The 60,948-nt window shown below is 53.7% G+C and overlaps 1 protein-coding gene and 1 long non-coding RNA gene across 2 annotated transcripts; one reads left to right on the top strand and one right to left on the bottom strand.

Moving 5' to 3' along the window:
* Positions 1-418: 418 nt before the first annotated feature.
* On the bottom strand, positions 419-7,154 carry EN2 (engrailed homeobox 2). Its single transcript, XM_005551259.4, has 2 exons — positions 6,133-7,154; positions 419-2,851 (listed from the first exon to the last, which is right to left on the bottom strand). Exons 1-2 carry the CDS (start codon positions 6,818-6,820, stop codon positions 2,535-2,537), a joined length of 1,005 nt encoding a protein of 334 aa, XP_005551316.3. The 5' UTR covers positions 6,821-7,154; the 3' UTR covers positions 419-2,534.
* Positions 7,155-8,078: 924 nt separating this feature from the next.
* LOC135970282 (uncharacterized) lies at positions 8,079-18,201 on the top strand. The gene is made up of 3 exons (XR_010585970.2): positions 8,079-8,209; positions 13,847-14,204; positions 16,784-18,201. It is a non-coding gene; the product is annotated as an uncharacterized lncRNA (long non-coding RNA).
* The last annotated feature ends 42,747 nt before the right edge of the window (positions 18,202-60,948 follow it).

Genomic DNA, 60,948 nt, shown 5'->3' with positions numbered 1-60,948 from the left:
AAAGGAAACTCTCTTTGTCTCAGTGGAGTAAAAAGTTCCTGTCCCCAGGGGGAAGCACCTCGGCCCAGCGGGGGTGGCAGGGCCAGTGAGCACCCAGCCGGAGGGAGACCTGTTGAACTTTGCAAAATTTAAAAAAATGTAGTCACTGGAATAGCACCGTAGTTTTGAACACTTCCTCGTGGTAACAAAATGTGTACTTAAATTATTTTGGTTATTCTGTGCTCATATGTGACATATCCAAACTGTCTCATTTAAAAAAAAATAATAATCACCTCTCGATACAAAGGTAGGCACCTGGCACCTGCTCTGAGGTGGGGCGAAGGCCATGAGTGCCTGAGTACGGGGGAGGATGCCTAGGCAGTTCCTCTGCACTCAGACATGCTTAGAAAACTCATCATTCCACCTGGGACCTTCAGTATTTTATAATAAAGAGGTTTTGTTTTATTTAATGTAACCTTCAAGAATTTAAACACACAAAAATGCGGGGGGTGTTCACAATTTTGATAACCACAGTTGTAAATAGAAACATTCATTCATTTCTCATAAGATTATAAATATTTGATACTGGAACTGTAAAATGCACGTTTTATAAACTAGAACAACAAAAGAAAACAAAAACAGAAACCAACTTTGCTTTCTGCTAAAAAGGCATGTCATTTCATTGAGTTTCCTAAGCAGCAGATGGTTATTCACAGACTTTTAAATTACAACTTTTGTTTTTATACTTTCCTTTTTAAAAAGGTTTACGCTATTATGTACAAAGTAAAACTATTACTGCAATGAAATGAAGAGGTTTAAGGCAAAGAGAGAAGTTCACCCTCAGTCCTCAGGGAGACCACTGGGACTCCCAGCTCAGCCATGGGCACACCCCCTGTGCTGTCCCAGCCACAGATGGACAGTTGGACTGGTCTTTCCCCATACACTAAACAGAAGACAGTGTGGAGTTATATATAATGTGTTTGTTTATATATATATATAGGTACTTGGTGGGAAATATATGGAATATATTTAATTTACACTGTACCACACCTTCAAAAATAAAATGTATACTTTAGAAAACAAGAAAAGACAAAAGGTGATAAGAAATGATTATTTACACATTTTCTTCCTTCCTCTAGATCCTGGAGGATTCTGAGTTCTTTTGAAAGACAAGATAGCCACGTTCCAGAACTGTAGACTCAAACACGCCTGGTGTGTGTGTGTGTTCACATGCGTACAGACATATGTGTAAACACACATATTTATCTTGGAAGAATGTTCTCTATAGCAGAAGCAGCCACTCCAAGAAAAGAAAAAAATAAAGGAAAAAATGAAAAAAAAAAAAAAACAGGGAAGAAAAAGGAAAGGAAGATGATGCCATCTCCCTCTACAGAGCCATCTGCGTGCCCAGAAACAGCGAGCCATGGCCTCATTTCTGGGACCCTGGCTGGCACCCAGGGTGGCTGATGGAGCCACAGGAAATTCCTGGGGCCAAGCCAAAAGGAGGGTCGCCCCACCGCTCGTGGGCTTTAGGCCACATGCCCCAGGCCTTTAGCCCCAGAACGTCGAAGCGCTTCTGCATGGAGGCAGTGCCCAGGGCATGAGGGTTAGGCCTGTGGCAGGGCTGCAGTGGGACTGGGGACAGCGACACAGACCACAGACACAGACGATGTACGCACATGGTTGGGCCTTGGTGAGGAGGAGGAGGAGAAAAGAGGAGGAGGAGGAAGGAATGAGGAGAAGGGAGGAGGAGGAGAAGAAGAAGAAAAAGAAGAAGAAAGGAGGAGCAAGAGGAAAGAGGAGGAAGGAGGAGGAGAAAGGTGGATGAGGAGAAGGAGGAGAGGGAGTTAGACGGCAGGAGGGTGAGGAGAGGGAGCTGGGTGAGGCTGTGGGCCTGGGCGGCTGCTGGTGAGCATGGAGCCGACTTCCCAGGGCAGGCCTGGGATACGCTCGGCTGCTTCCCAGGGCCAAATCCCAGAACTGGCCCAAGGACCCTGGAAGTCCCCTCTCCCCCACCAGGTCCCCTAAGCTCCCCAAGGTCTTGAGGTGGCTGGCCCAGGCTTGAGGTGTGGGCCCCTCCTGGTGTCCTCACCAAGCCAACACAAACAAAGTGGCAGAAGTCATAGACCAAATAGGAGCTATTTATTCGGTTCACAGTTGTGTGAAATGCAGCAATAAAAAATCTTTGGACTTCAGCAAGTTGTTTTAATTTTTTCTTCTTTTGAAATAATAAAAAAGTGTCCAATGTCATATAATGTAGCTTAGGGGATTAAAAAAAGATGAAACCCTAAGCAGCCCCCTTCGCAAAAAAAGAAAAAAAACCCATAAAATTAGCATAATCTCATAAACACAAAAAACAAAAATATTTTATAGTCAGATATTTTGGATTTTATACCACTTGTAAATTATATATACATAGAATATTGCAGAACCTTAGCTAATACACGATATTTTCACTATTAATGCTGGTATAATCTTTATACACTGGCCCTTTATGATTTTAAATTATTGCATTGTTTAGCGCGGACTGAGACCTGGCCTCCATGCCCCCCGCCTTACTCGCTGTCCGACTTGCCCTCCTTGGCCGTGGTGGAGTGGTTGTACAAGCCCTGTGCCATGAGGTGCACGGCCAGCGTGTTCTTGTTGCCCGTGGCCTTCTTGATCTTGGCGCGCTTGTTCTGGAACCAAATCTTGATCTGTGACTCGTTGAGGCTGAGCTCCTGCGCCAGGCTCTGGCGCCGCTGCTCTGTCAGGTACCTGTTGGTCTGGAACTCGGCCTTGAGCCTCTGCAGCTGCTCCGCGGTAAAGGCCGTGCGCGGCCGCTTGTCCTCTTTGTTCGGGTTCTTCTTCTTTGGTTTTCGAGACCTGGGACCTGGGTAGATGTGGTGGACAGAGAGAAGTCAGGTTACCCAGACGTGTGCCACCCAGTAGGCACCGGGTAAGGATTCTGAGACCCCAAGAGAGGAAGTGACTTGTCCAAGGCCACTGGAGGCTGAATGGCCAGATGTGGGGCTGGACTTCGGGCTGGGCATCGGCTCAGCGTGGACCTCCACCACTTGGTGAGGGAGGACGGGGTGTGATGTAAATGGGGCTATGGGGCAGGCCTAGTCGACAGGCTGACCACAGACGACAAACGAGGGACCTCTAGATAAAAGTAAAACTCCTGGATGTAAGCAAAACTCCCTGAACTTTCTGGCCTGGTTTTTCCTAGCCCTTTCTGAGGCTCTGTTCGAGAACAGGGATGGGGGTAGGTGCTGGGAGAGAGGGTTGGAGGGAAGCCTGGGAAAGGCTGCAGGGTGGTCACAGAAGCAGGAGGCACCCTGAGGGTTGTGATGGGGACCCTCATGGGGATACCCCACAGGGTGCCAGGGGCTGTAGGAATCAGGGGCAGGTGGGCCCTGAGGACAGGAGGGGCCCAGAGTGTCTGCCTCCACCCAAGCTCCTCTATGACTCCCAGCCAAGGGCTCTGTGGGCCCAAGTTCATTCTTATAAGGAAGAGTGGGTGCATGCACTTCCCTCTTGGGTCGGGAGGGGCACCGAGCTACTGTGAGTCCTTCATCACCCACTGGAAATCTCCCAGGTTTCCTGTCCAGGAGAGACCTGGGTCTGCAAGGGTGTTGACTGCACCTCCCTTTCCCCAGACATGGGACTTCTTCACTGGGGACAACAGGGTGGCCCAGCTGACCTTGGCCAGGTCCACACTTCTGACCCTCCCCACTGTGCCTCCCCACTGGGATTCAGACTTCTGAAGCTGCCCTGGCCTCCTCCCTATGGACCTACCCCAGGTTTTGGGAAGGGTCGATCTAAGGCTCCTAGGACCTGCTATCCGTGGGGAAAGAGCAGAGGGAGGAGAGCAGAAGGAGGGAAGTATAATCAGTTTCTTTTTGGTGTTAAGAGGCTCAACCCCCTGGTGTTCCCTGTGGGGGAAGAAGGGAGCAAGGCCATGGGCAGGGAGTGGTGACCTCGCCTCTGGGTTTCAATTTGTGCGGTATATGAATGGGCTTTAGGGAGCATCTGGCCCCAGCTTCATCACAGGTCCCTGCAGCTGGAGAAGGCCGGGGCCCCCCACCCTTCAGGGCCAGAGAGCTGCCGGGCACCCTGAAGAGAAGAGGAATGTGGATCTCATTGGAGGCCCTGGGACTGCACCCTGCCCAGGTCAGGAGAGTCAACTAGAGTGCTGGGGCTGTGCCCAGCAAGAGGTGGGAGACCAACTGGAGGCTCAGGGTGAACACCAAGCACTCCCTCACGGCTAACTGAGCCTTGTGCTCTCCCCAGGAGCCGGGCCTGGAGAAAGAGGATCTGTGGGCATCACCAGGAGGGCACCAAGGGTAGCTTTTAAAGCAACCCACAGGCAGGCTGACCACCCATGAGAGCACCCACCCCAGTGCACACACACACTCAGTGAGAGTCTTGCTGTAAGCCCAGGGCTCCACGCCAGTGGGCCTGGCTTTGGCGGGGGTAGGTGCAGATTTGGGGATGGAGTTGGCTCTCCGGAATGGTGTTGGGGGATGGGGCACACGGCTCCAGGAGAGGCTTCAGCCTCCTGCTCCCCGAGCCCGCCTCTGTCTGGGTCTCCAACCACTCCCTTCCCCAGAGAAGTGTGTGCCCTACCCCCAAACTCTTCCGGTCCTGGGGCTCTTGTTAATGCACCCATGAATCAACCCTCAAAAAGACACCATTTTATAGAAAGAAATTTCCCTAAAATAAAAATTTTTAGTTCCCTTTTTTTGTTGTTGATTTTCTTTCAAAAGACAAATACTTAGGAGTCTCAGAAACAGAATCAAACCTCCCCAAGAAAACTCTCTCTGCCCTTTCTTTCGGAGAAGCCAAAGAACAGAAACATTATCTTGCAGGGATATTTTAAAGCCCATGAAGATAGGCGACTTGGACTGGGCTGGGCCAGGCGGTGCTGCCCAGCTCCTGGGCCGTTGGGGGCTGGCTCGGCGAACTCCGGCGCCTCACAAAGCCCGGCCGAGGCTCCTCGCCCGGCATTGTGAGCCTGTATGTTAATTAAATATTAACAAAGGAGGAAGACGAGAACAATGGAGCAAATTTCAGATCTAGCTGGAGAAATCTGAATTTCATCAGAAATATGCACGCATATTTCTGCGGGATGGCGGCCGAAGGGCTGGCTCACTCCTGCGATGATCTGGACCAATGACCCCCGCAAAATAGTTGAGGGTTTGGGGGCAGCGGGGATCCGCTGCCAGCTTGGGGTCAAACAGCCCACTCCTAATGGCGGTTCCCAGCCGCAGACCCGCATGGAATGCAGTTGATGATTTCTACAAGGACATGGACTTAGTTTTTTAAAATCCCAGATCTATGAAAAACACAGCCAGCATCTCTGCACGGCCCCTGCGAATGCTGCCTCTTTCCTATCAGCAGCCCCCAGGAAACCTGGAGAGAAGGTCCTTCCTATTTGGGGATGGCAGGTGCAGGGAAGGACGGCTGCCTCCCTTGTCCTCGCTGTGTGCAGGAAGGGGGCTGAGCCCCACCACTGGGGGCTGCCGTTGGCAAATAAAGTGGAGCCAAGGGAAAAGGGCGCCTTTATTTTCCTCCTTCCCTGTGTGTGTCCTCCTGCGTCCCACCGGTCAGCGCAGGCCCGAGGGGCAGAAGGCAGAGCAGCAAAGGGCCTCGCCTTTTCTTCCCCGAGCACAGCCGGGATAACCGAACGGTAGGACGAGTCTGGGGTGGGCTGGGGCATGCATCCCGGGCCTGGCCTGAGTTGAAAGATCGCAGGGAAGGGGTTGAGAGTGTGCACTTCCGGGCCCATCTTCCAGCCACCCCGTTCCCACCAAAAACACTACAGTGGGGGAGACATGGGTTACGGGCTGGGAACAGATGCCCTAAGGCGGGGTGGAAGAGAGAGACGGGAGACAGAGAGAGTAAGGAGAGAGAGAGACAGAGAAAGAAAGGAGGTCCCTTCTACGGTGCTAAGAAGTCTGTGCTCCCTAGCGAATCAGTCCTGCCGCTGGACGGCTGGCCGCTGCCCCGGCAGGCGTCAGCTTCACACAATGTCGCGTGAGTCTTTGTGCGTGTGTGCGGGGGAGGTTCGAGATGTTTTCCTCCCGGTAAGTTCCCGCGCCAGCACCGCCCCCCAGCTCCGCGGACCTCCCCACGGCGGGCTGGGACGCGTGGTCCCCGCGGGCTCACCTGAAGAAGGCCGGTCCGAGTAGCGCGTACAGTAGACCCACGCCGGCCAGAGCATGGGCTGCGCGCCCAGGTTGGCGCCGGCTTGCGAGCTGTCCGAGTCCGAGCTCACCGACAGGTCGCCGCCGCCCAAGCCGCGGGCCTTGAGCGCCCCGTCCAGGGGGCCGCCGGGGTCGCTGCCTTTCTTGGCGCCACCATGCAGCGAGAGCGTCTTGGAGCCGCCTTCCCCGTCACCCGGAGAGTCGCTGCCGGCGGCTGGGAGCGGCCCGCCCGAGCCGGGCGTGCACGGCGGGTTCTGCCGGGGCTCTTGGGAGCCGGACCCCAAGAGCTGCTCCGAGCCGCCGGCGCCGCCGCCTCCCTCTGCACCGCTCGCGCCGCCTTCGCCGCCGGCTCCGCCGCCCCTTCCTCCTCCCGCACCCGCACAGCAGGTCCCCGCGTCCTTTCGCCGGCCGAACTCGGGCCGCAGGATGTTGTCGATGAAGAAGTTGGTGATGCGGTGCGGGTGCTGGTGGTTGCCGGGCGCCTGCAGGACCGCGGGCAGCATCAGAGCCCGCCGGCGCCCGGTGTCCGCTTCGCCCGGGCTGCTACCGCCGCCGCTGCCGCCCGAGCCGCCGCCGGGGCTGGATTCCGGCTGCCGCTGTCCCTCCACCGCCGCCGCCGCTTCGCCGGGCTTGGGGTCATTCTCCTCCATGCTGTTCACAGTAAATCCCAGACTGGTTCTCCGGGGACGCCCTTCCAAATCAGCCTTCGGCCCTCCCGCGGTGCACACGCAGACCCCCGCGCCCCCACCCCGCCGAGTCTTCCGAGGGCTTGCGCGGCGGCCGCGGCCAGGGCTGGGGTCCTACAAGTCGCCGGCCGCGCTCGGCGGGGAGCCACGTTTGAATCCACGAACTGGGTTAGAAACACCAAGAGCCGCGCGGCTCGCCCAGACGCCGGGAGATTCAACAGAGCCAAGTCCTCGACTTCGCCGCGCGGCCAGGCTCTAGACAGTCGCAGTGGTCCGGCGGGGACGCGGGCCGCCTCCCGGGCTCAGCGCTCCTCTCCGCGTCCGGCCGCCTCGGGCTCCGGCGCCGCCGCCTGGGCCGCCCGGGACGAGAGCTGCGCGCATGCAGGCAGCGCACTCTCCGGCGCTCACGCCCGCCCGGGCCGGCTCCGGCCGCCGCCGCCGCCCGGCCGTCCCCGCCCGCGCGCCCCAGCCGGCCCTCGAGGGTGCGGGGCGCCCGCGGTCAGCGCGCCCGCCACCTCCCGCACGCACATGGAGGCCCCCTCCGCGCGGCCGCCGCCCCGCTGCGGGCCGGGGCGCCCCACCGGCGTGCGGCCGCGCCCCCGCCGAGCCCCGCGGAGCTCCGCAGCCCGAGTCGCATGGGTGAGAGACGCGAGGCCAGGGCCGGGCCGGGCCGGGCTGGGCCGCCCGCGCTCCCCGGCCGTCCGCCGCCCTCGCCGCCTCGGCCTCCGCGCGGGCTCGGAAATTTCCAGGCCACTCGGCGCAACCTGAGACACTTTCACTCTGGATTTTTGTTCTTATTTTTAACAGAGCCCCCTCGAGTGACGTCGCAGGCCGGTCTCCTGGACACGTGCCTCGGGCCAATGGCCGCGGCGCCGCGCGCCCACGTGATGCTCCGGCCGCCGCTGGGTGACAGGAGCCGCCCGCCGCCCCTCCCCCCCTTAAAGCGGCCGCGTCCCCCCGCTCCGGGTGCGGGAGCCCGGGAACCCGGAGAGACCCCCGACCGCGTCTCCTGCACTCGCCTGCGCTTTCCCTGTCGCTTCGCGGTTCAGGGATCTGAGTCACCCCGCGACAGCCCCGCCAGGTCACCCCGGGGCGTGTAGGTGGGCACGCACAGGAAGATCGCTATTTTTAACATTTCCATATTGTTTACCGTGGGATGAAATCCCACAATTCCTTGCACAAAATGCATAAATAATATTAAATGAGCTGCCGAGATACAAAGGGACTTTTGTGGTCCGCTTTCCTTGCTGATGGAGAGGAATAGTGTCACTCCCATTTGACTCGGTAACCCGGCAGCTTCCTGTCTTAAACGCAGAGCTGGCGCGCAGGACACTCCTCCTGCAGACACTTATTGTAAGTGTGCGTGTGTGTGCGTGTGTGTGCGTGTGCGTGTGCAGGGAGGCGCGTGCATACGGCCGCATTCCACCCGGGGACAGCGACCCTCATGAAACATGCATAGCAATCCGGAAGAGCGGGGAATGCAGTGTGCGGCTCCGTTTGCGAAGGGAGAAATCCAGGAGCCTCGGAGGTTCTAAGGGAATCCTTTTTGCCAAGGAGGAGAGGGGTGACGGTTCAGCTAAGACTTCAAAACCAAGTCGCCCGCCCCCCTCTAACTTCTTTACTCTGGTTGAGGAGCTCCCAGACCGGTCATCTCATTTTCTTTGTTTTAAAATCCTTTAAACTAATTTTGCAGGACAGCAGGGCCCATTTGAAAGGAGTATTAGGAATCCAATGGCAAGGGTGGGAGCCCCAGTTGGTTTCTCCCCTCCTCTCTCTTCATCTTTTCTAGACTTTCCTTCCAGCTGTTGTCAGAATGTCCAAATGGAAGTTCTGTTTCCTCTTCTCTTCCCCCTCTCCCTTGGGCTCCTTCCCATTTGCTCTTCTCTACCCACCAAACACCCGTTGTTACCCCAGGCTCACCTGTCCATCATCTAAAATGCATTTTTATGGAAATGTGTGAATTCCTGGAAACATCCGATAGGGCAGCTCTGGGGGTGTGGGAGCGTTTGCATGCCATAAGTACCCTCAGGGCAGGGGAGGTGGGGAGGCCGCAGCCTGGCATGGACACCCTAGGGCTGATTGGCCTTGGGCAGCTGCAGGGTGCTCAGCAGCCCAGACCCCCGCACAGGCAGCCAGTGGGGAGCTGCCAGGCCCTGAGTGAACCTGGGGAGTCAGGGCAAGCATCTCCGAGGCAGTGTGGCCTGCCAGGCCCCCTGGAGGCCTTAAGGTTGTGCCCTGGCCTTGCGAAGCTCCCTTCCCGGGGTCCATCCCAGGTGCTGTCCTTAGTCTGCAGGCTTCAGAGTGCTGGCGGGGCTGAGATGAGAAACAACAGTTCCCACAGCCTGCTCTCAGGAAAATTACCCCCAGCCAGGAGGGGAGTGGTGGGGGAGGAGGTGCTGGGCTGGCCTCCTGGTCACTGGAGGTGACTCTGGTCAGAGTGTGCCGTCTGTCCTGTGTGTCTAGGGCAGGGTGGGGAAGCCTGTTCTCGCTGGGGCTGGATTCCTCCACTTTTTCTTCATTGGAGGAGTCCTTACCAAATGTTCTGACTAGGCACACACCCTGCCAGGGGTCCTCCCCGAGTCTCAAAAAAATCAAACTCCACAGTCTACCTGCCCCCAGGAAAATAGGGCTGGTGAGAGTTTGTGGGACGTCTTATTGACACTTACTTGGTTTTCTGGGGGGAGAATTTTCCGCAACTCTGGAAACCCTGATGATCACCAGTCAGGAAAGGGAGGGTCCAGTGACTTTGGGTCTCCTGAACATGGTGTTGGGGGAGGAGCGGCTCTGAGCTGTTTTGCTTCCTGCAAAACCATCCCAGGTTAATGGCTCCTCCTGTCCCATGAAAGCCAATTAGGCGGCTTCCTGAGAAGTATTTTCTGAATTCATAGGACTCTTTGCCTCTGACTGCCTCGGTATAAATGGCCCCAAGACGCTGGGCTTCAGCCCTGTGCTTTCCTGCGACGCAGACCCCAATTCGTGGCTGCAACAGAGACTCTGGGAACAGAGCGTCACCTCCGGGGCGCCTGGCGGGCCGGTGGGCGGAGACCTGGCCGCGCAGGGTCTGCCGGCTGGGCCGTGGGGTTGGCTGGAGGAAGAAGAGGAATTCGTGGGTCGCTGTTGTGGAAAGGAGGAGGGTGAGAGGTGGAGGGAGGAAAAGGAGAAAGATAAATAAATGAAGAGAGAGATAACTAAAGGGTACCTGGCCCCCAAAGTGGACCCAAACACGAAACAACTCTGGGAAAGCGTTGAGAGGGGTCACCGTTCAAAGGGCCGGGGAAGCTGGGATGGGGCTGCCGAAAGTTGAGCTGCCCAGGGGCTGGGCGGTGCTAAGTTCCATACACACGGAACTCTCCGCAAGGTGTTTCAGGAAGCTTCGAGAAGCGCGCGTGAGACCCTGCTGCAGCTGGGACGGCGCCTCGCGTTTTCTGGTGATGCGGGGCAGTGGCGTGTCTCTCCTCCGCTATGCCAGCCCCGGCTGCAGCGCGCCCGCGAGCCCAGCGCCTCCGCTTTCTCCCCCGAACGACCGCCGCCCTCAAGGTCGGCCTTTCTATACGGATCAGACTAGCCCTCACCGGACATTTGTTTCTCCCGGGAAGGAAAGTGAGGCTTTGGCCCAGGAACCCCGTTTTCCTTCTAGCCTCACCCGGGAATCGGAGAGCGCCCGCAACACCCGCTTGCGGAGGACGGTCCTCCATATTTCCCAGGCTCGCTGCACAAAGACGGGCCTCAGAGAGGGCGAGCAGGAAAGCAGATTCCAGATGCCGTGCGCCTCAGGACAGGGACGCTAGTTTTGCAAACAAAACCTCGGTGAAGCGCCCCGGAGACACCGGGCGCCCGGCTGCCGAGCTAGGCTCCCGTTTTTATCCGAAAACGAGGCCAGAGAAGGGAGACTTTTCCGGACCCTCTGCATCCCCTCACTCGCCTCGCTTCTCTAGGTTGACGTGGTGACACTTGGAAAAATGGACTCAGTGAGAGCCATTCGCTCGCGGCGGTCTAGTTACTCGCGGGGCAGAGACGCCCAACAATCCCTGAGAGCGAGATCTCCACCCCAGCCAAAGCAGGCCGGGCCAGCTCTGCGCCCCCGGCCAGGAGCCGAGCCCCGCAGGGCCAGGCCCCAGGCGCCGGGCGGGGAATTGGGGCCGACAGGAGAGAAACACCTTCCCCCGGGCGAGCAGAGAGCCACCCTCGGCTCCTGGTGCTGACGCTCCGACCCGGCCTGCCCGCAGACAAAGGCCGAAACGAAGGGACGCGGGGAGCAGGGGTGGGGCGGGCGGGGCCAACCGGCGCAGACGTTGCGTGTCTGCGCTCACCTCTGAGCAAAGGAGGACCCGCCTACAGGCCCACCGGGCGAGCTCAGGGACCGGTTCTGGGAGGCTGGGTCTAGGGTCTGGGACTTTTTCCGAATAACCCCCGGAAGGGAGGGGTTAAATGCGGCAGCGGCGGGCCTGGAAAGGGCCGGGAGCGTCGTAGGAACTGGGGTGCACAGGCCCTCGCATGCCCAGCGCTTCGCCTTTCCCCGCTTCAGGCCCGCCAGGGGCGCGCGTGGCGCGGGCAGAGCCTGGTGGGTGGGTTGGCGCCGACAGAAGCTCGGCCGGGGAGGGGGTGGGCGGGCGCATTGCACGTCCTGGTTCTGCCCGGATCGCTGGAGAAGCGCCTGTGCTGAGCCAAAGCTCCCTGGGCGTTGGGGAAGCAGAGTGGGCCAGGCGCCCACTGGGGACCACTCTTCTGTCCTGCTTGATACTTAGCCGAGGCTCGCCCGGGGAGGGGGGCAGCTGGGGGCCGGTGGGCAGATCTCCAGAGCTGGCGTCTAAAGATGCAGAAACTGTCCCTCACCTGGTTTCTCTGGAAAGCAGTCACTTCTGAAGGAGAATCTGAAGGATGGCTCTACTTGTGCTAGCAACCCCCACACCTAAACCAGGTCCTCTGTACCCGCTCCCCATTTCGGCTCTCCAGCGCCAGGGGAGCCTCATTCTGGGTGACCTGTCTTCCGTCTTCCCAGGAATCACCTTTCCTTGGCAGCTCCCTGCCTGCTCTCTTACCCTGTTTGACTGCTGTTCTTAATAAAATTTGGACTCCTGTGGAAGGTGGGCCCACTTCCACTCAAGGCACACCTGAGACTCCCCAAACAGGCCTGCACTCTGGAGTCTTCCGGGAACCCTGGGAGGGGCAGGTTTGGGAGCACAGACTGTTTCACCACCTAATGCCTGGATTCTTATGAAAATGCCCCCTCAAAATCGCAGCAACCCAGAAGAAAGTGGCACCTCTCAAATAATCCAGTCAAATAAGTAAAATTAGTTTGGCAAAGGAATTTGAAGAATGGCACCCATGGCTTGAGCTAGCTAAGCATACCAAACAGGAAGGAAAACACAGAAAAGGATAATGAGCCTTGAAATACATTAGCCACCTTCTCCAGCCTTGCAACCATTCACAGATGGAGGAAATTCTAGTATGTATCCACCATCTTCCTTTTGACCTTTGGAAAGAAAACAAGATGTTCAAAAGAAACCCCTGAAACACCAGTCCCACCTCCCAGAGCCTGACGTTTTCTTCTCTTCTCTTCTTTCCCCAAAGGCTACAGGTAATCACAGAGAGGCTAGTGTAGCTTAAACTCCTATACAGTGACTTCCCAGCATTTTTGGAAATAGGATTTCCGTAGTTAGAGATTTACAGAATATTAGGCAAGTACAATCTAGATTTAACTCAAACTATCTGGATCCAGCCCAGCCAAACTACCTAGAGCTTGTTAGATGATAATTCATTAGTCTAGATTTCACATGAGAAAGAAAATATCTAAACAATCACCCCCACTCTTAACTATCACAACTGAATCATGCTTAAGCGGGAGAACTCAATTAATTTATATAAGTTGGGGGAAATGTATTTTTGAAAACATATGTTTAAGCTAAAGTCATGAATTGATTTTTCATTTATCAAATATAACTATATAAAGATATATAGTTTTATATAAAAAGGCAACTAAATTGCAAATTAAATTCAAACATTTCCTCTACTTAAATGATCAGTTCCTCTGAGTTCAACAAAGTTGGCCATTTCTTTAGCACGAGCATCTTTAATTGACATACGTGCTTACATGTATGGTATGGGGGGATCCCTGTACCCAATCAATCCCTGTGTTGAGTATAGAAGCTTGTGTGAAGCGTGGCGACCTTTTACAAGCACAAAGCCTCAGTAGTGACCTTCGTGGACTCACACGCGGAGGGGCACTGTGTCACCCCTGCATCATGGACTCTTGCCTCTAGCCTTGTCCAAGGCCCAAACCACCTTTCCCGGGGATGCTGTGCAGTCTCACTCCCACCAGGGATGGGGACCTGCTGTCCACCTTTGGACACACTCCCATCCTTTCCCTCTCATCCCAGCACTTCTGGCTCCACTTAAAGGAAAGCAGTAGAACAAGATTTCTCAGTTAAGGCACATTATGGAAGTGCTCTGTTTCTCCTCTAAAAAAATCCTCTTTTCCTCTAGAAACTCACTCAAATAGAGTGAGTTTAGAAAGGCTGTGTTGTAGTTTATGTTATGGAGTTGCAGGGTTTTGTGTGTCTCACATCAGTTAATCCCCTAAGACACAACAGCCTCTGTGATGACGGCAAAGTTGAGCAACTCGACACCATTTGGGGCATTAACACAGGCTAGGAGAAAGAAACGGGATACGCGCTAAGGTTTCCCACGTATGGAGCGAATGCCCTAGAATTCCTTGGGATTTACACCTCCCCATCTACCAGGAAGGAGAAATGCGAGCTGTTCTCATTCACTGCCTGCTGTTTGTTCTCTGTTCGTACTGCCAGGACTAATTTTGGCCGCTGCGCAACCTTTGGGTTACAGATGTTAGGGGGCCGCGCCTAGGGGGAAGGGGACTCTCAGCCCGGCCAGAAAGTTTGGTACTAAGGCGCTGGGCGTGCTCCCAGGGCAAAGTGCGGGTTCCTCAAACGAGGAAGGTTGGGCGGCACTTAGGGTTTTCTGTCTTGTTTGCAGACACAAGTTCAGCTGCACCTCGTGCAAAACAGCCCTGAAAGCTCAGGCTTGAAGACGAAATGTGGAGCCCAGGCTCCTTCGATTGAAAACCTCGCTACGAGGACACTCTCCGCAGTCGCCGGCCAGAAAGGATTTCGGATCAAGATCCGCAGAGTGGTGAGCAACTCCCAGGGTCCGAGGCTGAGCTGACTGCAGGCTGGGAGCCCTTCTGCCCGTAGGAGAATTCTCCTTTCTGCAGAAACTACTCCTGGAAAACAAAACCGAGTGAAAAGAAGGGCAATGCGGGTCTGCGCGGAGGGGAGCTCCCTCCCCGGGGAAGGAGGCGCCTCGCGCTGGCTGACTCGCCGGTGGGGTGCAGGTAGGGGCAGACTAGGGTGAGAAGGGGGGATCGCGGAACACGGGTCCCCCGCGGGTCCGAGGGACAGGGTGCAGGCGCATTCCAGGCACCGACGGCAGTCCCATCTGCTCTGAGGAGCGGGAGCCGGCCCCGGGCTCTCCACATCTCCCGGGAATCCAGAAGCTGGACTGCGGGGCAGTTGTATCGGTGGGGGAGCCCCCAGCTGGATTTTCCTTCCGCTTGCTCCCTTGATCGAGTGCCCACGCCCGGCAGGAGCTGGCTGTGTGCCGCCAGGGGTGGGTGGAGGTGCGTGGGGCGCGGGCCTTGGCTCACTCACTTGGGTGTGTCCCAGTCTTTTTCCTCCAGAATTAGAGGCCTCTGCAGGGGGCAGAGCCCCTCTCCCTCTCTCCTAACTCTCCTCCCCACCTCGACACGGCCTGAGCTAAGATGTGGGGAGCTTCCAGGGCTGTATCCCTAGGAGGCCCCGAGCACTTTTCCTCCGAAGGTCGAGGAAATCAGGTCCCTTCTCTCTCCCTAGCGCCGCCCTCTGAGGAAGCCGCGAACCTCTGGGCGAGCATGGTTTTACTGGGGATTCCCAGAGACCGGCCCTGTGCCCAGCGACGCCCGGAGGGGAGAGGGAGCTCTTTGGAGGGGCGGTGTGGGGGTGGGTGTCTACACTGCGTCCTCTGGCTCGGAGCAGGACCCGGTGATGCGCCCTGGCCGAGCTCCTGTCTCCTAGGGATGGAGGGGACTCGGGCCCTGTCGGGACCCTTCGACAAGGAAGGCCCGGGGAAGCCTGGATCCAACAGGCACCGGGATCCAGAAGGCAGACTCCTTGGTTCCGAACGTTTCTTCCGGAGCGAAAACTTGCTCCCGGTTCCCCCAAGTCCCTCGCAGGCTGGGAGGTGAAGGGAGGGACAGAAGCTGGGCCTCCTCCGCAGCGCCCAACACCCTGGGCTCTCCGGGCCCCAGGACTCGGCTCGGGTGCGTGGAGGGACGGCCTGGAGCGCAGATTTGTGAATGAACCTCGGAGCTCTTTGCAGCTCACAGATCAGAGGCTGCAATCGCCCCACCGACGTGGTCCAATGAGCCGCTGCAATAAGCGCTTAGCGACGAAGCTGGGGCACGGCCTGGACTCTGCGGCTCCGCGCTGCGCGGGGCCGGACGGGGGAGGGGCCCAGCCACTGCAGCAACTTCAAAGCCGGTGTCGGGACTCAGCGATGGGTGGGCTCTCCCCGGGCCGCACGGTTCGCAGGGGCCTCCTCTAACCCCCACCGCCACCCCGCCGAAACGCCCAGAGGCGTTCCCAGCCCAAGTGATACGTGACTCTGACTCCCGGTTGTCTTCGCGCCCTCCGCTTGCGCGTCCTTGGCGTCTCCCCCGGGACCCGGGGGGCGATCACATCCTGAGACCTAATCCGGTTACTTCCGGGCGCGGGTCTCCACCGCCTCCCGGGCTGGTTGGACTCACTTCCTAAGTAGCTGTCTCATTGACAGCTCCCGCGCCGCCAGTTCCTCTTTCAAAATTCAAGTCTTCGGCTGCCTCCCTGAGGTTCTGCGTGCGAAGGGAGGGGAGGGGAGGAAGGAGCAGACACCCACGTGTGCCCGGGAGGGACCCACACAGACTCCCCGCTCCCGCAGCAGAGGCCCTGGGCCCCCTCTTCAGAGGGAAATCGATGAGCAGACACTAAGCGACGCGAGTCCCGGCCCCTTCCCCGCCGGGGGATCTCCGTGCGTTCCAGAAGCGCACCTGGAAGCAATTCTCCTAGCGTAACCGTCGCCTCCTAAGCCTCTCCCGCATCTTCACGTCTCCTAAGCATCTGCACATTTCTGCGCTGTTTTCTGGAGGACCTCGGAGAGGCGGAGGGGACGATGGGGTGCCGTGGGGGCAGGGAAGGAGAGAGGTCAGGGGTTACGCAGGATTACGGCTCGGCTCGGTGACCCCTCTCATCTTCCGTGGCCCAGGGAGGGGATCTGTAGCGAGGGGTCCGGACCTCTTTTGCAAAACCGAACTCTAGGGTAGGGCTTGCGTCCCATGAAGCACCGGTGAAGTCCAAATGAAGAACGCCGGCGAGCGGCCGGGAGCGGAAGAGAGCAGGTTCTAGGGGCCCCGGAGGGAAGAGGGGCATGCATCCCCAGTGACCACGGCTCGAGGTGGCGTGTCTGCTCCGCACCCGACTACAACCAACCCGGCCTGCGCCCCTCCACGCTTGAACAGGGCGGGTCCACCCGGGCGGCGAGCTCCGCGGGCGCAGCGCAGCCTCAGCCCCGCGCCTCCCTCCCGCTTGCTGGGGAAGAGGTGGGAAGCCCTCTCCGCCGCACCCTGGCTCCCACCGCAGGCCTCCGTGAATAAACTCTCTCAGGGGGACTGTACTGTCCCCCATCCTCTGTCCCAGCCTCAAGAGGGACTTCCTGAAAATATGGCAGCCAAGAATAGGGTGAAAATGTGAGACTGAGGTTTCCTTCTCCACCTCCCCCTGCCCCCTGCCCCCTGCCCCTTCACCTCCCCACTTCCCACCAGCCCAAAGGGGTCCAGCTGTAACCACCACCACCGCCACCGCCACATCTACCGTGCTTACGACTGTCACCATTTCCTTCCAGCTCCAGCTGTCTCTTGGACGCCTCCACTGGAAGGCCGACGGGCATCTTCAATTTCACGTGTTCACTTCAGAGCACCCCTGAGCCGGCTACCCCTGCTCCCCTGATCTGCGCCTTCCCAGTTTCTCCCAGTCATCCAGCTGGCCACCGCGCAGGAGACATCCCTGATCCTTCATTTTCTCTCTGGAGTCACCCCCTGTCAATTAGCAAGGCCTGTTGGCTCTGCCTCCACATCTGTTCCACAGCTCCCCCAAACTCCTCCCTCCTCCACTAGCCCCCAAGCCCTTTCCCCTGCGCCTGCAGGGTTGCATGGCCTCTTAACCAGCTCTCCACCTCACACGTGTGCCCTGTGGTTCACTGTTCTCCATACAACAGAGTAAGCTTCAGCTCAGACCTATCCTTGGTCAAAACCAGTGGTTTCCACGTGCACTGAGAATTAGACACATTCTTACAATGTCCTTCAAGGCACCATGAAATCCACCCACCACTTCCCTTACCTGAGGTTCTAAGTCTAGTTTTGCCAGTTCTTGAGCCTCCAAGCCATGGCCACCTCAGGGGAGCTCTTTTCCTTTGGTCCTGGCTCTTTATTCATCTGGTACATTCTTTCTGTGCATCTTTGGGCACAGACTGTCCCCCAGAGAAAGGTCATACGATCTAAAATGACTCCCTAATCCAGTTGTGTTCTCCACAGCACTTAAGGCTACTTGCGGTTGTAAATGTGTTGGTGCGTTTTTTATTGGTCTCTTATCTAGAACGTACCTTCCGGAGGGCAGGGCCTTGTCATCTTCCTGGCTGTACCCCCAGTCCTGCTAAAGGGACTGGCATACAGTAACATGAAGCCAGTGCTCTCAGACTTTCTGGTCACAGGACTGCTTTATGCTCTTAGAAATTACTGAGCCCCCGAAAGAGCTTTTGTATATAGCAACAGATAGATTTAGACGTCTATCCAGTGATTTGCACAGTATTAGAGATTGAAATGGTAATGTTTTAAATATATTGATTAATTGATTCATTTACAATGATAATAAAAACCCACTTCATGTTTACTTAACATATTTTAATGAACATTTATTCTATTCCCCCTAGCAAAAAAAATAGTCTGAAGAGTGGTCTACATTTTTGTACCGCTCTTTAATATCTGGCTTAATTAATAGAAGATAGTTGGATTCTCATTTTTCCTTGTGCCGCCCGTTATTTTGGTTCAGGTATATGAAGAAAGTGCAGTCTGTCACAGATACGTAGTTGAAAACTGGAGGAGTATTTTTCAGCCTTGGCAGATAATTGTGGATATTTTTCCTTGATATTACCCCAAAATTCAACAAATGGTGGTTTCTTAAAGGTTGGTTGCAATGTGGAATCTGAAACCATGTCAATGAATATTTCATACTCTATTACATTAAAATCCATTGATCTATCTTGCACTTTGAATGGCTCTTTTGGCCACAAAATATTTTCTTCCTTCCTTCCTTCCTTCCTTCCTTCCTTCCTTCCTTCCTTCCTTCCTTCCTTCCTTCCTTCCTTCTTCCCTCCCTTCCCCTTTTCCTTTCCTTTCCTTTGCTTTCCTTTCCTTTCCTTTCTTTCCCTTCCCTTCCCTTTCTTTTCCTTTCCTTCCCTTTCTTTTCCTTTCCTTCCCTTTCTTTTCCTTTCCTTTCCTTTCCTTTCCTTTCCTTTCCTTTCCTTTCCTTTCCTTTCCTTTCCTTTCCTTTCTCTTCTCTTCTTTTTGACAGAATCTCTCTCTGTCGCCCACACTAGAGTGCAATGGTGCAATCTCAGTTCACTGCAACCTTGCTTCCTGGGTTCAAGCGATTCTCCTGCCTCAGCCTTCCCAGTAGCTGGGATTACAGGTGCACGCCACCACACCCAGTTAATTTTTTGAATTTTTGGTAGAGATGGGGTTTCACCATGTTGGCCAGGCTGGTTTCAAACTCTTGACCTCAAGTAATCCACCTGCCTCAGCCTGCAAAATATTTCATACCACTGTATATTGGTCATTTGGAAAATATTGGTTCACTGAGTTATGCAGGTCTTCCAAATGTCGAACTATTTCCTTAAACAATATCACAAAATAACATTTGTTAATATCACCACTAATCTCATTGGAAAGCTCTTTAAATTTGAGAGGTTGTCCGGCTCATGGTGTTGGATACAAGTTTTCAAGAATTTTAATTTTCACTTGAAAACTCACATTTTACCATTAGTGGCAAATACTACTTTCCTCAACATGACAGGCTCGTTTCATTTATTTTTGAGAAAGTATCTGCCAAAGACCTAAGTCTCAATAACCGTGATTTGTCTGTTGGATGCTATTCCATGTAAAATGGGGCTCTGTGAAAAAGCCGGCTCAGTTAGCTCATGGCTGTAGCCCGCCCGTCCTTTTCCTTGGGGGCTGCTGTTCTCCTGTATGACAGCTCCCCATTTCTTCACCCAGAATATTGAAAAGACATGTGCTCCAGAGCTGAGCTTTAATAAAACTAATTCTTTTTACTGCTTCTTCAAGAACATTCTTAAGTGAAACTGGCATTTGAAAAACAAAACACAAAAAACAAAAAACCTGTGAGTGTCTGGCTGTGAAGAGCATGCCATCCGCTATCAGTGCTGATGTCCACAGGCAACAAAGCTACATAATGACTCACAGTGTAACTGTAAAAATTCTGGAGGTTGTCTTAGGGACCCCCAGGATCTGCACTAAATGAGATTTCATAAATGAATGGATGACTTTTCCTACACAATCATGTATGGTGGATACTAGACGTCCATAGTTTCTCATCCAAAGCTATTGGCCACAGACACGTTTCAGGATTTCTTTGATTTTGGAGAGGCTGGGTGGTGCACATATCAGGTGCCACCTAACCCCATGGGGTGTGAGCAGGGCCCTGTCTAACACATTAATAGTTCTGTGGTGAAGACAGGAAAAGCCGAACAAGCAGGTAACAGTCACAAGGGGCCCATGTCTGTTCAAGTCAGGTTCTGCCATCCAAGGAGGTAGGAAGATACCCTCCCATTTTGAAAGCATTTGGATTTTGGAGTTGTAGACCAGGGGTTGTGGGCCTATCTCCTGATCTCCACTCCACAAGGGTACCTCGGGGAGCAGATGGCGGGTGAAGGAGCTGGGAACGGAGCACCCAGGGCCTGTTGAACTTCCACTCTGTCATCTCCCCTCCCCTCCCCACCCGCTGACCTCAACCACATGGCCCTCCTAACACCAAGTCATCCAAGGCCTTTCCTGCCAGGCCCTGGGATTCCTTCCCTCTTCTCCAACCTTGTGTCCTCCACACACTCTGAACTGTGGCCACGCGGGACCACTCTGCATGGTCTTCTGATATTCCACCGGAATCTCTCTGATCATTCTGGACTCTGGGCCTTGTCTCTCTAGGGCTATAGCACCTACTGGTGCCTCTCAGCTTCCCTGTCCTCCCTGGGATGCACCTTCTTTTTTAATTTAGTTTTTAATATTTATGGGTACATAGTAGGTGTATATATTTGTGGGATGTCATGTTTTGATACAGGAACACGTGCAGTAATCACATCATGGAAGATAAGAGTATCTATTCCTTTAAGCGCTTATCCTCTGTGTTGCCAACAATCCAGTTACACCCTTTTAGTTATTCTTAAATGTACAACGAAATTATTATTGACTGTAGTCACCCTTTGTGCTATCAAAGAGTAGATCTTATTCATTCTTTCTAATGACTTTTTTGTACCCATTAGCCATCCCCACTTCCTCATTCCTGAAGGACCACTTTGGATTCCTGAACTCCCAAGAAACGTTCCAGCTTTTGGACTTTAGTTTTTCCAATATCACTTATGAGGACCCAAGTTCTACCAGGGCTTCTTCTACATTGAAAATAATTATATCTAAGACTGAAACAGAAATTTTTGTCTTGGCAAATTTGATATCTGGAGGGTGAATATTACTTAGAAAACAACCACCTTCTACTTTCTGCTTCTCTGAATTTGATGATTCTCGGAACCTCATGTGAGTGGCATCTTGTATTATAGTATTTGTCTTTTTGTGTTTGGCTTGTTTCACTCAGCATAATATGCTCAAGGTTCAGCTGCATTGGAGCCTGTGTTGGACTTTCATTCCTTTCTAAGTCTACTATTCCACTGTGTGTATGTAGGCAACACTTATTCACCACATTTTCTGTACCCATCCATCCCTCTGTGAACACTTGGGAGGGGTTGGGGATGCATGGCCCCCAGCCATAGGTGTGCTGAGCACTTAAGATGTGCCCAGTGTGGCTGAAGAATGGAATTTTCAATATTAATTAATGTAAATATAAATTTACAAACAGATTTTCAATTCAGCTCCTGGGAAATCCCCAAAGATGTCTGAAATAACTTGGGCGTGTGAATCTACTTTTTTACCTGCAAGCTTAATAAACCCTAAATGCAGGTCAAGTATTTGCCATGGAAATGCAATGCCCAAGTTGAGAGATGCTAGAGGTATAAAATGCATGCTGGAATTGGAAGACTTAGTACCAAAATAAAAAAAAAAAAGGAGGTAAAATGTCTTGTTAATTTGTATATTGATTACTTTTGAAATGATAATATTTTGGATATATCAGGTCAACTAAAATATTACGTAAATTAATTGCATCTGTCTCTGGTGTTCATGTGGCTGATAAAAAGCTTAAAATTGCATTGTGGCTCACATTTTCTTTCTGTTGGTTTTGCTAGCCTAGAACGGATCTGAGCTCATCAGAGAAGGGAACGAGGGGAAGAAGAATTTTGCAGGGAACAGAGCTGTGAGGTGCACTGTCAGGAGTCAGCATAGGGCTTGACTGCCTTGCTTTGTGAGGTGAGGGTGTGGTGGGTGGCTTCAGGGAGTGAATGGCTGCCATAACAAAGTACTACACACTGGGTGGCTGAAATAACAGGAATTTATTCTCTCACAGTCTGGAGGCTGGAAGGCCAAGATCAAGGGCTCAGCAGGGTTCTGCTGTCTCCAAAGGCTCTGAGGGAGGATCCTGCCTTGTCCATTCCAGGTTTTGGTGGCTCCATCAGTCCTGGGAGGTCCTGGGCTCGCAGCTGCATGGCTCCAGTGTCCCCCCCTGCCCCCTGTCATCACTGAGTGGCCTCCTCTGTGTGTCTGTGTCTTCTTATGAGGTCACAAGTCGCATCGCATTAGAGCTCACCGGAATAAGCTCATCTAACCTTGATTACATGTGGAAAGATCCTATTTCTAAATAAGGTCACATTCACAGGTATTGGGGATTAAAACTCCAACTTATCTCTGGCCAGCCCCTAACAGGAAGGTAGGCAGTGTCTGGATTCCAGCAGGCTCGTAAGTCCTGCTAAGGACCTTGGCCTTTTCGTGGCACGTTCCTGAAACTCTGTATTCCTTCTTCCTCACATGTGAATTGAGAGAGCATAGCACTTCCCTCACAGGGCTGTAGGGGAGTTAAATGTGCCGTATGCAGAAGGCACATAGACAATGCCTAGCACACGACAAGTGCTAGAGGAAACCTCACTTTTTTTTTTTTCCCCGAGACGGAGTCTCGGTCTTGTCACCCAGGCTGGAGTGCAATAGCATGATCTGGACTCACTTCAACCTCCGCCTCCTGGGTTCAAGCAATTCTCCTGCCTCAGCCTCCCGAGTAGCTGGGATTACAGGCGTCCACCACCCAGCTATTTTTTTTTTTTTTTTTGTATTTTTAGTGAAGAGGGGGTTTCACCATGTTGGCCAGGCTAGTCTCAAACTCCTCACCTCAGGCAATCCACCCACTTCAGCCTCCCAAAGTGCTGGGATTACAGGCATGAGCCACCGCGCCCGGCCTGCTTCACTATTTGTATTGCTATTTCTCCTAAAGGCAGAAGAAAGCCACCCAGAGTTTTCCAATGGCAGAGAGGTAAGTAGCATGGAGGAAAGATCAGTTTTAGAACTGCCCTGTCTGATGGCACTGCCATTAGCTCCATGCAACTGTTTATATTTTAACTTATTAAACTTAGTAAAATCGTCAGATCGGCTCCCAATTCTCATGAAGCACGTTCTGTGGCCAAAGAGTACGGCCCTGGGCAGCACAGATGGAGAACATCCCATTGTTGTAGGAAGAAGAGCCTGTAGGCAACTGAGAAGGAGAGGAGGGGGCATGCATAGAGGCATGGGACCCAGGGGAGGGGTCTCAGCTGACAGGGAAGGTGAGGAGAAGCCACAGTGGTGAGCCTCAGCAGTGGCAGAGCCCTGGGAGGGTAGAGGGAGGCTTCCTGGCTAAGCAGTCCGTGGTGAGATAGGGACCCCTGAATGAGAACAATGACAGTGCAGGTGGTGGAGATGGTGACGATAATTTCCAACATTTACTGATGGCACAACAGGCATCATGGGCCAGACGCAGTCCCAAACCCCTTACAGAGAGTATTCCTTGCTCACTTACTCCTTCCACACCCCATGAGAGATGGATTATTAGTATGTCCCTGTCTCAGCTAACGAGGCTGAGACATAATAGGTCATGTAACTTGTCCAATTTGCAGGGCAAGGAAGTGGTAGGACATGGATTTGAGCCCAGGTTATAAGCCCAGAGGTTGAATTCAGGGAGCCTCTTCACATCCTGCAGGGACCTTCTTATTGCCACGATGGTGGGGGGCATGCCACTGGCGTTTAGTGGGTAGGGGCCCCTTCCCAGCCATGTGTGGGACAGCCGTGCAGTGAGGCCCGTTGCTGCCTCGAGAAATGTCTCGCTGGACTCTGAATGAAGGGTGCTGGTGACGATGCTCTGAGCTGGGAACCAGATTCTCTGTGTCACAGTTACAAAGCACTGTTTGTGTGGTTTTGATCTAGGCTATGAATGCAAGCAATGGAGAATCCTGGAATTACTGTGCTGGGCTTTCCTAGAACTTCAGCAAAGGTTCTTCTTTCGGACAACCCCATCTCTACCAACAGGACCACTGGGGATTGGAGGGCTAGGAGCGCCCAGCTGTCCCTTTCTCTGGTGATTACATCATCTGGTGCAGACGTGCCTGGGCAATTACATGTGGAAGTATGTGTTACTTTGTTACACACTTATTTTTATGTATTATTTTATTAGAAATCACTTTGATTTATTTGTCTATTACAATTAACACAGTCTATTGGTTTTGTAAGAGCATCAGTGCCCAGGTGTCCATGTTCTTTATGAGCCACACATTTGGGGAGTGAAGGGTGTGGTTCCAATGGTTCCATGCTGCAGACGCCTCCTGCACAGGACGGGGCCTTGTGGGGCTCGCTCTTCTGTTTGGGTCCTGTCCTGTCCCTTCCCAGGTGCAGCGGGAGTTGGGGGTGGGAGGGGACTTCCCCACTGATGTGCTAGATGGAGGGAGGGGAGCAGGAGATGGAGAAGCAGAGCAGGGAGGGTGGTGGAGGACAGAGGAAGGGTCTGGGGAGGGGGAAGGAGCGGGGTCAGCATTGCGGGAGTCCCACATGCTACCGGCTTAGGCACTGGAAACCAGAAGGAGGTGGGGTAATGTATTGATCCATTTTCACACGGTTATAAATAACTACCTGAGACTAGGTAGTTTACAAAGGAAAGAGCTTTAATTGACTCACAGTTCTGCACGTCCGGGAAGGCCTAAGGCCACTTACAATCATGGTGGAAGGCGAAGGGGAAGCAAGGCACATCATACACGGCAGCAGGAGAGACAGAGAAAGGCGAAGCCCCGGACACTTATCAAACAGCCAGATCTCATGAGAACTCACGATCACAAGCACACCATAGTGGAAATCACTGTGATCCGATCACCTTCCACCAGGTCCCTCCCCTGACATGTGGGGATTACAATTGGAGGAGAATTGAGTGGGAACACAGAGCCAAACCCTATCAGGTAAGAAGGTGAGGAGAGGGAAGCCTCCTCCCCTCCCAAAGGGCCTCATGGAGGAGGGAAGGAAGGGAGAAGGCTGAGGGCACAAGGTCAAGATGGCACCTGAAGACAAGGGAGGCCAGTGGGGAAGAAGGCTGAGGGAGGGAGGACAGAGGCTGAGGTGGGGCCGATGGCCTGAGGCTCAGTCCCCTGAGACATCAAGAGTGGACAACCAGGAGCATGGTTCTCTGGGACAGCAGCAACTCCTGCCACATTCGGGACTGGGGCAGGGCCAGGAGGATGGAGGGGCAGTGCTGGGGGGAGGCGGTGGGGAGGAGTTTCAGGAGGGTGAGGCTGGGGTGTGCACGGGACGCCAAGGTGGGGGGCCGGGGCAGGGAGGGGGCCGCATGCTGTGCTCCCCAGCAAGCCCGGCCTGGCCTGGCTGTCTCCCGAGCCTCCTCACTGCCCTGGCTTTCCTCTTACTCTTCCCGTTCACTCATCCACCCCTCAGGACTCAAAGTCTGTGGGCGCCTCTGGAGGGAGATGGTCACCCTGGGCATTTGCAGGAGCCCTGCAGACACCCGGGCGGTTCCTGGAGTGTACGGCGTCGGAGGGTGAAACCTCCCAGGACAGGGAGTGCGACTTGTCACTGCTCGTCTCCCGCACCCAGCAGTAACCACCAGGCACATCTGTGGGTGATCACTGTGGCCTGGAGTAACCACCAGGCACATCTGTGGGTGATCGCTGTGGCCTGGGCCCAGCTTGGCACTGTCTGCGTGGAGCCAGTCACTCAACCTCATCACAGCCCCAAGGGGTGTTTATCCGCAGGGGCTCTCCAGAGAAACGGCAGATAGAAGAGCTACAAGAGTATATGAAGAAGTGTATTTAAAATGATTGGCTCATGAGGTTATGGGGCTAGTAAATCCAAAGTGCCTGCAGCAGGCCAGCATGGAGAGCTGAGCTGCCACCCCGAGGCTGACTCTCTTCTTCTCTGGGAACCCTCAGTTTCTGCTCCTCAGGCTGTCAGCTCATTGGACGAGGCCACCACATCACAGAGGGGATCTCTGTTACTTAAAGTCAACTGAGTGTAGATGGAATCACATATACAATGTCCCCTCCCAGCAACACCTAGATGAGTGTTAGATGAATCACTGGGTACCAGAGTCCTGCTAAGTCGACACAGAAAACTCATCGTTTAGGCTCAAATCAGATCTAAAGTAAGGATATTAAAATGCAGGTTCCCGCTGGGTGCGGTGGCTCACGCCTGTAATCCCAGCACTTTGGGAGGCCGAGACGGGCGGATCACGAGGTCAGGAGATCGAGACCATCCTGGCTGACACGGTGAAACCCCGTCTCTACTAAAATACAAAAAAAAAAATTGGCCGGGCATGATGGCGGGCACCTGTGGTCCCAGCTACTCGGGAGGCTGAGGCAGGAGAATGGCGTGAACCCAGGAGGCGGAGCTTGTGGTGAGCGGAGAAACTCCAGCCTGGGCGACAGAGCCAGACTCCGTCTCAAAAAAAAAAAAAAAAAAAAAAAGCAGGTTCCCAGGCCCTACCCCAGAACTACTGGGCCTGACTCCCTGGGCATGAGACTTGGAAACCTTCATTTTAACAGATTCCCCAGATGATGGGACCCCAGGAAGGTCTGGAAACGTCTGGTGCTATGCTTTAGAAGGTTGGTGCAGTTCCCTGCAAACTGGTCACTCCTTCAAATGCACCTGCCATCGTCAAACGAGGGTACTGCTGGCGGGGACAACACAGGGGCTGGGCGGTGCTGGCCCTGTTTTGGGAGAGATCAGAACAAGTACTCAGCAGGGGTGGAAGGAAGTGACCCCAGGCTCCCTGTGTGGTTACAAAGCCTCAAATGTGATGCCCTGGCCTCTCCACAGAACCAAGCTCACCCGAGGAATAAGTCACCTGACGTGGCCGCTGCTCCACCCCTGGGTCCCATCACTGCACCTTCCTGGAGACAACTGCAGTTGGCTGCCACTTGCTGAGAATCTTCACGTCCGCAGGGCCCTGGAAGGGTTCGCTTTGGGGAGAGAAGTGGGAGCAGAGATCAAGGGAGGCATCTGCCGTTTGTTTCTTGCAGAGGTTTCCTCAATCCTAGAGCAATCCACACCCCAGGTGGGGGCCTTCGGACAACCGGCCTCCTTCAGGAGGGAGCAGTCGGTTGGAGCCCAAGTTTCACCTGGACTGAGTGGCCCTGCGTGACCAGGAACACTGTCCATCAGACAGACGCTGCTGCTCCTGCTAGGTCACGAGGGCCAGAGAAAAAACCCACAGTGCCAGCTGCAGGCCCATGGTGCTGGCTGCAGGCCCATGGGTCCTGCGGGCGTTTGGCAGAGTCAGTGTTTGTTTTGAGCATTTGGGGCCCGAGCTTCAGAGGAGGGTTCAGTGGGAACAGGATTTGCTGTGCTCCCGCCCACCTAAGGGGGGTTAACTTTTCTCGGGATATATGTTGGCAGCCATGTGCTCCGGCTTGTTTTTTAACATCAGAGGAGATTTATTTACAGAAACCCGTGATGGAGACATGCCAAGTCCTGGGCACTGTCCCTTGTCACGTCCTGACTCCTGGGGCCGGGTGCAGTTGACAGACGGTGCTGGGTCCCCTGGGCTCCCACAGCTGGAGTGCCCAGGCAGGGCCACCTAAGGGACTCCCTGCATGAGGCTCCTCGCCAAAGAGTGACCTGACACCTCCCCCTCCCCAGGCGAGATCACTGAGCATGGGTAGTGTTTTGTGTGCTTTTTGTTCTTCAACTGTGTTTTCCACAGCCAAGCTGGCAGTTCCTCCTAACTGACTGTGGGTATGTGATGGGAAACAGAGTCCCCGCTTTGGCCTGAGGGCAGAGACACAACAGCACATTCTCTTTTATCTCCTGGCGAGCCTGTCCTGTGGCCACGGCTGGTCATGCTACTCCAGACAAAATGAGAAGGTGTCAAGTCCATATTTAGAGCCATTCTTTACCCCTCCAGTACCTAGACCTCCTGGAACACCACTACAGCGCCCTCACCCCCCTCCACAGTCTCCTTATCTGGCTCACTTGTCCTGTGGCCCAGGCTGCCCTTCCTCATCTGATCTAAGAAATGAATCTCAGCCAAGATCAGATCGCTTGATAAACTCACCTCACCCATGCCTCGGTCACATCCTCACAAGGAGAAGTTAATAGCTTAGCCCAGAGGACTGACGTAATCAGGCTGATCTTGAAGAGGAGACAGCCAAGGGCTTGTGAATTTAGGGAGCTTGGAAAACCCCTCCAGCGCTGCCCTTGACTGACAGGGGGTATCCTTCTTTCCTGGAGGGACAGAGAGGCCCTGAGGTGGGAAAGGCCCTGGTGGGACTGCCCTGGGAGTCGGGGGCATAACTTGGAGTGGATTAGCCTTCCTTTCTCCAGCTCTCTGCCCCTATGCTGCATAAACCCAGTTTCTCCTGGTTCTCCTTTGTCAGAGAAAGGCATAGTCACTTGCATGGAAGAGACCGATGTTCAGCTCAGAGGGTGAAAGGAATAAAAAAGGAAGCATTTAATTTGCAAACCTGAGGCTCCTCCAACCCACCGTCAGTCCTCTGGGGCATTACAGGAACGTCGTCAGCCTTTCCTGAAGCCTGGATCCCCCATGGGAGGCAGAAAAGAGAAGACTCGGACTGTGGGTCGGGGGCAAAGCCAACCTAATGACTGGAGAGGGAGGGCGGCCCCTGAGGGAGGGTCCAGAATGCCACCTGCCATGATCCCAATAGGGAAACTGAGGCCTGGACCTTTAATTGCAGATCTTTCATTGTGTTTGCCTCACCATAGGCAAGTCTCAGGCTTACACTTAGTAGTGTATCTGAGGAATGGATGGGAACCACCCCTCCCCCAGCCCACTGGAAGGATAAATGATTCCCAGATGGCACTTGCTGCAGGAATCTAAGTCCCTGTGGATGTGGTTGTCACAGCTGACCCAGCACCTTGTTAGCTTCTTCCTCACCCTTCTCCTGTCTCAGCCTTCCTCACCTGGCCTCAGGTGTCACCACACAGCCCTGGGATGTGAAGATGCATTCGCTGTTTGCCTAGAGCAGTTACTTAACTTAGAAGGTGCAGGCAGGTGGGGCCAGCGCTGGTTCTGGGCTCCTTGGAAGCTGCAGTCCTTGCAGTCCCCTGGAGTCTGCTGTCCTCGTCTCTGGACTCCAGGTCTGAATGCTCACCTGTTACCATGTCCCCTTCTTTTCCTTGTTTAAGGCTTGACTTCAGGACCCCTGGAGTCATTTCACGTCCTACTTTCCTCGGAGCGGAGCCCACAGTAAGATGCTCTAAAACTTCCTGCTCCGCTTCTGAAGCAGTTTCCCATCTTTTGAGAATCCATGAAAGCTTGGAAATGTGTGGGTGCTCTGAGTCACCTCTGTTAGTGAAGGAGGAAGCTAGACTCAACTCCAGAGGTGGGGCTCATACACTGGACCCAACTGAGGACTAGCTAAAAGGGACAGGGCAGAAGCAGCTTTCCATAAGCCACCTCCGCCAGTGTGCCATGCCAGTTTACCATTGCCGTGGTAAAACCTGGAAGTTACCACCCCTTTCCATGGCGATAACCCAATGACCTGGAAGTTACCATCCTTTTCCTAGAAATTTCTGCATAAATTGCCCCTCAACTTGCATATAAGTAAAATTTGGTATAAATAAATGTGAGTGCAGCCCTGCCTCTGAGCTGCTGCTCTGGGTGCACTCCCTATGACGTAGCCCTGCTCTGCCGCTGCTGTGCACTGCCACATCCATAAAAGCTGCTGTCCAACACCACTGGCTCGTCCTTGAATTCTTATCTGTGTGAAGCCAAGGACCGTCTTGGGCCAAGCCCCAATTTTGGGACTCACCTGCCCCTGCATCATTAGGAACGGTGTCCACCTGCTAGTGACAGAAATCCCTGAAACAGTCCCCTCAGTTATTAAGAGTTCTCCTCTGATCAAAAGGAAGCCAGCACAGGGTTGGGATGTGGGCTCTGGGATTGCACCAGGGAGCTGGGCTCTTTCTAGCCCCCCATAGTCCAGCCATCAATCAAACAGACAAACACATTGACAAGACAGGTTCGTGCTGCCAAAAGCTTAAGAAAAGGCAAACAGGGCAGTGTGGCATGGTCAAGAGTGCTGGGTGAGGGCCCTGTAGGTTGGGTGGTCAGGAAAACCCTCCCTAAGGTGGAGACATTTGGGGACGGCCCAGAGGATGGGAAGGACTGAGACTTGAAGGAACACTGAAAGGCTTCATTCCAGCCAGAAAACGGCAGGTACAGAGGGCTCAGAGGGAACCAGCCTGGGCCGTCGTGGAAAATAAAAAGGCCGAAGGGAGTGGGGTGGAGTGAGGGGGACGGCGTGCCGGGAGGTATGATGGGAGGTATTCTGGGAGCAGGGAAAGGGGGCCCTGCAGGCTCTGGTAGAGCTTGAATTCCAGGGTGGTGGATGGAAGTGCCTGGAAGATTTATCCAAGGGAGCTGATTTGCTTACAGGAAGATCATTTTGGCTGCTGTACTGAACATAGGTGGACAGGAGTGGAAGGAGGGAGTCAGTGGCGAGTCCTGGTAAGAGAGGATGGTGGGATGGCAGAAGCAGTGAGAAGGGGTGCAGGCAGGGAGCAGGAGCAGGGGTTCTGTCCGGTGAGAATGATGGAGGAGAGAAGCTAGCCAGGGAAGGGTGTTTCCAAGATCCCAGTGATGGTGGGAGAGTCTGTGTGGGGGAAGCCCCAAGGGGGCAGGTGAACGGACTGGAGCATCCCAGAGGGTGAGGGAGGGGGCTGCCCAGCCACAGCTTTGAGCCTAAGCAGGAGCCGTGAGGGAGCTGGAGTGGAGCTGAGGTTTTGGAGGTGGTTGCTTTACAGAGCGGCGGTGGGAGCAGGTGACCAGGTGGAATACACAAACAGTTATTATTGGAGAAGGGGTCGTGAAAGAATGAGGTGGCCAGGAGGGTCCTCCATGATCTTCTTTCTTGGCCCATTTCTGCATTTTCATCCTGCCCCTGGCCAGTGATGGGAGGTCTACCAAGGTCCCAGGCAGCCCTTGTTCAGGTTCAGGCCAGACTAAAGCCCAGCACGACCCTGGGGTGTTCAGTTCCATGGGGGAGGCTAGGACATGGGGAGGGGGACAGAGGTAGCTCAGGTGGGCAGGACGTTGGTGGAATTCAGAGAGGAGCGAAGACAATAAGGAAATCAGTGCTTGGACCATGGAGGTGATATTTTCATGTCCACTGCTCAGACCACATCTGAACAGGAAGCTGCATGTGCTCTGAGCCTCTTGTGTTAAGGGGGACAGGGAGGGAGGGACCCTGACAGCCTGGAGGATATCCAGAAGGCAGCAAGCAGGAGAGGACAGGGGTCTTGAAATTGAGGCAGACAAGCTGGGAGGGAGGGCAGGGAAAACGCAGTCTGGAGAAATACAGATGGCACTGAGAAGCTAGCCTGTGCAGGAGCTGCCTTGCGTGACTGATGGCGGCAGGGCCTGCGTTGATCATGTGAACAGCTTCCTCGGAAACACGCTTCGCGTTCATCTTGAATGCCTCTGAATGATTTCTCTGCATTTGGCCTGGGACAGGTGGGTCTAACTTGGTTGCTAGGGGTCCATGATTCCTGCTTCCTGACAGCCCCTCTAAGACCTTGGAGAAGAATAGCTAAGTCAATACTGATTTTTCTGAGGGCCAGGCTGGGGTTTGGGGAAGTTGGTGAGAGAGACAGAGGGGCAGAATCTATGGATTTGCAGAATCGATGGTGCCCTTGAACATAGGAGAACCTGTGTTATAGTTCTTCATGGTCATCATCACCATCAGTACTAGCAGTATTTTAGAGTCTTGCTCTGTTGCCCAAGCTGGAGTGCAGTGGTGCAGTCCTAGCTCACTGCAGCCTCGGCCTCCTGGGCTCAAGCAATCCTCCCACCTCAGCCTTCTGAGTAGCTGGGACTACAGGCATGTGCCACAGCTACAGCCATTATTATTTACATCGGGATGGGGGATAGATGAGGATGCTTCAATCAGTGCAGAGAAACACCTGCTTCTCATATAGGAGGAGATCATGTTTAAGCTCCTTCCAAAAATACCAAGATACTTTTTAAATTAGAAAGGTCGCCGTTGACTTTCTTGTGGAAAATAAACATCCAAGAACTGCCAGAAAACAGCTGCAAAGGAAGAGTACCAAGCAAAGAGTAGCCCCAGATATTAAACATATTGTAAAGCTCCTGTAGTTGACTTTGAATAGACACAAAGGTCAATGGAATAAAATATTGAGTCTAGACATTGGCACAGATATATATAGGATTTTGGTTTATGATAGAAGTGACAATTTGAATCAGCAGGGGGAAAAGATGAGTTATTCAATAAATAGTGTTTAAATAACTACCTTTGGTCACTCCCTGAAAAAAAAAAAGCTGGATCTTTTACCTTACTTCTTACAGATAAATTCCAGATGAATTGCAGATTTAAATGTCAAAAGAAAACACAAAATGTCTAGAAATAAGCATGGGGAAAATAGACAAAACACTAACATTGACGTAGGGAAATTTTCTATTTCCCATTTCTCTACAAGACACAAGACCTGAACACCATAAAAGAAAAAAATATTGTAAATCTGCAACAAAATAGTTATGATTCCCATATAGCAAAATAAAGCCAGAACATGAACAACAAACCAGGAGAAACACTGGCCACCCAAACAGTCCTGCTGGGCCACTGCTTGGTGCCAGCCAGGCCTGCACTGCATTGTCTGAGGGTCCTCTGCAGGTGCTTCTTTTGACAGTGGTTCTAAATGTTTGAAATGTCAGTCATTTGGAGTCTAATATGCTGAATATTAGCCATTCATAAGGGATCCATCCCCATAATCCAAACACCTCCCACCAAGCCCCACCTCCAACATCAATCCAAACTCCTCCCACCAGACCCCACCTCCAACATCAATCCAAACACCTCCCACCAAGCCCCACCTCCAACATCAATCCAAACACCTCCCACCACACCCCACCTCCAACATCAATCCAAACACCTCCCACCAGACCCCACCTCCAACATCAATCCAAACATCAGACCCCACCTCCCACATCAATCCAAACACCTCCCACCAGACCCCACCTCCAACATCAATCCAAACACCTCCCACCACACCCCACCTCCAACATCAATCCAAACTCCTCCCACCAGACCCCACCTCCAACATCAATCCAAACTCCTCCCACCAGGCCCCACCTCCAACATCAATCCAAACACCTCCCACCGGACCCCACCTCCAACATCAATCCAAACTCCTCCCACCACACCCCACCTCCAACATCAATCCAAACACCTCCCACCGGACCCCACCTCCAACATCAATCCAAACATCAGACCCCACCTCCCACATCAATCCAAACACCTCCCACCAGACCCCACCTCCAACATCAATCCAAACACCTCCCACCGGACCCCACCTCCAACATCAATCCAAACACCTGCCACCGGACCCCACCTCCAACATCAATCCAAACTCCTCCCACCGGACCCCACCTCCAACATCAATCCAAACTCCTCCCATCGGGCCCCACCTCCAACATCAATCCAAACACCTGCCACCAGATCCCACCTCCAACATCAATCCAAACAACTCCCACCAGACCCCACCTCCAACATCAATCCAAACTCCTCCCACCACACACCACCTCCAATATCAATCCAAACACCTCCCACCAGATCCCACCTCCAACATCAATCCAAACACCTCCTACCGGACCCCACCTCCAATATCAATCCAAACACCTCCCACCAGGTCCCACCTCCAACATCAATCCAAACTCCTCCCACCAGACCCCACCTCCAACATCAATCCAAACACCTCCCACCACACCCCACCTCCAACATCAATCCAAACACCTCCCACCAGGCCCCACCTCCAACATCAATCCAAACTCCTCCCATCGGGCCCCACCTCCAACATCAATCCAAACACCTCCCACCACACCCCACCTCCAACATCAATCCAAACATCAGACCCCACCTCCCACATCAATCCAAACACCTCCCACCAGACCCCACCTCCAACATCAATCCAAACACCTCCCACCACACCCCACCTCCAACATCAATCCAAACTCCTCCCACCAGACCCCACCTCCAACATCAATCCAAACTCCTCCCACCACACCCCACCTCCAACATCAATCCAAACTCCTCCCACCACACCCCACCTCCAACATCAATCCAAACACCTCCCATCGGGCGCCACCTCCAACATCAATCCAAACACCTCCCACCGGATCCCACCTCCAACATCAATCCAAACACCTGCCACCAGGCCCCACCTCCAACATCAATCCAAACACCTCCCACCAGACCCCACCTCCAACATGAATCCAAACACCTCCCACCGGGCCCCACCTCCAACCTCAATCCAAACTCCTCCCACCAGACCCCACCTCCAACATCAATCCAAACACCTCCCACCACACCCCACCTCCAACATCAATCCAAACACCTCCCACCAGGCCCCACCTCCAACATCAATCCAAACTCCTCCCATCGGGCCCCACCTCCAACATCAATCCAAACACCTCCCACCGGACCCCACCTCCAACATCAATCCAAACACCTGCCACCGGACCCTACCTCCAACATCAATCCAAACACCCCTCACCGGGCCCCACCTCCAACATCAATCCAAACACCGCCCACCAGACCCCACCTCCAACATCAATCCAAACACCTCCCACCAGATCCCACCTCCAACATCAATCCAAACACCTCCCACCACACCCCACCTCCAACATCAATCCAAACACCTCCCACCAGATCCCATCTCCAACATCAATCTAAACACCTCCCACCACACCCCACCTCCAACATCAATCCAAACCAGGCCCCACCTCCAACATCAATCCAAACACCTCCCACCACACCCCACCTCCAACATCAATCCAAACCAGGCCCCACCTCCAACATCAATCCAAACACCTCCCACCAGATCCCACCTCCAACATCAATCCAAACACCTGCCACTGGGCCCCACCTCCAACATCAATCCAAACTCCAGACCCCACCCCCAACATCAATCCAAACACCTCCCACCAGATCCCACCTCCAACATCAATCCAAACACCTCCCACCACACCCCACCTCCAACATCAATCCAAACCAGGCCCCACCTCCAACATCAATCCAAACACCTCCCACCACACACCACCTCCAATATCAATCCAAACACCTCCCACCAGATCCCACCTCCAACATCAATCCAAACAACTCCCACCAGACCCCACCTCCAACATCAATCCAAACTCCTCCCACCACACACCACCTCCAATATCAATCCAAACACCTCCCACCAGATCCCACCTCCAACATCAATCCAAACACCTCCTACCGGACCCCACCTCCAATATCAATCCAAACACCTCCCACCAGGTCCCACCTCCAACATCAATCCAAACTCCTCCCACCAGACCCCACCTCCAACATCAATCCAAACACCTCCCACCGGACCCCACCTCCAACATCAATCCAAACACCTGCCACCGGACCCCACCTCCAACATCAATCCAAACTCCTCCCACCGGACCCCACCTCCAACATCAATCCAAACTCCTCCCATCGGGCCCCACCTCCAACATCAATCCAAACACCTGCCACCAGATCCCACCTCCAACATCAATCCAAACAACTCCCACCAGACCCCACCTCCAACATCAATCCAAACTCCTCCCACCACACACCACCTCCAATATCAATCCAAACACCTCCCACCAGATCCCACCTCCAACATCAATCCAAACACCTCCTACCGGACCCCACCTCCAATATCAATCCAAACACCTCCCACCAGGTCCCACCTCCAACATCAATCCAAACTCCTCCCACCAGACCCCACCTCCAACATCAATCCAAACACCTCCCACCACACCCCACCTCCAACATCAATCCAAACACCTCCCACCAGGCCCCACCTCCAACATCAATCCAAACTCCTCCCATCGGGCCCCACCTCCAACATCAATCCAAACACCTCCCACCACACCCCACCTCCAACATCAATCCAAACATCAGACCCCACCTCCCACATCAATCCAAACACCTCCCACCAGACCCCACCTCCAACATCAATCCAAACACCTCCCACCACACCCCACCTCCAACATCAATCCAAACTCCTCCCACCAGACCCCACCTCCAACATCAATCCAAACTCCTCCCACCACACCCCACCTCCAACATCAATCCAAACTCCTCCCACCACACCCCACCTCCAACATCAATCCAAACACCTCCCATCGGGCGCCACCTCCAACATCAATCCAAACACCTCCCACCGGATCCCACCTCCAACATCAATCCAAACACCTGCCACCAGGCCCCACCTCCAACATCAATCCAAACACCTCCCACCAGACCCCACCTCCAACATGAATCCAAACACCTCCCACCGGGCCCCACCTCCAACCTCAATCCAAACTCCTCCCACCAGACCCCACCTCCAACATCAATCCAAACACCTCCCACCACACCCCACCTCCAACATCAATCCAAACACCTCCCACCAGGCCCCACCTCCAACATCAATCCAAACTCCTCCCATCGGGCCCCACCTCCAACATCAATCCAAACACCTCCCACCGGACCCCACCTCCAACATCAATCCAAACACCTGCCACCGGACCCTACCTCCAACATCAATCCAAACACCCCTCACCGGGCCCCACCTCCAACATCAATCCAAACACCGCCCACCAGACCCCACCTCCAACATCAATCCAAACACCTCCCACCAGATCCCACCTCCAACATCAATCCAAACACCTCCCACCACACCCCACCTCCAACATCAATCCAAACACCTCCCACCAGATCCCATCTCCAACATCAATCTAAACACCTCCCACCACACCCCACCTCCAACATCAATCCAAACCAGGCCCCACCTCCAACATCAATCCAAACACCTCCCACCACACCCCACCTCCAACATCAATCCAAACCATGCCCCACCTCCAACATCAATCCAAACACCTCCCACCAGATCCCACCTCCAACATCAATCCAAACACCTGCCACTGGGCCCCACCTCCAACATCAATCCAAACTCCAGACCCCACCCCCAACATCAATCCAAACACCTCCCACCAGATCCCACCTCCAACATCAATCCAAACACCTCCCACCACACCCCACCTCCAACATCAATCCAAACCAGGCCCCACCTCCAACATCAATCCAAACACCTCCCACCACACCCCACCTCCAACATCAATCCAAACACCTCCCACCAGATCCCACCTCCAACATCAATCCAAACACCTCCCACCAGATCCCACCTCCAACATCAATCCAAACACCTGCCACTGGGCCCCACCTCCAACATCAATCCAAACTCCAGACCCCATCTCCAACATCAATCCAAACACCTCCCACCGGGCCCCACCTCCAACATCAATCCAAACACCTCCCACCAGACCCCACCTCCAACATCAATCCAAACATCAGACCCCACCTCCAACATCAATCCAAACACCTCCCACCGGACCCCACCTCCAACATTAATCCAAACACCTCCCACCGGACCCCACCTCCAACATCAATCCAAACACCTGCCACCAGATCCCACCTCCAACATCAATCCAAACACCTCCCACCGGGTCCCACCTCCAACGTCAATCCAAACTCCTCCCACCAGACCCCACCTCCAACATCAATCCAAACACCTCCCACCGGACCCCACCTCCAACATCAATCCAAACACCTCCCACCGGACCCCACCTCCAACATCAATCCAAACACCTCCCACCACACCCCACCTCCAACATCAATCCAAACTCCTCCCACCGGATCCCACCTCCAACGTCAATCCAAACTCCTCCCACGAGACCCCACCTCCAACATCAATCCAAACACCTCCCACCGGATCCCACCTCCAACATCAATCCAAACTCCTCCCACCGGACCCCACCTCCAACGTCAATCCAAACTCCTCCCACGAGACCCCACCTCCAACGTCAATCCAAACTCCTCCCACCGGACCCCACCTCCAACGTCAATCCAAACTCCTCCCACCGGACCCCACCTCCAACGTCAATCCAAACACCTCCCACCGGACCCCACCTCCAACGTCAATCCAAACACCTCCCACCGGACCCCACCTCCAACATCAATCCAAACACCTCCCACCGGACCCCACCTCCAACATCAATCCAAACACCTGCCACCAGATCCCACCTCCAACATGAATCCAAACACCTCCCACCGGGCCCCACCTCCAACGTCAATCCAAACTCCTCCCACCAGACCCCACCTCCAACATCAATCCAAACACCTCCCACCGGACCCCACCTCCAACCCTGCTGATTACAATTCAACATGAGATTTGGGTGGGGACACAGATCCAAACTATGTCACTGTGTGTGTATAAAGAGAGAGTACATGATCTGATTTATGCATAGTGTCATTGACGGCACCATTAATAACACTCCAAAAGTACATTCATTTCTGGAAGCATAATACCATATTACTTGGCTACGTTCCTTGTAGTGGCCTGTCTGGAGTATCATATTTTCCCACTGCAACACTAGAGAAAGGCTCATGGATAAAAGAACTTATTTAGATGCACCTTCCCTCCACCCCTAAAGAAAAGGTTTCTATGCCCAATTGAAGTCTCCTCTCTCGCCTCTCAATCTTCTCCCTCTGATTAAAAAAAAAAAAAAAACTTTTGATTTTATAATAGTTTTAAATAACCAGAAAAGTTGTGAAGACAGTGCAGAGTGCTCCTGGACCCCTGGACCCCTGTGTCTAGTTTCTCCACATTACTACCTTACCTCGCGTGGCACAGGTGCCACAGCAAATGAGCCACTGCATGACTTAAAACATCCAACATGCAACATGGACGAGACTTGTAAATGCGAAGAAGAAGCATCAGGCACAATGTGGTGCACAGTGTGTGACTCTGTGTATATAACGGTAAAAAACAGACAAAACTAGACCATGATGTTGGAAGCCACCGTGGTTACTTTTGGAGGCGGTGCTGGCTACATGGGTGTGCTTAGTTTGTGAAAACTCACCACACAGCACACTCAGATTGTGCACTTTTCTGTAGGATTGTTCTACTTCAAAAAAAGCAAGTCCTCCTACCCAAAACATATGGGGGAGAGCAAGTTCCCAAGGTGATCTGACATGCAGCTGGGTCTGGGAACCACCAGACACCAGATGGAGTAAGCTTACCCAGTCCCTCAGAGCCCAGGAGCCTCAGACAGCCATGCAGTGCTGTAGTCTCATCAGGAGACCAGATGATGGCAGAACTATAGTCAAACCGCCTCTTCATGAGCTCTGTGACTCGTCCACTAATGTAGACCATCAGGGCTGTTAAGGATCTCCTGAACAGCTGTCAGGAAAATGGGGCCATTTACGTGTTTGTAGATGCTTGGCTCTGGCATAGCTTTTACCCAGAGAGATCCCTTGTGAAATTTTAACTCCCTCCCTTCCTTCTCTCCTTCTTTCTCCCTCCCTCCCCCTCTCCCTCATTCTTCCCCTCCTTCCTTCCCTCTTTGCTTCCTTCTTTCTTTCTTTCATGGTGCCTGTGCATTCAATGTCTCTTTGACCCTTTGGACCAGCACTAGGTAGGCTCTGAGCGCTGAGGCAGGGCTGGGAGCCTGCCTTGGAGAGTCATCCCTGGAGAATGCCATGGACAGAGGCTCCACCGCATGTGGACAAAGACCCTCCCTGTATGGTCCCCGTATGACCCACATGGTCACAGAGTGGCGTCGGGTCCACCCTCTCACCGCAGCTCCTCTTCCTTCCTGCTCTCCAGTCTCTGCTGGTCTCGCTCATCCCTGGGTGCCTCTGCTTCTGGGGACACCAGACTGGAGAGAAGCCTCAGAAAAGAGGTTCCTGACCCAGCTCACACCCTCTCACGTACCTTCCATGTGGTGGGAGCTCCTTTGACCTATATATTCATTCTGCACCAGATGCTCCTGGACCCCCGATTGTCGTCTACCGAGGCTGACTCCCAAATAATAGAACCTTAAAGCTCCTCTAGTGTGGCCCTCACGCTGGCTGCCACACAGCGGCTGCATGCTGGGGAGACTTTAGAATGCTACTGGGATGCCTGGGTCCCACACACAGGACTTTCCATTTAAGTGAGAAAACCGCTGGCCTCATCAGTTCCCCCCGCTTCCATTAGCTTCTCCCTCAACACACCTCCAAGGATGGTGCACTGACCCACACGGAGTGCCTGCGGGCGGTGGGGCTGGCCGGGAACACACTCCTGCTGCCAAAAACCCTCCAAGGAGATCCCTGAGTGCTCAGGACAAGACTTCGTGGCAACGTCTCCCTCTCCACAAAGCCTTTGTGAGCAGTCTCTACTAATCCAAGCAGCCCGGGTCCCCTGCACTGTCCCTTTTCTGTTTCCTCGTCCCGTTGTCCTGGTTTGTGAGTCCTACCGGGAAAGGACCTTGTCTTATTTATGGTGGCTCCGTGCAGGCATTTCCTGTGTGCTTCTCAAAGCAGGACCAAGCTTAGAGTCTGTAGCCTGGCCTGGCACCTCAGCTCCCGGACCCCACAGGCCTGCAGCATGAGCGAGGATGACCGGGGTGAGGCCAGATGGGAAAAGGCGTGGGGTGAAGTGTGAACCGCCTCTCCACCCTGGGCCTCAGCGCTTCATCCTACAAACAAGGACCACATCTCCTTCTGGTGCCATACTGGTTCCCGCTCCTGTGGAGGAAGGTGCCTGCCAGGGAGTGTTGAATTTCCTGCAGCTGCTGGGGTTTAGGAAGTCGTCTTCTCACCCGCTCGTTCTTCTCTCCTCCCATGTCTAATGGGGCCAATTGGGACGACGGGGCTCCCCTCAAGTGCAGGAAACAGGGTAGCTCTGCGGAGCCATGCCGTGGCGAGCCCCTCGGTACATGGGGATAGGAAGGTCAGATGACCGGGGAACCACACGCAGTCCCCAGAGAGTGCGGAGAGTCAGCAAACTCCTCCCACACAGTTCATTCCATAAATACCTTTGCCCTGTGGGCGCACGGTCCTGTGACAGGTGTGGGGGCTATATGATCCGCAAGGCAGGAGTTGGGGTCAAGGTTGGCCCTGAACTTACTTAAGAACCTGGCCTGCCGTGTGGGATTAGGCCGTGGCGTCTGTGGCTGGCGGGGCAAAGTTGGCCCTGACCTTACCTAAGTTAAGAACCTGGCCGGTTGTGTGGGATTAGACCATGGGGAGGGTGGCTGGCATGGCAAGTTTGGCCCTGACCTTACCCAGGAGCCTGGCCTGTCGTGTGGGATTAGGCTGCGGGGAGTGTGGCTAGTGGGGACACGTGCTCGGCCCCGGGGCTGCTGCTGTAACTGGGGCTGCAGCTCAGCAGACCTGACGTCGTCTTGGAGAAGGCCAGTGCCCCCACCCCATGCAGAGCCCCTGCTCCCCACGCTGTAACCGCAATCGCATAAATCTGGACTTGGAAGGATGGGCGGGGAGCTGCTGAGGGGAGGGTTGTCGTATGGACTTTAACCTCCTGATCCAAGAAGAACTTCAGTATTTCCTGGGGGTGGATTCATTAAGACAACGGAGCAGCCTGACCTCCAAGCTGGTCCCTATCCCATGGTGCTCCTGGGCGGAGCTCTGAGTGGACTGAGGAGTGCATGTCCCTGAGGTTTTCGTCCCGCAGGGCGACAGGACTTGCTGGAAGGCCACAGGCAGCAGCGGCCACACCCCAGGCTCCACGGTGCCGAGACTGACACCCCGAGCCCTCTCTTGGTTGTTGGTGAAGTGAAGCCAGGAAGCTCCTTGGAGACAGAGTGGAGCACAGTGAGGCCGGGTCAGCAGTGGGTGGGGAAGGAGCCTCCACAAGTGTGCTCACTGGGAGGCGCTGGAGATTCCTGTGGCGGCTGCAACGAACCGCAGTAAAAAAAAAAAATCACCACAAAGCCAGGACTTGAAACCACACACATCATCCTTCCAGGTCCCATAGGTGAGAAGCCCAGCATGGGTCTCACGGGCCAAAATCAAGGCGTCAGCAGGGCTGAGTTTCCTCTGGGGACTCCAGGGTAGTCTCCAGTTCCTGCCCCTTCCAGCAGCTGAGGCCACCTGTGCCCCCAGTTTGGGGCCCCTCCCAGTGTTCAGAGCCGGTGTTCTGACCTCTGTTCCGGCATCACACTTCCTGCTCTGGCCTGGATGCTCTGCTTTCCTCCTACAGAGGCCCTGGAGATCACCGCAGCCCATCTGGTTAACCCAGCGTGACCTTCTGACTGAGTTCTGTCTGCAAAGTCCTTTTTGCCAGGTGAGGTGACATATTCACAGGGGCAGGGGAGTGGGATGAGGACATCCTTGGGGGCCATTATTCCGTCTGGCACAGCAGGCCTGTGGGGATCCCGAAGGAAGGTTCTGGGAATGCCTCATCCGGGACTTGTTACTGCAGTGGGATTGTGGCCAGGAGCGGATAGCTCGCTTGGTATGGCTCAATATCAGGCTGAATTCTCACTAGATGGCAGCTTCCCACATGGCCAGAGTCACCCAGGGAGCTGTTTAAAAGCAGAATCTGTGTCTCACCCAGGGCTTACTGAAGGCACAGCTACACGTCGGAGTCCAGGCTATGACTCAGGAGTCTGTTTTTTTTTTTTTTTTTTTTTTTTTTTTTTTTTTTGAGATGGAGTTTCGCTCTTGTCGCCCTGGCTGGAGTGTAGCGGCGTGATCTCCAATCACTGCAACCTCCACCTCCTGGGTTCAAGTGATTCTCCTGCCTCAGCCTCCTGAGTAGCTGGGATTATAGGTACCTGCCACCAGGCCCAGCTATTTTTTTTTTTTTTTTTGTATTTTTAGTAGAGACAGGATTTTGCCATGTTGGCCAGGCTGGTCTCGAACTCCTGGCCTCAAGTGATACACCTGCCATGACCTCCCAAAGTGTCTGCATTTTTAACAAGCCTCTTGGGTAATTTTTACAGACACTAAGACTTGATCACCTCTATTCTAGACAGAATGAGTTGTTGATAAGCAAAACTGGAGCCAGCGATTTGAGGCTTTCTCTAACCCCTTCACCCCACATCAGTGAGCGTGCAGTGTTCTCCTTACCCGCTACCTGTGTTTTTTGGGACGGTGAGACAAAGGAGAGGAAGGGTCTTCCCCATGTTGCCCACGGTTGCGGCGCCTGGAGCCTGGCGGGGTCAATGAGGAACACCTTGACCTCCTGGCTGTGCTGGAGGCTGTAGCCGGGGTGGAAAGGGGGGCTCTCAGCTGGAGACCAGCACCACACCAGACTGTTTGGCCAGCCCAGCACACCTATGACCCCTCTGTCCCACCCTGACGGGACCCAGTGAACGGCACTGTGGTTCCCATTTGGAGCCTCCTCCAGATTGCAACGTGGGGAGGAAGCCTGCTTTCCTCCAGCTGTGCTTACTGATATGGAGCGTTGCTTTGCATGAACCTTCAGATCTGGGCTTCTCCAGGGACAGGAGGTGTGGAGAGAGGTGCACTGGGCTTAGGAGAAGAAGGGATTCTGGTTTCAACTCTGCCATTCGATATTTGAGTAGCTTGGGCAAATCCCACTACCTCCACGGGCTTCCAAAACGCAGGGCTTGGATGAATTCCCTGTGCTGCAGATTCTGCCAGGGATCACTCTCACCAGTGGTCAGGCAGAGGGGATGTTTTCTAGGCTAATTGAGCTTTGACCCCAATTCCACCCTCCCCGAGAAAGAGACTCCCCATTAGTCACTAGAGGTCGCTTTAAATAGCACCTCAATTTGTTTCCTCACCCAGCAAGCCGGGGTCTCCATGGAGAGACAGCTGCCCACGGGGACTTTCTGCAGTCGACATCCAAGAGGAGCCTGTCGGTAGCGGGAGCCCCTGTCTCCCCCACCAGGGATGGAACCTGCTTTCATTTCATTTCCGTGTGGGGTGATTCTCAGACTATGACAATTAACAAGGAGGAAAAACCATTTGCATTTTTCCTGGGTGTTAATGACCTTCCAAACCAACGCTCAATTGTCTCGTTTAAAGCAGCAGAGCACACATTGGCATGAATAATTCAAGGGCCGGAGTTCTCCCACATGCGGGGGGAAAACCTTATTTTTGACCTAGTTCCTAAAGTTGATGAGTTTGTGTCATCACTCCACACACATGGTTTCTGCTTTTTAAGGTTTGTGTTATTTGACTCAACGATATCACAGCCTAAGTAAACTTAGTGGCAAGGTTTGGGGACTTAAATTGATGAAGCAGAGACCTAATTTGTTTTACATAACCTGAAGCCTTAAACTTAATTAATTTTTCATTTTGGGCACAGAGGCACCTGCGGTTAGGTGTGATATGGCTCAAGCAGGCGTTGTAAATACACAGACAGAGAAGCAGGGACATGCAGATGTTCAGGACCATCTCAGAGGAGTTCGGGGTGTCTGTGGCTCTGGACTGCGGTGGGGGCTTGGGCTGTAACCAGAGGTGACCAGTGGTCAGAAGCGAGAGAGGACTGTGGGCTGACAGGCAAGGATAACGGTCTCAATCCCACAGACAAATAGGATGATCTTTGCCTAGCACAGTGCTGGAATGCTTCCATTCCATAGAACGAACGGGCTGTCATCACGATCACCTGCAGCCTGCAGCTTAAATCAGGGTTTCTGGCGGGGCCTCGGGAGCTGCAGTTTACAGTGATTGCCCAGGCGGTTCTTATTCCAAGCTCCACTCCTTGCCCAGGCGATTCTTATCCAAGCTCCACTCCTTGCCCAGGTTTGCAGCTTGGTAGCTTCAGACATCAGAAACGTACCAGGAAGCAGGGCTGGTGCGGATGTAATTGGTTAAGGTGAGGTCCTGCAGCAGAAGGGCGGACACAATCTCCAGGTCCAGGGCCACTAGGCTGACCCGCCTGTAACGGTACAGCACACGCTGTGCTGCAGCTGTGTGAGGCAGGCCGGAGGGGACCCATTGGTGTCTGCTGGGTGGACAGACTCAGGGTTTAGGCGGGATTGGTTCCAAAGGAGCAATACTGAAGAAGAGATTCATTTGCTCTTAGATTCATCAGGTGTCTGTGCACTTCTACATGCTGACCCTCTTCTCCTGCCAAGGAGTGTCTTGGGGTCCCGTGGGCAGCTCTCCCCTCCTGTGCCCGTGGCCCCTCATCTGCAGCCTCAGTGCTGTGGGGGGCCCGAGGGCAGCTCTCCCATCCTGTGCCTGAGGCCCCTCATCCGCAGCCTCAGCGGGGCAAAGACATCCTCAAGGTCAGCTAATGGATAGCAAATCTGTCCAGTCAACAGTCACAGTTTTGTGGTTTTGGTCAATTTAGCATAATTGCTGGGATCTCACCATCCCAGACAGGGGTCCGAGTGAACCCCAAAGATGGTTGAAATAGCCAGACCCAGCCAGAATCACTGGTGACTCCCGGCCCTAAGTCCAGAGGCCACCTCCATCCACACACACTGTCCACCTGCAGACTAGGCATGGCTATTAAGGTGGGTGGCCTCAGACACCCCACATCAATGGTGCCTACCCTGAAACCTCCCCAGGGCATGCATGGCAGCCAGATTGTCCTGGAGCCGCAACCACAACCACAACCACAACCACAACCAAGCCAAGAGGAGAAAGGCATTCTTCGGGTTTCCTTGAGTGTGGCTCAGGAAAGAGGGAGCCAGGACCGTTCGCTCTGGAGGAGCACATGGTGAATTGGTGGCTGCGGTACCCAAAGGACTGGCACAGGCCTCAGGCCTCCTACTCATGAAGACCAAACCTTGGCTAGAAGTCTCATCTGAGGCTGGTCAGCTTAAGTCTCATCTTTAGTGGCACCTGTAATGGACAGGTGGGCAAACGGGGGCAGGCCAGATGACTTGCAGAATTAAAACTGTTTTCTGAGCTTTTAAGCCCAGGCCCACCCCATGCCCGATCCTGCTGATGTGGACGAGGCCAGACTGTGATGAACGAGGGTGTTCTGGAGGGGAACGGAGTTCCTGGGGCAGGGGCATCCTGTGTGCTGGCCCTCAGCTAGAAGCAGGCGGCTTCCCAGGCCCTCACCACAGTCCTGGCAATAGGCGGGCTGGCCCCAGTGGTGCGGGATGGCCACGCTTCCGCAGATTGAACCCTGGGCTTCTTGCTGCTCTCTAAACCCTACCCTCTGTGAACTTTCCTTTCTCAAGCCCAGCACCTGGGCAGCTCCCCAGAGACCTCATCTCAGGCCACTGGAGCCAGGCATCGTCGGACATGGGGAGCTGGGAAGGCCTGACAGGCCGTTTCCACCCCCATCCCCAGGGCCCTGCATGGCCAGTGCCAGCTGTGGCTGCCCATCTCCTTTGCTTCCGCCAAGGGTGACTCTCGGCAATTTTCCCCAGGACTCCCCGTGGCTGGAGGCGCCCTCGGTGGTGCCCCCGGCCTGGCCCCCTCTGATTCCCTGTTCTGCTTCTCCCACACTCTGACCAGTCTCCTGGGTTCACTTCCTGAATACATCATTGCACACAACTCCTGGCTTCAGAATCCATGGCTCCATTTTACAGATGAGGAAACTGAGGCTCACAGTGACACAGTCAGCAGTGCAGGGTCACTTGGCCATGGAAAGCCACACTGGGAGGCAAGCTCGAGTCTGGGTGAGATTCCTCCCGCTCCCTTGCCTCCACCTGCCAGAGCTGGAGTGTGGACCCGGGTCTTAGCGCCTTTCCGAGGCCTGATAGCAATGTGTTCTCCAGCCATTCGTCCCCACAGGGCTCTGTTGGAGCACAGAGGAGTGGGGTGGTGGAGAGGAGGCCGCAGTGCAGGTAGTTTGGGAAGCATTCTGCGACGGGGTTGGAATGCCTGGGGCTGCACCGGGGAGGGCGGGCCAGGGCTGTCTGGCAGGTGGTTGGGACGATGCTTTCCCAGGCTCACAGAGGTAGCGGGGACGCAGCCCACCCTTTAGTACCAGGCAGAGCTGTGGATGGTCTCCAATGTGGAGGAGTGCCCAGTATGACATCTCAGTTTCCAAAAGTCGGGGTTGCTTCAAGGTTGAGGGTGCGTAGGGCAGGAGGGCCCTCTGCCAGGGGACACTGGACAGTGCCCAAACTAAGCGTGCTGCCTGGGATATCACAGGCCACCAACTGCATGCGCAAAAAATACAGCAAATGCCCAGAGGCAAAAAATACAGTGAATGAGCCTCAAAAGGCCCCACGGAAGAGCATGTTCCCGTGCAGGTCTCTGCCGTCTTCTAGTGCAGGAAAGGCCCTGAGAAGTCCTGCAGGCTCCTGCTGCACCCTGCGGGGTCCACACTTAACACATCTGGGAGCCCAGCTGCCTCTGACACGTTTCCTGGCGCACCCTGCTCACTTCCTCTCTTTTATATTTTCCTTCTCCCAACAGGAGCCCCGGAGTTTTATTTCACACGGTGTTCCCTGCGCTTGTTCTGGGACTGTTGATTCATGTTCCCTCAAAATAAGAGTTTCGTGTTCAGGTGAGGAGGTCGTGGAGCTCCAAGGGCAGCACGGTGCTCCCTCACATCATCTCATTTTCTGAGGGTCCCCGGAGGGGCGATACACAAAGCGTTCCAGGGTTTGCGCGGCACAGGCTGCTCCAGTGGACGCTGGCCTCAGGCAGGCTGTACCCCTAACGCTGCTGGGATGGGGGTAGGGGGTGGGGACACCCGCCAAGCAGTGGGAGAGGGTGTGCTCGGGGGCTGGGCTGGTGGCAGTTTGCCAACAGTGCTAACCAGCCCTAACCAGCATGGCAGCGTCGGGTGTCAGCCTCGGATCCCAGCTCCTCAAGACAGCGTGGGCAGCGCTGCTGGTGGCTCCATACTGAGTCATGAAGCCTGAAGAAAATGTGGCCCCTTCTCTCCCCACGCCGTCTGTGGACCTCAGCAACCACCCTTCACACGGAGATGATCGTGGCTCAGGTTGCCTCTAGTCCTTCCATTTTAGGAAGCTACACTACAAATCTATAAATGCACTCACAGCTCTGCCCAGGGTATGCAGGTGAACTCCACCCCCCAAAACCCACAAGGGAACCCTAGTGACAGGTTCAACCTTATGAATAGGTGAGTTCAAGTATAGTTTGATAATACAGGCAAGTACTCACGATAGGGACAATCTTGATTTAATTTTTATTAGTCGCTCAAGTCCTCTGTGGATGCAGGACAGTGATAGTAATAACAGTTGACATGCACTGAGCATTTCCTGTGTGCTGCACAACAACCACATTCTACATAAAATATTTAAGCCTCACAACTACTCTACTATTATTCTCAATTTACAGACAGGGACATGTGTAGCTTTAAGAGTTTAAATTACTTGACTACATTTATACAACTAGTGAGTCCAGATCCTTTTGGTCCCAGAGGTGAGAACCCTAATGGCCACGTATCTTCCATTCTTGCGGTGGTGTCCCACAAAGCTGCTGGAAGCCAAAACTAACTTCTCTGTGCAAAAGAGAAATATTAGCCAGAGAGTCAGAAAATACGTGAGCTGCACATAGTAGGTGCTCGCTGCACACGTGTTGCTGGGATTATTCATGAGCCTGGCAAGAAGGACAGGTTTAATGGCTTAGTTTGCATCCTCCCCTTTCTAGGTCTGATGCCAGCTGGCGGTCCTGCCAGCGGTGACCTGTGACTCCATCGGATATGGCAGGCAGGATCTGTTTCTCTGGCCATTTTTTGGAGAAGGTCCAGCTGAGAGGCTCAGCCAGCCATAATGGATGGGATCTTTTTAGAGGTACCGAGAATGCCATGGTTTCAACCCAAGAAGACAGCAGGGCCATTAGCAGAAGTGAGACAAGGAGCTGGCTGGAAAGTGAAGATCATGGGCAGAAGGCAGAGGGGTGGCAGGTACCCCGAGTGACAGAGGACCAAGGAGGGCAAGACCCCGTGTGAGAGATGTGGACTCAGCCAGCAATGGCGCAGGTGAGTCTGTGAATGTCCTCAGAGAGGGGTTCTGAAATGCACACCTGCATTTTTCAGGGTTCTTCAGAGACACAGAAGCAACAGAATGTGTGTGTGTGTGTGTGTGTGTGTGTGTGTGTGTGTGTGTGTGTGTGGTTTATTATAAGGAATTGGCTCATATATTTCAGGGGTCTAGAAGGTCCATATTCTGCCATCTGCACACTGGAGACCCAGGAAGCCGTGGTGTGGGTCAGTTCAAGCCTGAAGGCAGAGAACCAGGAGCGCTGATGGCATATGTCCCCACCTGAAGGCAGGAGAAGCTCGATGTCCCCGCTCAAGCAGTCAGGCAGAGAGTGAATTCTCTGTTGCTCAGTCTTTTGTTCTATTCAGGCCCAAATGGACTGGACGAGGCCCACCCGCACTGGGGAGGCCATCTGCTTTTCTGAGTCCATGATTCAAATGCTAATCTCATCTGAAACACCCTCATAGAAACACCCAGACCATGTTTAACCAAATATCTGGGTACCCTGTGGCCCAGTCAAGGTGACACATACAATCACCCATCGTGAGACCCATGGGAAAGCTGTGTAAATCATGAGACACCACTTTTGTTGGCAAGAGAATCGGAAGAGCCACTGGGAAGGGAGGCTGGGGATCCTCATGTGCCCCAGGAACGTACAGAAGGCCGGGGGAGGGCAGATCTCCGCCTGCAAGGAGTTCGATCATGAAATCAGGGCAAGGGCCCTCGGCAATTTGCTTGGAAATTTGCACTGTGGGCAGGGGAGGCAGCCTTGCCAGGAGCCTTCGCCACGGCCACCTGGCCTCACGGGAAGCCTGTCCGTGGAGCTACTCATCCCTGAGCTGACCGTGACTGAGCCTGCTCAGTTGTGCTGAGACCCGAGAGGCTGCCTCGGTGAAAACAGAGAACCACGCTTTGCACATCTTTGCTTTGTAACTAGAGGGACTTTCCATCCTCAAAGATTTATGTTTGAAGCCCTTCCCTCGGCACATTTTCCTGCTGTGCAGCTGCTGTCTCCTCAGCTAATTCTCCCAAACCCTCCTCATCTCTCTTGCCGACTTCTCCACGCTCCTTTCTTGCTTGGGAGCCAACAACTGAGCTTTGATATCAGCTCTCACAGCTGGGATTCAGGCCACTTCGCAGATGAGGGGCAAACCTGTCATGAAGTCCTTAGCCCTGAGCCTTGGAGAGTTTAAGGGTAAGCCCTAGGTATTTATTAAACCACAGGCCTGACAGGGAAAAGGTATCTTTAAACACATAATAAAATTCCTGTCAGTATATCCCCCGTCCCGGTTTGCTGAGTTCTTAGAGGCCCAGTGAAGGTACCCAGAAGCAGTAAGTCCTTCTCCGCCTGCTCGTCGCCTCCCTGGCGGCTCTGGAGACTTAACTGGGGAGGAGAATTCGGGGTTCTCTGCAATGTGCCCCATGCTTTCAGGGCTTTGCTTACTTGGAGCTTAGAGCTTTTGGGTGTGTGTGTGTGTGTATGTGTGTGCACATGTGTGTGTTCATATGTAAATGCATGTCTATGGATGTGTGAGTATTGTGCATGTGTGAGCACACGTGCATGTGTGTACATGGCTGCATTGTGTGTATGCACATGTGTGCATGTGTGTGTGTGGGTATGCATGTGCAAGTATATGTGCATGTCTATTGGTGCGTGAGCATGGTGCATATGTAAACACAAATGTCTATGTATGCGTATGTGGTATGTATGCATATGTTTTGGCCATGGGTCCGTGTGGAACAGGAACATGGCTGCCCTCGTATGTTCCTCTCTCCAGGCAGAGGGAGATCCTCTCATGCAGATCTGATCAAGGATAATGGGATCAGAAGGCCCTGCTCCATGGGTCCATATGGGAGTAGTGGCCCGCCCGCCCCCACTCTCCCTGCATGCAGAGCTGTGGCCCAGCCTTCCGCCGACATGGGGATGAGCCAGTTGGCAGCGTTTGAGGACAGATTTCATATCCAGCAACTGGGAGCCCTGCTTCAGGCTGGGTTCCGCCTGCCATGCTGCAGAGCAGGACTTGGGTGCTGGTGGCAGGAAGCCCTCATCACATGGTTCTGGGGCCTTGGAGAAGACCCTCCATAGCCCTCCTGCTCCCTCCTCAGCAGCCAGGTGCACAGACCAGAGACTGTCCCATGGGGGACTCCCTGCGCTGGAAGAGAAGCGCTCCCTCCTCCACCATAAATGACTCCCTAAGGCCTCTCAGTTCACGGAGGAGGAGACTGAAACCAAGATAAATCATGGGATGTGCCCAGCTCCACAGGGACTCACTGGTGGAGTCTGGAGAAGAACAAAGCCTCAAGTCATTAGTTGTGAATTTTTTAACATAACCACTTGTTAAACATAAAATGTAGAGCAATTTTTAAGCCTTTTTGAGGACTAGGAGTTCACTCTGCATCTCCCACGGGCAGTTTGGGAGGAGGGCAAAGTGTAGGATGATAACAGTTCCCTGCAGGGGAAGAGCCCAGGGGCTCCAGGTGCCTGCGTGGAGCCCGAAGGTCAAGGGGACTTCACTCCCAGGCCCACTGCCTGGAAAAGGAATCAACTAGAGAAGGAAAGAGCTGAGCACAAAGAATGCAACAAAATGGCCTGGTCACAGCAGGGAGAGAAAGCAGCTGGGCAGGGAGGGAGAGCAGCCTGGCAGGGTTGCGCATGTGTTGGTCTGTAGCGCGGTCTGTGGTGCGGTCTGTAGTGCTTCCCAGATGCAAGGCTCCAATAAGCTTCCTGTATGGGCTGGGCATGGAAATGCCCTTTCAGACCCCTCCAGGGGAGACGCTGACCTCCAGCGTTGGGAGAGCAGCCTCAGATACCTCCAGCTGTCCCTCCTTCAGGCTGCCTCAGCTGCAGATGGTCACTTTACCCAAAGTGGCCCACACCCGGGACCAGCTGTGGAGGGTATGAATGCACAGCCCTTCCCGCCCACCATGCAGCAACTCCAACAGGCCCCACAGCCCAGGGCTCCCTAGGGGTGCCAAGGCTGGACCAGGGTGCATCTTGCTGGGCTTCTCTCTCTGCCCCTTTCCCAGGCATGGGTCCCTGATCAATATACTGTACTCTAAACTCCATCTTAGCATCTGCAAGCAAGCAGGGGACAAGACTCTGTCTCAGCTTCAAAGAAGACAGAGAACTGATAACGGCGAATGCCAAGACTGGGCCAGGGAGGGTGCAGCAAAGAGCCACGACAGGTGGGAGGAGTTGCGGGGGCTGCCCCTGAACAATGGGGAGCAGGGCTGGGGAGGATGGGGCCCTACAAGCCTGGCTACACCCAGGGAACAATTCCTAAGCAGAAAAACCACAAGCAGTGAGCCTAGAGGGACTGGGCCTGGGGTTAAGGGGAGAAGGAGAGGTGGTGAGAGCAGTCAGACATCCCACTCAAGGGCAGGGCATGGAGGGCTTGACTGGGCGCCGTCCCCCAGATCCAGGAGGAGCAGGAGGAGGCCAGCGGTGGCTGTGCCGTTTCTTTCCTCCACCTGGCCCGGGGCTTCCTGACTCTGAGGAACACAGCCCTCTAACTGGCCAAACAAGGTGCAGGTGGGGAAAACATGTCCCTTTGCCACTGGGGCAGCTGTCAACAGCATTAAGGTGTGTGCTATCTTTTGAACTCCATGTTCCCTGTGGTGAAGAAGGCTGGATGCCTCCAAGCAGGGCAGAGAGAGATGGCAGCAGGGGCCGGAGAAGCAGGGCAGAGGGAGATGGGAGCAGGGGCCGGAGAAGCAGGGCAGAGGGAGATGGGAGCAGGGGCCGGAGAAGAAACTTACCTGAAGCCTTCTCTTCTGAATCTGCATAAAACTATTGTAACCATCCTTCATATAGAAAGAGAAAGTACGTATTGATAAGAGGAAAACGATTCAATAGAAAAAAACAAGGGAAGGATCTGCACAGCTAATTTCACACGGGAGGAAATCCAGATGAAATCAACTCAGGGCAGGCAAGCACCAAAATCAGGGCTTGCCCAGGAGGGAAGAACTTGACAGCAGCTTTTGTGGAAGCAGCCGTGCAGTGGTGGCAAGGGAGGGACTGCTGTTGGTAGAGCAGGGCTCCCCCATAGGCACTGTGCTCAGGGTAGCAGCTCAGCGGCAGGTCTGCAGTCATCTTTAGATCTGGTTTTAATTATATGCAAATTAAGGGGTGGTTTATGCAGAATTTTTAGGACAAGGGTGTAACTTCCGGATTTCGGGTTATTGCCATGGAAAGGGGTGGTATTCCAGGTATCACCATGACAATGGTAAACTGACATGGCACACTGGTGTTCTGCCCCACCCTGTTTCAGCTAGTCCTCAATTTGGTCCTCCAAGCAGGGCAGACAGTCCCGCCTCTGGACTCATGTCCCACCTCCTACCTCAAAAGCAAAGGTCTGAAGGTGGCCGCACCACGCTAGCGATGAGGGAGATGGAGCCGAGGCCACTGAAGTGCTCCACAGCCAGACACGCACTAGCAGAAGCTGCGTGGCATTCTCTGACATTGAGGAATTAACGGGATAGCACCTAAGTTGCTAAAAAGTCTTGGAGCATTAGAAATGCATATGGATGTCTATTGGTGAAATACCATAATGTTTGGCAGGGATTTGTTCTAAATATATTCCAAAAAATGGCCAGGGAAACAGACGCAATACTATTAGTAAAAGCTGATGGTGGTCGCAGCTGGGTGGTGAGCATGGTTCGTTGTTCTATTCTCCGGACTTTTGTGTATTATTTGAGATTTTCCTTAGAAAGAGTTGAGAAACGAACAAAGAACCATACACCTGTCTGGTGAGAATGTGGGGAACAGTTTTCTCACACAGTCTGCTAAAATGAGGTCATGGCGGGGGCACCCTGGTCCAATCTGACCATCCTTATGAGAAGAGGTGAGCGCACGGACACACAGAGGGGTGGCCACGGAAGGACGCCGGGAGGAGACAGAGTCCACAAGCCACGCAGGGAGGCCCCAGGAGAAACCAGCCCTGCCCACACCTTAATCTCAGACCTCCAGCCTCTGGGGCAGGGAGAAAATAAACTTCTGCTGTCTATACCACCTGGTCAGTGATATTTTGTTAGGCAGCTCACGGAAGCTGATATATTGACCCCATTTTTATAAGAACAAATAATAGCATGAGCGTGGATACACTTGGACGTGCGTGTTTGTGGGGGTGGCAGAGGTAGGGGGTCTGGGGAGGGTCTCCACTCATCTTCACGTTTTGTGTATTGCTTCCTGCCGGCATGCATTACCTTTGTCACTGAAATAATAAATGGCAATTGTCTGAGAATCAAAAAGAAAGAAAAGAGAAATGAAAAAAAAAAACAACTTTGGACGATGTATCAGGACAGTGGAATAAACTGAGGCTGCAAATTTCTGGAACTTTCCAAAAATTCCTTATAGAACTACCTTTAAAAACCATTTAGTTGGGTATATGAAGTGGAAATTTATAAAAGAAGGAAAATGTTCCCGTTTCTTTTGCTAATGCTTTTTGCAGGTACAGAGTGAGCCTATGATGTTTACCACAGGACCATGACACTGTGTTATATATATGATTATATACACGTTGGTTTGCTCATCATAATACCACATTTTGTCTTTCAATAAGGAGGACATTTTCTTGTAGTTCTGTAGAGAATCTGAGAATCACAGTCTTAAGAGGAAAGCAGTTCCAAACCTCAAACCTTCCTACACATTCTTTCTCCCTCTTGGCCTTGAAGTCTTTCGCCCCTGGCGAGTCAGTGAGTCTCTCATTTTACCTCTCATGGGGAATGAGTCTGACGCTGGCCGTGCTCCCAGCCCAGTTCTCTAAGGCCTGGTCGGGAGGGTGGCGGTGGGGGACACACTTGTCCACTCACCTCTGGAGCAAAACTCAGCAACATGCTGGGCTTCAAGTGCAGTGATTCGGAAGGATGACAGTAACCAGCGTGGGAAGCCCCGGGGCCCAGCGCAGCCACGCACTGGTTCTTTGACGTCCTGTCTGCCGCCTCTGCTTTGCCTCTTTGTACTTTAATAGGACACCGTGATTTTGCATTATAAAATCCTCCAACTGCGTAATGTTTTGAAATCATTTATGAGGATAAAGAACCACCACATGCTGTGAAAGGAAAATAAATCTTGGGGCTCCAAAATCAGTAAGCTAAAGGGAAAAGTCAAGCTGGGAACTGCTTAGGGCCAACCTGCCTCCCACTCTATTCAAAGTCACCTTCTGCTCACTGAGATAAACGCATCTCTGGTTGCCTCCTTTGGAGAGGTTCATCAGAAACTCAAAAGGATGCAACCATTTGTTTCTTATCTACCTGTGACCTGGGAACCCCCTTCCTGCTTCCTGTCTTGGCTTCAAGTTGTCCCGCCTTTCTGGACAGAGGTCTCAACTTTCCAGACTAAGCCAATGTTCATCTTGCATATGTTGATTGATGTCACTGAGGCTCCACCTTTCCGGACCAAGCCAATGTTCATGATACATATGTTGATTGACGTCACCGAGGCCCCGCCTTTCCAGACTGAGCCAATGTTCATGTTACATGTTGATTGATGTCAACGAGGCCCCGCCTTTCCAGACTGAGCCAATGTTCATCTTACCTATCTTGATTGATGTCTCATGTCTCCCTAAAACGTATAAAACCAAGCTGTGTTCTGACCACCTAGGGCACATGTGGTCAGACCTCCGAGGCTGTGTCACAGACCCACATCCTTGCGCAAAATAAACTTCCTAAATTGACTGAGACCTGTCTCAGATTTTGGGGTTAACAATGTTAAACCCTAAAATAGAAGTTTTAGAGTCAAACATGTTTTGGTTTCCTTCGAAACCAACATTTTAGGGGAAAAAGAGAGATAAAATCATGTATTTTTATTTCTAAGCATTTATATTAATTTTAGACTCCACCCATGAGTGCTGGTTATTCCCCGGAGCTCATGAAGTAGCTCATGGAGTCTCGGTTGCTCCACTGATGAGTCAGACATAGATGAAGACCTTGTGGTTGCTCTGAAAAAAAGCGCCAGAAGAACAATGGTTATTGTTACTCATTTTAATCACTAGAATTGAAGCTCCAAGGGCAGAGACTTTTGTCCGTTTTGTTCACTGCCGTGCCCAGAATAGAGGAAGCCTCAGTAAATGTCTGTCCAATGAATGGATGAACACATGGAAGATTGCGTTCTTCCCGAAGTGTACAAGGCCAGGTCCTCCATGCACTCATTGATTCCATCCGTCGGTCCTGCTCCTCCCCGACTCCCAGCTCCTAGCATGGCACTCAGCTCATAGCAGGCACTCGCCCAGTATCTGCGGAATGAGTGAACATCACAAAGGAAAGTTAGGGACCCCTGCCCTGGACTTGCTCCCCACCCAGGTGGACTCCTAGCATTGGAGAAAGAAGTCGGGGAGGTGTCAGTGCCACCCCTGCTGCCCGGGGGCTGCTTTCCTTAGAACCTCGCCTAGACGAGAAACAGCTTTGAGAGGTGAGAGCTTCTCTGCCTGCCGAGCTGGTGCTCTGCCTCTCCCCAGAGGATGGCCGGAACACCCGCACCGCCCTGGTACCCTGCCTTTCCTGTGCTCGTCCACTGGGCCCACCGGCCTCTCTGACCCCAGGGCCACTGCCCAACCAGCCACTAAGGAAGGAGACCACTACTACTCCTGCTGCCCTCCTCCTCCCACCTTGCCTAGTTCACAAGACAGAAAGAAACAAAACTAAGATAAATAGACAACCTTGGTACCACCACCCGGTCCTAGGAGTTAAACAAAGTAATAATAATAACATCAACCCCTGGCCTAAACTACTTGTGTTATCTGTAAATTCCAGACACTGTATGAAAAAAGCATTGTAAAACATTCTGTTCTGTTAGCTGATGCAGGTAGCCCCCAGTCACGTTTCCCACACTTGCTCGATTTATCACGACCCTTTCACGTGGACCCCTTAAAGTTGTAAGCCTTTAAAAAGGCCAAGTATTTCTTTCTCGGGGAGCTCGGCTCTTAAGACGCGGGTCTGCCAACGCTCCCAGCTGAATAAAAAACCTCTTCCTTCTTTAATCCAGTGTCTGAGGAGTTTTGTCTACTGCTTGTCCTGCTACACCACGAGGAACCTTCCACAACAAACGCCTCCCTTCCCCAAAGACCCTCATCATCATCAGAGTCACAGCCACCATTGATGCCCAGCTACTATACGCCAGGTGGGACCCACAGCCTGGCGTCCCGTCAGCCTCAGAGCCAGGGCCTGGGGCACATGGGTTACCCCCACGTCATGGACGGGAACAGCAACCACTCCCTGCAGTGACTGCATCTCAGGGTGCGCCTCCTCCTTGGTGCCTGGTGTGGCTGCTCTGGTTCCTCCCCTGTTGTCACCACAGCAGCCCAGAGTGGGTCCCCTTCAGCCTGTTCCCCTGTCCTTCCTCACCCTCCCCTGTCCTTAGAAGGCTTAGCAAGCCTTCTAGGAAGTGAGCTGGTTCCCACGGCTCACAGAATGGATTGCAAACTCCTCAGAGGGAATGGCAAACCCTCCCAGCCTGGCTCCCATCACCCCTGCACCACACACTGTGCGGCAGGTGCACTGGTCCCCGGCAGCTGTGACTTCACAGGAGACCACCTCTCCCTTTCACCTTCTCTGCCAGGTAGATGCAAGTCTCCGGACTTGATCAAGTGCCCTCGGTGGGGGGGTGGCTTTCCTGTGCCTGCAGACACAGGGCACAGCAGCACTCCCACATCCTCCCTGGCAGGGTGTGCACACCCGATGCCGCCTTCTGTCCCAGGATACCACATCCAGGTCTGCCACGTGATGCTGAGGTTCTTCAGGGCCAGGGCAGGGCCTGGGTCATTCCAGGTCTCAAGCACCTCCTGCATGGAATGGAGTCGAACTCTACACGCTGTCCTTGTCTACAGAGGTGATATCTGACTATTGTCACAGGAACAATGTGCAGCATAGAGAGGCAAGAATTGCCTCCGGCATGTGGAGACCTGGCTCTTCCACATGCAGCTGGGTGGCCTGAGGCATGCAGTTCACCCTGCTGTGCCTCTGTGTCTCCAGGGGTGACAGGATGAGGTAAGAACATTCTTGACTATTCTAAGCATCCAAGGATGGATGCCCAGGGATGCCTGGGCTGTGAGGCCCTGGGGTGGGATGGCCTGCTCTTGTCTCTAACACGCTGCCTTGCTCCAGACACCTCTCGCTTCCATGCCATTCACGTTGCACTTCTGGATTCTCAGACCTTGTTGCAGGCTTAGTATGTGTGAGTCTCACCCCATCAAGTGACATGGGCAGGAATCATCACCCCACTTGACAGGCAAGGAGGATCTGCAAGGGACAAGTGACACAGTCAGACCCCAGCATTTGTTGGTGGCAGAATCCAACTTAGACCCAGGGTTCCTCTTTCTCATTTGGCTCCTTTGATTTCTGTGTGGCCAAGTCCTGGCAGGGGCCCACCTGCATTCTCATAATAATACCGATGATGGCTATGAAGATGATGACAATGATGATGGTGATGATGATGGCAGTGAAGATGATGGTGATAATGATGGTGATGAAGATGATGATGATGACGATGAAGATGATGGTGATGATGATGGCGATGAAGATGATGGCAACAATGGTGATGATAATGGTGATGAAGATGATGGCGATGATGGTGATGGTGATGGCGATGAAGATGATGACGAGGATGACTGTGAAGATGATGGTGATGAAGATGATGGTGATGATGATGGTGATGAAGACGATGGCAATGAAGATGATGGTGATGATGGTGATGAAGATGATGGCGATGATGGTGATGGCGATGAAAATGATGATGAGGATGACTGTGAAGATGATGGTGAAGATGATGGTGATGATGATGGTGATGAAGATGATGGCAATGAAGATGATGGTGATGATGATGGCCATGATGATGGTAATGATGATGGCTAACTTTTACTGAGCATGTTGCTATGTGGAATATTCATATTATTTCAGTTAATCTTCACAGCAGCCTTATGAGGTTGGTACTATTATTAGCATCCCCATTTCCCAGATCACAGAACCGAGGCACAGAGAGACCGAGTAACTTCCCAAATCACACTGTTGGCTGGAGGGGCCAGGCCTTGGTCGATCTGTGGCTCCAGCAACGTGTTGGATGGGTGGCGGTCATCTTTGGGGCTGACAGTTGGGTTTTAGGGCATATATTTAAGACTGTCAAATAAGGGGGAGGCACTAAGGCAGCCCCACATCTGCAGTGAGTGTCTGCTGTGGGTGAGCCCTGTGGGGCCTTGGTGGTAGGCAGGGGATGCACATTAGGGCTGGGTTCTGCAAGGGGTCTCTGGAAGGCCTTCTCAGGAAGGCTCACTGAGTTCCTCAGAGGGAGGCTGTGGGAAAGTAGGAGGGGAGAGAGACCCCCCAGATGACATGGAGGGACCCCCTCTTCCCGGGAAAAGGAGGTAAGAGTGGTGAGGAGGCGTTGGTCGGGGACTGGCAAAGGTCACAGTGAGGGAGAGGCACATTATGGGCCCTGAAGCAAGGTCATGGTGGTTAGTGAGGAGGCAGGGAGCCCCGGGGACTCCTGGCCAAAGAAGAGGGAGGAAACTTGGGGGTCTCTATTATTAGATGTTGGCAGAACAATGGCTTCTCCATGATGTCCAAGATCAAATCCCTAGAACCTGTGGGTCTGTTGCCTTACGTGGCCCTTATGTGGCAGATGAGACTGAGGCCCTGGAGACAAGAGAGTGTCCTGGGTCTTTCCTAGCTAAGGCCAGGGGCAGGTGTGACTAGGAAAGATGGCCAGACACAGGCAACTTTGCTGCCTGTGAAGATGGTGGAAAGGACTATGTGCCAAGGAATGTGGGCAACCCGAGAAGCTGGAAAAGGCAGGAAACTGTTCCCCCCTAGAGCCTCCAGAAGGACCCAGCCTGGCCAACACCTTGACGTTAGCCCAGTGAGACCTGGGCCAGCACTCTGGCCTCCAGGACTGTAAGGTAATACATGCGTGCTGTTTCAAGCCACTAAGCTTGTGATTTGTTATAGCAGCCACAGGAAACTAGGAACGTGATACAATATGCAACAGGGCTTCTGGCCAGGAGCTATTCCCCAGTTGGCCAGGTCTGGAGAAGCGGGAGCTGCATTCCTATTCATGGTAATTACAAGAGGCAGGGCATCAGGTGAGGAATGTCATCTCCTCCAAGGCAATGCAACTTACAACAAGGACTAGCCTGCCTCTGGGACAGGGGAGCAGAGGCGTGGGTTACCCCTCAGATCTCTCCAGCCCTGCTTCCAGGAGAGATGCTATCTGAGCAATTTCCTCTGCATGGTGCCGTGCAGGTAAGTCATCAGCCAGGTGATGCAGGGCAGGAAGGGGTGGCTTGACTCTGTGACTTCAGACGCAGCCATCTGTGCATTCCTGCTGACCCTTGGCTCTCTCCTTAGCATGGAGCATGGATCCGCATGTCACCAGGCTGTTGGCTGGCCCAGGTGCAGGGTCCTCAGGGAGTCCCAAAGGGTGCGTGAAGTGGATCCTGGGCATTGGAGCGTGGCTCCTCTCCAAGGTTACCTGTGCGCCTGGACCAGGCCCGTCCTGCGCCCCCTCCCTGCATGAGCTGTGGGCAAGGCAGGGAAGTAGGTGGGGGACCCGAAGGGTAAGCACGTGCATGCATTCACACAACACACTCTTCTATACACACAGACACCTGTGGTCTCACATGCGTGTGCACACACCCTCACAAACACATTCACACAAACACAGACACGCACACAAGCACACTCACACACAAGCACCGACACACAGGCACAGATACACTCACACACAGAGATACACTCACACACAAGCACACACAAGTACACTCACACACAAGCACAGGTACACACACAAGCACACTCACACACAAGCACAAACACACCATCCTGAAACCATTTCAAAATCACTGAACCACCGGGGCTGCCGCTCAGAGCTATGACCTGATGGCTCCAAGCAACCGAGTCTTCTTGGGTTTCATTCTTTTCAAATGAAACCCCTGCACCCTGGGAGTCTGATTGCCTGTGCAGCTCCTGGCCCCTGGCTGAGGTACTGAGCAAACACCAGCCAGCTGACAGCCAGGTAAGCACAGCCTCAGGAGGAGGGGCTCTGCAGATGCAGGGGGCCAGGCTAGGAGGGGGCAGCCCCATGAGCCCACAGCCCGCCCCGCGTGCCACAGGGTGCATCCCTCAGGAGACATGCCAGCACCAGTGTGTCATGGCACAGAAGTGGCAGCAGAGGCTGGGACACGGTGGCCCCCTTGCTGCAGGGCACTGCCCGTTGGCCATGCAGGGCTTGCAGGGTGTCCGCTACCCTCCCTGCAGCTCACATCCCTGTGACTGCCCAGTACCTCTCTCTGAAGGGACTGCTCTTTTCACCCTTCCTGTCTGCGGTGGAAGGTCAGCACGACACGCCAAGGGCACAACGTCACGAACGTCAGCCTGCGCGCCCACCTACCTATGACTTGGACCTAGACCCAGCTGTTTCCCTCGGCAGGCCGGCTTCCCTCCGGCCTTGGCAGTCAGTTCCCTTCCCCACTGTGGCCAGGACTCCGACAGCTGCGCCACAGACAAGCTTTGACAGCCTTGAGCAGCACTGTGGGTTAGCGTGAAGGCAGTGGGGGTTCCTTCCCCACCCCAAGGAGTTCCCTGCCGTGGGTGCCACTGTGTCTGGAGCTTCACTATTAGACACCCATTCCTTTAGGC

This window comes from Macaca fascicularis, chromosome 3 (genome assembly GCF_037993035.2).
Source record: "Macaca fascicularis isolate 582-1 chromosome 3, T2T-MFA8v1.1".
NCBI lineage: Eukaryota > Metazoa > Chordata > Mammalia > Primates > Cercopithecidae > Macaca > Macaca fascicularis.
The sequence above is the reverse complement of the archived record's forward strand: the minus strand, read 5'-3'. Positions and strand labels throughout refer to the sequence as shown.

Bases quoted from the DNA above. Each gene is read 5' to 3' on its own strand.
- EN2 (XM_005551259.4), bottom strand. From the start codon at position 6,820: ATGGAGGAGAATGACCCCAAGCCCGGCGAAGCGGCGGCGGCGGTGGAG. The intron at 2,852-6,132 runs GTGAGCCCGCGG...ACATCTACCCAG, and splicing joins CTCGGACCGGCCTTCTTCAG to GTCCCAGGTCTCGAAAACCA.